This window comes from Triticum aestivum, chromosome 6B (genome assembly GCF_018294505.1).
Source record: "Triticum aestivum cultivar Chinese Spring chromosome 6B, IWGSC CS RefSeq v2.1, whole genome shotgun sequence".
In the NCBI taxonomy this organism is placed as follows: Eukaryota; Viridiplantae; Streptophyta; class Magnoliopsida; order Poales; family Poaceae; genus Triticum; species Triticum aestivum.
Window position 1 is genome coordinate 284,861,643 of NC_057810.1, and position 72,089 is coordinate 284,933,731.

The following is a 72,089-nucleotide window of genomic DNA, read 5'->3' on the forward strand; positions in this document are numbered from 1 at the left end:
TGTAATCGGTCTCACTGAGATTATGTTATGCCCTAACCCTAACCATATCGGTCCTACCGAGTTGCATGTCGGCCCCACCGAAAATCCTAACGGTCACTAGGTTTACTAAATCGGTCCGACCGAGTTTGTTGATTCAGTCCCACCGAGTTTGGTAGATTGTGAGTAACGGTTAGATTTTGTGTGGAGGCTATATATACCCCTCCACCTCCTCTTCATTCGTGGAGAGAGCCATCAGAACAAACCTACACTTCCAACTTACCATTTCTGAGAGAGAACCACCTACTCATGTGTTGAGGCCAAGACATTCCATTCCTACCATATGAATCTTGATCTCTAGCCTTCCCCAAGTTGCTTTCCACTCAAATCTTCTTTCCACCAGATCCAAATCCTATGAGAGATAGTTGAGTGTTGGGGAGACTATCATTTGAAGCACAAGAGCAAGGAGTTCATCATCAACACCCCATTTGTTATTTCTTGGAGAGTGGTGTCTCCTAGATTGGCTAGGTGTCACTTGGGAGCCTCCGACAAGATTGTGGAGTAGAACCAAGGAGTTTGTAAGGGCAAGGAGATCGCCTACTTCGTGAAGATCTACCGCTAGTGAGGCAAGTCCTTCATGGGCGACGGCCATGGTGGGATAGACAAGGTTGCTTCTTCGTGGACCCTTCGTGGGTAGAGCCCTCCGTGGACTCGCGCAACCGTTACCCTTTGTGGGTTGAAGTCTCCATCAACGTTGATGTACGATAGCACCACCTATCAGAACCACGACAAAAACATCCGTGTCTCCAATTGCGTTTGAATCCTCCAAACCCTTCCCTTTACATTCTTGCAAGTTGCATGCTTTAATTTCCGCTGCTCATATACTCTTTGCATGCTTGCTTGAATTGTGTGATGATTGCTTGACTTGTCCAAAGATAGCTAAAATCCGCCAAAGTCTAAAATTGGGAAAAGGTTAAGTTTTTAATTGGTCAAGTAGTCTAATCACCCCCCCTCTAGACATACTTCAAGGTCCTACAAGTGGTATCAGAGCCTTGGTCTCCATTTGCTTTGATTTCCATAGCTTTTGGTGGTCATAGCCTTGGTTTCACAACCTAGGAGAGTATGGCGTCTAGCGAGGGAAATTATCACCATAGAGATCCTTACTTTGATGGTACTAATTTTGCTAGTTGGAAGCATAAGATGAAAATGCATATTCTTGGACATAACCCCGCCGTTTGGGCTATTGTGTGTATTGGCTTGCAAGGTGAATTCTTTGATGGGAGAGAGCCGAACCGTGAAGCTAGCGCTGAAGAATTGAAGATGCTGCAATACAACGCTCAAGCTTGTGATATCCTCTTCAATGGCTTGTGCCCCAAAGAATTCAACAAAATCAGCCGTCTTGAGAATGCAAAGGAAATGTGGGATACTTTGATTGATATGCATGAAGGTACCGACTCTGTCAAGGAATCCAAGTTGGATGTGCTCCAAAGTCAGCTTGACAAGTTCAAAATGAAGGATGGTGAAGGTGTCGCTGAAATGTACTCTAGGCTTGCTCTTATCACAAATGAGATTGCCGGCTCAGGGAGTGAAGAGATGACCGACAGATTCATCATCAAGAAGATCCTAAGAGCATTGGATGGAAAGTATGATACCGTGTGCACATTGATCCAAATGATGCCAAACTACAAAGATCTCAAGCCAACGGAAGTCATTGGAAGAATTGTTGCTCATGAGATGTCACTCAAGGATAAGGAGGAACTTCACAACAAGTCAAGTGGTGCTTACAAAGCCTCATGTGAAGCCCCCACATCCTCAAGTGAGAAACAAACCTTCAATGAAGAATTGAGCTTAATGGTGAAGAACTTCAACAAATTCTACAAGAGTAGAAGCAAAGAAAGAAGCTCTAAGTCAAGGTCCTACAATGACAACAGATCTTCTAGTCTAGAGCGCAATTGCTACAATTGTGGGAGACCCGGACACTATTCCTATGAGTGTACGACACCCTACAAAAGAAGAGAAGATTTTCCAAAAAGAAGAAGCAAAAGAGAAGAATCACCACCAAGAGAGAGAAGGAGTAGAGATGATCGTTATGAACGAAGACCCTCACGGAGAAGCAAGGATTCGGAAAGGAAGGACAAGTCATCAAGGAGCTACACAAAACGAAGACATCAAGCTCATGTTGGTGAATGGGTATCCGGCTCTGATTCCGACAATCATTCCGAGAGAAGCTATCACTCCGACTCCGAATATACTCAAGATGAAGGTGTTGCCGGTCTAGCACTTGTGTCAACCAACTCCTACAACATATTTGACTCACCAAATGAAGGAATTGGAAGATGCTTCATGGCCAAAGGTCCTAAGGTAACACATCCTGAGTATGTTGATTTCAATAGTGATGAAGATGACTTGCTAGGTGATGATGATTTACTTGTTGACAACTCTAGTGACGAATACTATGATGAAACATCAATTAATCATGCTAAAACGAATGACAATGATAAGGAGAATATTGAGTTTCTAACTAAAGAACTAAACACTCTTAAGTTAGCTCATGAAACTATCTTTGAAGATCATCGAGAACTTTTAATGGCTCATGAGAAGTTACACTTTGAAAAGCTCAATCTTGAGCAAGAGCATGAGTTCTTAAAGGCAATCAATGATGATCTCCGTAAGAAAAGTTCTTCTTACATTGCCAAACGTTTACTCTTATCTACTTACATGCCTCAAGTCAAGTCTAGTAACAAGTACAAGAAAGATCCTTCCTCTAGTAGTAACAATAATAATGCCAAATCCAATATTGTTGCTTCTAGTAGTTCTATTGATTCCACTAATGATTCTCTTAGCCAAGTTACACTTGAGCAAGAAAATAGCTTATTGAAGGGAATTATAGAGAAAGGTGTATACAAAAGCCTTGCCGGGAGTAAGCAATTCGAGGAAATTGTACGCAAGCAAGGAAGGCACTGGAAGAATCAAGGTGTTGGTTTTGAACGAAAGTTTAATGCCAATGGAGTTGAGTGGGAAGAAGATCAATACTCCAAGACGAAGTTTGTTCCTCAACAAGAGAAGTATGATCCTACTTCCTTCAAGGGAACACAAGCACAAGATGATCTTCCACCACAAGACCACAAGAACAAAGGCAAGGACAAGCTTCAAGAGGAGATTGATGCATTTGAAGAAGCACCTAAGGCCTTGGTCAAGTGGGTTCCCAAGACTACGTCAAGTTCTACTTCATCAAGTACAACTACAACTCCAAGGATTCCCATCAAGATGATGTGGATCCCGAAGAAGAAGAACTAGAGAGTTCTTGAGGGTGACTCCGCCAACATTCTTCACTCATATCATTATGGCAAGGACGAGTGCAATCAACTTCCTCATCTTGCACTAGTTCAAGGAGTCACAAACCCTCTTGTTGGTAAGGCAAGGGACAAGGTAACCTAACGATTTCATGGACATCATATTGTGTGTGCATCACTCTATGTCTATGGATATTCTTGTTTGTTCCTTGTGGGACTAACCCATGTAGGTATTGAAAGTGCAACTCACTCCAAAGGATTGCTCCAAATGATCTACATCAACATTGAGCATCCACATCTTCAACACCTACATGAAGTCATCATCGACAAAACCCAAGGTTAGTTCATCCCTCTAAAGGGGGATCTCACATCTAGGGGGAGCTTAACTCTAAGAATTGAGTCAAAGCAACTCTAATGGTGTGAACACATCAATGCATTATGTAAAAGTGGTAACCCCACTTGAGCTTAAACGATGAGTATGACCTATGATCAAATGTTCTCATTTGACTCCTAAGTCAATATACTCATATATAGATGATCTAGTCATCACCAATTGTTTGATAGATGCTAGAATTGGTTGTGCATGCTTTGCCACATATTTCATTTGCCATTTATTGTGTGAGCATGTTGGATGCATATTTTACTCATTCGAGGACATCCACTTGTTTCTTTGATTGTTTGGGTTCTTTTTCTATGGCCAAGTGGATGGACAAGAATGCCTAAGAACCTTCTCTAGCTATCTATGCTTTTCTCATCTCAAACTCTATTCATGCTACATCACAAAATTTGATCAAGTCAGATTCGAACCACTCTGTGTGAGGAGCACTCGGAGTCCCCGATTCTTCATAGACTTAAACTTCCAAAACTTCTTTGTGATTCTCGGTCTGACCCATTCCTACATTTCGGTCCTACCGAGATCACTAAGTCGATCTAGGTTTTCAATCTCGGTGCAACCGATTTGAACTTTTCGATCACACCGAGTTGCTATAACTGTATACAGTTATGCATCTCGGTGCCACCGAGTTGTTCCACTCGGTCACACCGACAGGGTCGGGCTATATATACTCACGGGCAAAAATTTGGAAATTTTCTCCACTCCCCTTCGCCCGGGCATAGCTCGCTCTGCCTACTAGGTCTCCGGATCATCTCCTCGTCGCCAGCCGCCTCCTGTCGCTGGTCTCCGCCGCCGTCAACGGAATTCACCCCCGCTGTTGCTGCCGGAGCGAGTTCATCGCCAAGCTAGGGTATGGACTCGATCACAGTGCTATCCCCGTCTGATTCCTAGCACATTGTGTTCATTATGATTCTTGCCACGATTGAGACACTCCTATCCAGTCAATACAATCCTTAGAATAGATGCGATTTGAAAATTTAGGGTTAGGTTTCCGCCGAAACCATCTTGGACCCACCGGGTTGAAAAACTCGGTCCCACCGATTTGGCTAATGCCATTGCACTAGTAACTCTCGGTCTGACCGAGAATTGCTAATCGGTGTGACCGATTTTAGAACTTTGTGAAACCCTAGCAGTCTCAGTGCCACCGAACTGTGACTCGGTCCGACCGAGTTCACCAGTTTAGGTTCCAAACTACTTCGGTATCACTGAGTTTGAAAATCGGTTGATCCGAAATGCTTTCTGTGGAAAACTAAAACTAAGTTTTTGAATCATTCTTTTGCAAAAATCTCTGCATTTTGTGATGCTCATCCATTCTATCTCATCTATAACTATTCACAGGGTCAGCAGTCATAGTTTGCAGCATGTCAGACCAAAGTGATAGTCAGAACAAGTCAGAAGAGCACAATCACATGAGTGAGGGCACTAGTCCCTCTAGCACTTCAGATGATGGCAGCAGGAGCACCCCAAGCAATTTGCCTAAAGCTGCCACCAGGACAAGGAAGAAGAGAACCTCAGAATCTAAGGATGAAGATTATATGGCAGAAGAAGATGAGGCTACTTCCAAGAAGGTAGTGCTCAAAAAGGAGTATGCCTTAGCAAAGAACACAAAGCCTGGACTCAATAGGAAGGTCCCTGCCAAGAGGACACCTATGCTGAAGGTCAGAGGATCAACTCAAGTGCCTGAAAACATTGATCCCAAAGAGGCACCTGCAAGAAGAGTTATAACTTCCAAACCCAAGAAGGTTCCCACTGGAGAAACTATGAAGTTTACCATTGAGTCAGAAGATGAAGCTGCTGGTCAAGATAAGAAGAAGAAGAGAGCCAGAACCACTACTGCCAAGGTTCTTGGCAACCCCTCTATGAGGAGAGACTCTGAAGAAGAGGAAGAAGAGGTTGTTGCACTAGCACCAGAGGCACAAAAGCTGATGGGTGATGCTATAAAGTCAGGGGCTGCAACATCAAAGCCCAAGGAAGCACCCAAAGCTGCCCCAAGCCCAAGATTGCACCAAAGAGGAATACCAGGAGTATTACATCTGCTGAGAAGAACAAGGCCCCAGTGCCTGAGGTTGCTGATGAAGGACAAGTCCTGAGGAAGCTAAAGCCCAAGATTCTAGACCACAATGATGCTCATCCTGTGGCTGAGAACATGAAGTTAAGAAAGGATGCAGGACTCAGACTGTGGAGGCTGTCAGACCCATATGCTATCAGGAGAAGGACTGTTGTTGATTACAGGTTCCACACTAAGGAACAATAGGATTTCTATGAAACAGTGTTGTTGGACAAGAAACCTATAGTGTGTGATATGAGGTGGGTCGACTGGACCTACATGAAGGAAAATGAAGAACACTATCCTGGAGTGCAAGACAGTTTCATTGCTTGTGGAGTTGCAGACTTTGTTGGGCAGAAGCTCACAAAGTGGAATGATGAGCTCATTATGCAATTCTACTCCACAACACACTTCTATCCAGATGCAGGATAGTTTGGATGTCTGAAGGTATAAGGTACCAGTCAACAATTGAGGAATGGGCCAATTTGATCAATGCCCCAAAGGAGAGTGAAGATGACTTGGATGTCTATGCCAAGAAGAAGATGGATCACAATACCATGGCCCATATGTACAAGGAAATCCCGGATGCTGCAGTTGAGACACGTAAGTTTGGGTCAGTTCATTTTCTTCTGTCAGGGCTGCCAACAATCAACTGGATCCTAAGGCACACTCTATTGCCCAAGTCAGGTGACCACAACATGATTAGAGGGCATGCTATCAACTTGCTACACTTGTTTGATGTGCCACAAAAATTCAAGGTCATGAGCCTCATTGTTGAGACCCTCAAGAGGACAGCAGCAGATCAGAAGAGAAGTTGTGGGTATGCCCCACAGATTCAGGAGTTGATTAACTCAAAGATGGGCACAGGCACATACTTGCTGGACAAGGAACATTTTGCTATCTATCCAGACTTTGAGGACAATCAAGTTGTGATGAATGAGAATGAACCATCATCAGTACAAGCTCAAGAGAAGAAGGAGAAAGCAAAGAAAGAGAAGGCTGCCAAGATGCCAACTCAAGAGGAGGCATCTGAGTACTTTTTGAAGAACACACATGAGCAGCTTGGTTACTTGATAGCATCAACACTGAGGATTGAGAAGGGGTTGGCCACCCTAACTCAAAACCAGGAGAGCCTGGAAAGAATCATGGAACAAAAATTCTATGATCTAGATGTCAAAGTAACTGAGATTCAGTCAGTTGTGGAGCAGCTCCAGGATGACATGCAGGAGAGGAACGGTAAGACAACCACTGATGCATTTGCCAGAGTGCCTAGAGCTCAGAGATCAGCTGCAGTGCCTGTGACAGACACCAGAGCCACATCATCTACACCAGCTACAGCTCCTACAGCTCCAGTGCAACCAGCTCCAGCACCAACTCCTCCAGCTCCATCCACTTCAACTGAAGCCTTCGTCCAAGGAGCCATATCTACACCACCACCTAAAGATCAAGCCTGAGAGTCGATCTAGCACTATGCATTTTCTATGAACTTTTTGGTAACTTGTTGCCAAAGGGGGAGAAAAATGTATAGATCATAGGCGTCAAAAGAGAGAGTGTTGCTTTTTGTTCTCTCTTGCTTTGGTGGTTAAACTTTGTTTGCTTTTGATTACTTACCATGCTATTACCTGTGAGACATTGATGATCATGTGTTTGATCATAAGCTACACTTATGCTTGTTAGATGATATTATCTTACCTATCCTTATATGATCATTCACTTTGCTTGGTGATGAGTGCATGTATTCAATCTTTATTATTTTGAGCGCTCCACCAAGATGTATGTGACATGGAAGAGTAACCCATGAGCCTAATTCCTTGTGCATTTGCAGTCCAAAGCAAATCTTAACTATGCACAAATTTAGGGGGAGCTCTTGCTTATCACATACTTCTCAAAGCGACGATGTTTTTCAATCTTATTATCATTTGTCGAAGCTTTGATCTATATGTTGTCATCAATTACCAAAAAGGGGGAGATTGAAAGTGCAACTATCCCTAGGTGGTTTTGGTAATTCATAACAACATATAGCTCATTGAGCTAATGCTATTCCGAGACTATTATTTTAGGAAAGCTCAATGAATGGCATGGCATGGATGATGAAAGTGGATCCCTCAAAATATCAAGGACAAAGTATTGGCTCAAGCTCAAAAGCTCAAGACTCTTCATTTTACATTTCAGTGATCCAAGATCACATTGAGTCTATAGGAAAAGCCAATACTATCAAGGAGGGATGAGATGTTGCTTAATGAGCTTCTTGCTTCAAGTGCTTAGTGATATGCTCCAAAAACCCTCAACTACTTTCTCACATCCATATATGACCTAAACCCAAAGTCAAAATTGGTCCCACCGATTCTTTCTATCCGGCGCCACCGAGTTCAAATGTCATAGCCACTGCCACAAACCCTAGGCAAATCGGTCTTACCGATAGGGATCTCGGTCTCACCGAGATGGGATTGTAATCTCTCTGTTTCCCTTCATAACGTTTCGGTCTAACCAAAGTGAGCGATCGGTCCCACCGAGATTGCAATGTAAACTCCCTGTTTCCCTTTCGTAACATTTCGGTCTCACCGAAATGAGCGAATCGGTCCCACCGAGTTTACCTGACCAACTCTCTGGAAAGCTTATTACCAAAATCGGTCTCACTGAGTTTGTGTAATCGGTCTCACTGAGATTACGTTATGCCCTAACCCTAACCATATCGGTCCTACCGAGTTGCATGTCGGTCCCACCGAAAATCCTAACGGTCACTAGGTTTACTAAATCGGTCCGACCGAGTTTGTTGATTCGGTCCCACCGAGTTTGGTAGATTGTGTGTAACGGTTAGATTTTGTGTGGAGGCTATATATACCCCTCCACCTCCTCTTCATTCATGGAGAGAGCCATCAGAACAAACCTACACTTCCAACTTACCATTTCTGAGAGAGAACCACCTACTCATGTGTTGAGGCCAAGATATTCCATTCCTACCATATGAATCTTGATCTCTAGCCTTCCCCAAGTTGCTTTCCACTCAAATCTTCTTTCCACCAGATCCAAATCCTATGAGAGAGAGTTGAGTGTTGGGGAGACTATCATTTGAAGCACAAGAGCAAGGAGTTCATCATCAACGCACCATTTGTTACTTCTTGGAGAGTGGTGTCTCCTAGATTGGCTAGGTGTCACTTGGGAGCCTCCGACAAGATTGTGGAGTTGAACCAAGGAGTTTGTAAGGGCAAGGAGATCGCCTACTTCGTGAAGATCTACCGCTAGTGAGGCAAGTCCTTCATGGGCAACGGCCATGGTGGGATAGACAAGGGTGCTTCTTCGTGGACCCTTCGTGGGTGGAGCCCTCCATGGACTCGCGCAACCGTTACCCTTCGTGGGTTGAAGTCTCCATCAACATGGATGTACGATAGCACCACCTATCAAAACCACGACAAAAACATCCGTGTCTCCAATTGCGTTTGAATCCTCCAAACCCTTCCCTTTACATTCTTGCAAGTTGCATGCTTTAATTTCCGCTGCTCATATACTCTTTGCATGCTTGCTTGAATTGTGTGATGATTGCTTGACTTGTCCAAAGATAGCTAAAATCTGCCAAAGTCTAAAATTGGGAAAAGGTTAAGTTTTCAATTGGTCAAGTAGTCTAATCACCCCCCCTCTAGACACACTTCAAGGTCCTACAGATGTCAATCCAACGGCTGGTAGGCAGAATAGTTTGTTGACTGGCTAGTAAGTCGACACCACCTTGGATAGGCTATTTCCTCGCGGGTCCCAAATGTCAGAATCCAAATCTGTCACGGTCATGTGGTCCTATGAAAATTTACAGCTCATTTGATGTGCTAGTTTGAAATAAGTTTGTGGGTGCTGGTGGGGGCTAATCACTTGGCTTCTGTAAGGCACAATAAGCTCAAGCAGCCGGTGAGAGTGATGTTATTTCCCTTGGTTGGGATTTGTTACAATATTTCACTCTAAATTAAACGAATGGCAAGCCATTTGCCTTGTTTCAAAGAAAGTATGACAGTCACAGCCGAGTTGAAAAGGGCAGGAACATCTAACTCCAGCTTACAAACTATACAAAAGCACGAGGGTTAATTGTTCATCAGGTTTACAAAAAAACCAGGTTGAAAAGGTCAACAACATCTAAATCCAGCACTGTTTTCGGCAGTTACAATCAAATGGATCAGTCAGGTCCATAGAATGAACATCCCGAGTCGTAAAATTTACTGGATTATGACCACAATATGTTGTCAATAGAAGTCCGACACGTTCAGAAGCTCTTTTGCCCACCTGAAACACTTTTTTTGCTCTTTGACATACCCATCTATCAAAACCATGCTGCTGATAAACTTAAGCCTGATGGACAATAGTAACCTCACATTCAGCAGGAAGAATGTGACAAATCTAGTGTTTGCACGGTTGGCTACATATCATTCTAGCGTTATTGTCTTCAATCGAATCTCATGAGAAGTGAGAAAATCCCGATGCTTACGAATCCACCGATTGGTTATAACTTTCTTACCCCGTCCTGTTGCCTAAATAGACATGAAGATTGAAAACAGTTAAGGTCTAAAAAAAGAGTGTCGAAAGAGCAACAGCTGAACGTTAATTCTAGTACACTATATGCGGGCTTCCAATGTGCGTGAAATTATCACCTTTATATACAACTTCTCCAGACATGGAAAGCATTGCAGCAAGCCAATAATCTTGTTCAGATCAAAACTATTCATTTGGATATATAAGATCTTGACAGAATCCAGCACCTTTGATAGGCCATCCATGGAGAAACTCTTCATTGAGCATAGAACATAATATTAGTACAAAAGATGTACTCCAAGATGATATATAACTTATGCGCAAAAATTTAAAATGCAGCTTATGGTTACAAGTGTAGTTAATAATATAAAGTACCTGAAGAACTATGGAGCCAAACACCATATTGAAATGAGCACAGAGATCATGTATTACACCCAAGGTCTCCAGTTTAGGCGCAGAGGACAGTTATTTGCAACGGTGAATAACTAGAATCAAGGATCAACCTTTGAAGTGGAGGGGCATCTTGGATGATGAGCTGCCTTCAGTCAAAAGAAATTCCGATTCTTACAAGGTTAGGTGACTTTATTTGGAGACAACCGATTCTAACTATGAAAACAAGCACCAAGCACTCCAGGGCAGGGCAACTGCAGTGGATGATGCTGTGCATTGAGGCCTCCAATATACGAACCCGCACAAGTAAAAGTTTCTTGAGAAATGGGAGTTGAAGGTTTAGTACCAGATTGTCTGGTAGGTAGCACAGCGCAAAGGTGGTGGTGTGGAGAGAGGAGGAAAACCATGAGATGGACATCGGTGCTGAGGGCACAAGTACATGGCGTTCGGTATGTGGTATGTGATTTCCAGGGGAATAGTAGAACTCAAGCAGCTGTAGTTCTATGAATTTAGGGGCTTTCAGCCAGGCATCCACCGTGTAGGGCATGGTATGCTTGCTCAGGTAGCATGACGGGATGCCGAGGCTTTGAACAGAGCCCTGGTGGGAGGAGATGATGGCTCTGGGGATTTCAAAATCATTAAAGAGAGATAGCTGATGACAGTCGAGATTAAGGGGCACGGAGCGTCATAGAGGGCGCCACCAAATTGAGAGGACTTGGGTTCCGCAGCAATCCTTGGTGGGGAGAAGCCAGATGATCTCCCCAAGGACAGTGTCCGAGAGATCGCTGATGCGGTCCACCCGAGATTCTACGGGTTCCTGGGATCCGGTGGGGGCGGGGTCGCCGCTTCTGCCCGCGCTGCTGGGTGTAGGATCTACAACAGGCATCACTGCTGGTGGGAGCCTCATCTTCTTGGCGTTGGGGTCAGCCGACTCCATTTTCCTCGAGGGCATCGCATCGCGCTCAAGGATTTGAGCAGAGTAACGAATGACGAGCCTAGTTGTAGTGCGAGTGAAGAAGAAGGGGAGCTGGGGTTTTTTCTGTAGTAGTGAGGAAGAAGGGGAGTTGGGGTTTTCTATAGGAGTGAGGTGAGGAATTTGGGGGTACGAGTGGAGCGAGCTGACGTGAGATGGGTGGGAGCGAGGAGGAAGAAGAGCACCCAGGTTTTTTTGGGGGGGGGGGCGGTGTGCTGGGTGTGGGTAGAGCCTCATATTCAGTAAATATATGGGCTTTTGAATTGATTTTACTATTTACTAGTGTGGATGGGCTGTTTTATCTTGGGCCCAGAGAAACAATTACTACTAGTACAGTGGAGACACTCTACAGCTACCTAGAAAACAATTACTACTAGTACAGTGGATACAATACCGCTTCTGGCTCCTCCTAGGTCATTGAAACGTCTCCCTCTACTAAATGCTGTTATACTTTTGTTCACCGACATGCGGGCCATGTAGCACATGGGCCCAAATGCCATCCACCAAATTAGAAGGCAGTATGCAGGCAGAGAGTCACCCCGGTCGTAGCGCGGCAGTAACGAGTCGTCGTATCACAAAATCCCACCTCCCCGCAGTCTAAGTTTGACGGATGAGGCAAGCATCATTTCACTCTTTGCTGAATCCCTTCTCCCTCACCGTCTTCAAGAAAGGCAACACTCGCATCTGCCACTGTTCTTCTCTCCCAACGAAGGGAAGGTAAGCGGATCCGTGATGTTGGTATATTTTCATTGAGAGAAAAAAAGAACTTTTGCAAAGCAGTAACCGATCCTCACTCTCTTTTTTGTTTCATTGTCATTGCGATTGTGTTTTCCTTTTAGTGGTCTCCTAGTATTTGTCAGTTTCATGATGGACCAAGGAGAACCAGGCAAAGATCTGCCGATATTGGAGCAGACGCGGGAGGCCGATCCCCACGAGACAGAGAGCTCCAAGAAGATGGAGGCAGCCACCAAGCCGACCCCAGATACGCTCACGGCCACTACTGAGATGGTCAATGCCCCGTTTGAGGTTACACCCCCGTGGCACTACAGGAGCAGTTTTCCCACTTTCAGGATGTGTCCCCCCCCCCCCCCCGCTGAGCTGCCCAAGGTGATTTTCTTCTTTGACAATCTCGATTGTGGTTTTTCATCTAAGTATGTGGTGATAAATAATGCAAGATTTTATTAGCTTTGATGCCATGCTATACATAGTGGTTTAAATAACTTGTGTTTCTTATACTGAAAATTAATTCAGAATTTGTTTCTGTTTCAATTAGAGCCCTGATGCAGACAAGGATTGTGTGGTTGTACATGTCACCCACTATGAGGCAGATGACCTGAATATACGCACTGGGGAAACAAAGTTCTTAGGCTGTTGGATCCTGGAAGCCATTTGCGGTTATACCGATGAAGAGTTGTATTCCAGCCTCACCGTTGTCAGGCGTGTTGTCCAGGGTGTACTGAAGCACAAGAAGTTCAAAGATACTCCTTCGTTTGTGAGGCATACTATTCTTGTCAAGCTTACACAGGAAGATGACGTGGCATGCGTCCACAAACTAGTTTATCAGTGGCAAGGCCACAAGGTTGTCTTCATGAAGGTTCTACTTGGCACAGACACTAATTAAAAGACAAAACCACATCCAAACAGAGGCTAGATGGATTATTTATTCCTAAACAAAAGCAAAAACAAAAAACAAAAATAAAATTGGGTTGCCTCCCAATAAGCGCTATTGTTTAATGCCCCTAGCAAGGCATAAAAGCAAGGATAGATCTAGGTATTGTCATCTTTGGTAGGCAATTCTTCAATGAGGCATCTAACTCTTTTAGAATTTTCTTTCTTTCTAGTAATTATCAAATTTTCAGGCAAAAGATCGAAAAATTCATTGATAGCAAAAGGTTCCTTAATGATGGTAAAAATATTGGGATGAACACTTATAGATTTAAGATCCGCAGTTTCCTTACTAGACGATTCACCCTTATTCTTAGGAACATAAATAAGCTTAGTATTTTTAGTAGACGAACTTGGAGTGTTTTGCATGGAAGAAAAAGCGGTTCCCAAGTTGGTAATGATACCCTCAAGTTTATCGAAGTCGTTCCTATCTAGATTTATTTTCTCAGTAACTATGGGTTCTTTTTCTTTAATATTTTTCAAAGTCATTCCTACCTTAGATCCATATTGGGTAATTTGATTGTGGATCTTTTTATCAAGATTTTCAATTGATTCAAGGGTAGCAACTTTATTCTCAATAATTTCAAGTCTTTGCATAACATGCTCCAAAGTTAACGTAGTTCCATTAACCAAAAGAGGTGGTGAGCCAAATAAATCTATTAAAGCATTATAAGAATCAAAAGTATGGCTACCCAAGAAATTCCCTCCGGTAATGGTATCATGGATATATATCTATACCAAGGATTAGCACCTACGTAAAAATTACGAAGAAGAACTGAAGTAGATTGCTTCCTGGTAGATCTGTTTTGAGCATTGCAAATTCTATACCAAGCGTCTTTTAGATTTTCTCCCTCCCTTTGCTTAAAATTTATAACTTCATTCTCGGGAGATAACGAAGAAGATATGAGACTAGTCATGATGACAAGCAAGCAAACTAACACACGAGCAAACAAACGGACGGGAAAAGGCAAACGGGAAAGAGAGAAGGAGATTGGGAAAGAGAGGGCGAATAAAACAGCAAGGGTGAAGTGGGGGAGAGGAAAACGAGAGGCAAATGGCAAATAATGTAATGTGAGAGATAGGGATTGTGATGGGTACTTGGTATGGTTGACTTGCTTGCGTGAGCCTCCCCGACAACGGCGCCAGAAATTCTTCTTGCTACCTCTTGAGCACTGCGTTGGATTTCCCCGAAGAGGAGAGGATGATGCAGCAAAGTAGCGCAAGTATTTCCCTCAGTTTTTGAGAACCAAGGTATCAATCCAGTAGGAGACCACACATAAGTCCCTCGTACCTGCACAAAACGATAGCTCCTCGCAACCAATGCGATTAGGGGTTGCCAATCCCTTCACGATCACTTACGAGAGTGAGATCTGATAGATATGATAAATAATATTTTTGGTATTTTTGATATATAGATGCAAAGTGAAAAGTAAAAGGCAAAGTAAAAACAAAGCAAGTAATAAAGTAATGGAGATTGATATGATGAGAATAGACCCGGGGGCCATAGGTTTCACTAGTGGCTTCTCTCAAGAGCATAGATATTCTACGGTGGGTGAACAAATTACTGTTGAGCAATTGACATAATTGAGCATAGTTATGAGTATATCTAGGTATGATCATGTATATAGGCATCACGTCCGAGACAAGTAGATCGAAACGATTCTGCATCTACTACTATCACTCCACTCATCGACCACTATCCAGCATGCATCTAGAGTATTAAATTAAAAACAGAGTAACGCCTTAAGAGAGATGACATGATGTAGAGGGATAAATTCATGCAATATGATAAAACCCCCATCTTGTTATCCTCGATGGCAACAATACAATACATGCCTTGCTGCCCCTTCTGTCACTGGGAAAGGACACTGCAAGATTGAACCCAAAGCTAAGCACTTCTCCCATTGCAAGAACTACCAATCTAGTTGGCCAAACCAAAAAGGATAATTCGAAGAGACTTGCAAAGATAACTCAATCATACATAAAAGAATTCAGAGAAGATTCAAATATTGTTCATAGATAAGCTAGATCATAAACCCACAATTCATCGATCTCAAAAAACACACCGCAAAAAGAAGATTACATCGAATAGATCTCCACGAGAGAGGAGGAGAACATTGTATTGAGATCCAAAAAGAGAGAAGAAGCCATCTAGCTACTAGCTATGGACCTGAAGGTCTAAAGTAAACTACTCACACTTCATCGGAGGGGCTATGGTGTTGATGTAGAAGCCCTCCGTGGTGGATGCCCCTTCCGGCGGAGCTCCGGAACAGGCCCCAAGATGGGATCTCGTGGATACAGAAGGTTGCGGCGGTGGAATTAGGTTTTTGGCTCCTGTTCTAATCGTTTGGGGATACATGGGTATACATAGGAGGAAGGAGTACGTCGGTGGAGCAACAGGGGGCCCACGAGGCAGGGGGCGCACCCCCCACCCTTGTGACCGCCTCTTTTGTTCCTTGAAGCAGGGTCCAAGTCTCCTGGATCACGTTCGGTGAGAAAATCACGTTCCCGAAGGTTTTATTCCGTTTGGACTCCGTTTGATATTCCGTTTCTTCGAAACACTGAAATAGGCAAAAAAACAGCAATTCTGGGCTGGGCCTCCGGTTAATAGGTTAGTCCCAAAAATAATATAAAAGTGGAAAACAAAGCCCAATATAGTCCAAAACAGTATATAAAGTAGCATGGAGCAATAAAAAATTATAGATACGTTGGAGACGTATCAAGGCCCTCCCGAGCCGGCGCTCTCTCGGAGAGAACAACACGGCCGCCGATCGGGACGCGTGGGCAGCCGTTGGTCTCCTCCCTCGCCGCTGACGACAACGTGAACAATGCACCTACACCCGTGCCCCGACCGAGGTTGTCCGGTCGGATTTGTGACCAGCCGTGAGCTGAGAGAGAGTGTGGCCAACTATGTCTTGCTTAGATCTGGAGAGCATGAGAGAGTGAACGAGAGGAACCCTAGTAAAGCAAGCGATAAGGCTCCTCCTTATATATCTATAGTGGAGTGATTTTGTTGTACCAGCTTTAAAAAAATGTGCTCCTATGTGTACCAGCGAGTGGGTGTGAGAGAACTAGTGCGTGCGTGCACCGCTTCTCTTCGTGAGAGTACAATATACTATGCCCAAAGAACGTTTGCCGCAAGAGTAATAGTATAAGTGTGTGACGTGTGAGCTAAAATAAAATGTGCGCGACGTCTTCTATTTTTTAGAAGTTCTGAGGGTAGGTGTGAAGAGCACATATGTGCGTGACGTCTACCTGCAGATAGATGATGGGTGCGACGTGCGAGTCTGCAAGAGGACTCGGGAGAGTCGTGACTCCTGAGGGTGCGTGTGCGTGAGAGAGAGGGGGAATGTATCAATGCAATGCATGTGTCCATAAATCATTATCCGACAAACGTTCGCCACAAGCCTTTTCATAACGAATGCCGTAAGAACCGTTAGATCGGCATCCGATAGTGTCAGTTTTGTCATGTCATTTAACAGAACAGTCACTCCTCCTACACACAAATCTTCCACGTGAGTGTTTGCAACTGCCATATGCTCCCTCCGTACCAAAATGCAGTGCATATAGCTTTATTGAAAATTTGAACCTCGCAAACTTTTACCGAGTTTTCGCGTACCAAATTGCACATGTAGAATACCCTGTATATATCATTTCATTCATCTTCGAGAGGTAACTATAAAGATGAGGGAGGACTCTACAAAGAAAGACCATCGTATCACCCGCAGCAATTTCAACCATCCTTTGGTGTCGAGGAATATCATAGGAACTCTATATGATATGATTTTTATAGCATTTTTTCCTTTAGAGCCAATTGGTTCATAGGAATAGATTCATATACTCCACATTTCAAAGGAAATAAACATGATATCATTTCTATAGCTTTAGATCCACTTGGCTCATATGAATGGATTCCTATACTCCCTTAATTTCAAAGGAAAATAAACATTAGCATATATTCAATAGAAAAGTTCCTATGATATGAACCGAATTACATCTCTTTTCTAATCCCTCATAGGAATTGAGTTACATGTCATCTCTAGATTCAATAGAAAAGTTCCTATGATGTGAACCAAATGACATCTCTTTTCCAATCCCTACTCATAGGAATTGAGATACTCCATGTCATCTCTTTCCCTACAACTTCCATGTATACATCTTCTATTCATAAATAGCTAGTACAACCCACTAGTAGCTTTTTTTCCAAGACATGCAGCTATGGCACAAGAACTATATAGTGTGCCAATAACTTTGAAAGATGGTCGCTGGATGAAGCTAATCCGACAGTGCAGAGATGGCAAATCCGAGCACTACTGGCCGTTGGACATCATCAACATTCCACCAGATCTGCCACATGTACAATTTAGAAGACTCCATGGTTGAACTTAAGGATATTGTACAAACCTCAAAACACAAGCACTTCTCCTTTGTTCTAGAATCTTCTGTATCATAATTGAATTTTTTTTCTAAATGAATTGCCATTATTTGTTTTTTACTTTATGCTTTACAATGCACAACCCCATGAATCTTAACATTTTTATAAAACTAATTGATTTTGAATGAGATGAACTATAAGAACTAAACGAACATCTACATCATGCATATATGACTCAAAGCTTTACATGCTATAGTGTGTATTTATTCATAATTTGGTTTCGAAATCTCATGCGTTCAATGCATGTGTACCTTACTAGTTTTGATAGAGTAGCAAATTTCACGCGTCCTCGGGTATATCAAAATGCAGGGCCCATGCATCATTGCCTTTCAGTCGAACCTATGTCCACAATTTTTTGTACGTTATTATCTCCACTGGTCTCCGAACCCAAAATGCCGCCTCGTTCTCGTAAAACCAAGCGGCCCACACATATTTAAGGCGTCGACTCGAACCCGTTTACTATGATGTGTCCCCACACGCTGTAGTACTCCTACAAACCCTACTGCCGCACTCATCATCGGTTTTCTTCAAGAGGACGAGGGAGAAGCCGATTTGTAGTGGAGGCGCTTTAAAAAAAGGATCTGTAGTGGAGACCCCTACCCTAGGGTGCCCTAGGTAGCTGCCGCACGCATCATTGTTTTATCTTTTCTTTATGCTCTTGCACCCTAGAGTGAAATGATGGTTGCTTCGTCCATCCAGCTTAATGCGGGAAAGGTGGGGCTTTGTGATTTGACCCCTCATCGCTCATTTTCTACTACTGCGGCGCTACGACCGGGGTGCCTCCAATTCCAACCGCTGCTCCGAACTGTAATTTGGTGCATCGCACGTGGAACAAGACGGTGGATGAGCCACATGTCGGCCACAGGGGTCTTGTTAAGTGTAACACCCCAAATCTTTAACCTTATTTTATTAATTAAAATTTTGGCCAGGAACTTAAACTCTTGTTTTCTGGAATTTCTTTTGATTTCAGAACCATTCTTTCCTTTATTTTTATGGAGTTTTTACCTCAAGTGAAAAACTTCCCAATTTTATTGGACTCTCTTATCCTCTCAAATAAAACAATTCTTTTATCAGTAGGATTATTTATATAATTATTTCCCCCCTGAGTTTTATTACTCTAATTTGTTTTTTCATAAGTTTAGGGTCCCATTTGCACTGCAACCCTTTTATAAATTCATTCAAAAATCCCACCAAAATTTGGAGATGTCATGTGATGTTTTTAAAACATTTTTATGCAAAAATATATTTCAATCTCTGGATATTTTGAGTTCTACACATAATTTTCAAATCTGGTCCAGTGGGCAATTTTACACTACAACCTATTTAAATATTTCTTTAAAACTTCCACCAAAATTTTGGGATGTCAATATGAGTATGTTAATTAACTTTTTGCAAAAACCCAGTGTTGTCCTTTGAAAAAATTGAGTGAATCAACCTCTTTTTCATTCTGGTCCAACTTGATGATTTGTACAACAACTATATTTTAAATTGCTCCTTTATCCATGATTTCTTTTCCTACTTGTAGTCCTCCCTGCTAAACCCTTAAGTCCAAGAGGTTGGACTCATTGGAGCAATTCTAGTTCTTGCAATCATGCCCTGTTCTTTCTGTCCTAAATTGAAGTTCTGCAAATCTTGCACTAACAAGTTTGTGCTTTTCACAAACTAACCTCACCACCCTCTTGTGCATCCAAAGAGACACTAGCCTGGAGAATTTGGCCACTCCAAGAAATGCCTAGGTGCCCCTGGCATTATGACAAACACCTTATGGGCATGATCAGTTTTGACATGATTTTTGGTTTTGCACTGAGACCTTGCACCTCTGGACAATCTAGCATGTCCAATGAGCACCTAGACGATCCTAACCTAGGTCTGCTAAGTGCGAGCCTCACCCAAGCTCTGTGGCATGCACTGGCATTTCGCCGAGCACCTGGTGGGCGTGCTCTGGGCGCGCCCAGAGCGCGCGTTTTGCACATGTTGCACACGCATGCACCGAGCCGCCACGTCTCGCCCCGCACCCGTTCTGGCCCTTGGCCATCCGCAGCCAGCACACCACGTATCCTCCTGCACCGCAACGCCACCCCGACCACCCCTGGCACCCCACGGTGCCACCGTCAGGTCGGCCGTGGCGGCTAGCTGACGGCCGCATACAGGCCCCGGCCGTGTCGGTGCCGCCCGAGCCACCAGCTCTCGCCACCTGCCCCCTGGAGCTTCGCGAGCTCATCCACAAGTGTGTCGCCTAGCTCTCGTCGCGGCCACGCCAACCCTGACCGTACAGAGAGGCGGTTCGCCCGGCGACCTTATCCTCGGCCGCGAACCGCATGGATACACTATAAATAGGAGGCACGAGCTCATCTGGGCACTCAGGCGGCCTCAGTCCACTCCTCCAGTTTCCACCATGGCAGCCAATCGACCCGAGGAGGCCGTCTTCTTCCTCTCCGGCAACTCCTGCCGCCGCCACTGCCCTGGCTATTCCGGCGCCACCAGGGCCTTCCCCCTCTCCACTCTCTTCACTAGGAACTCCCTCTCCCTCTCATGAGTCCAAACCCCCACTCAATTTTTCTCGGGACTCGCCGCAGGCGAGAACTCACTTTGCCCGATGGCCACCGCCCGCTGAGAAGCTCGCCGCCGGCAGCTCCATCCATCCCAGGGGCCATGCCGACCACCGGAGGGACCGCCTCGACCCCCTGAGCCCGCGGGTGGCCTCCATTTCTTGAGAGGTGCCGCCAATCGCCGGCGACGACCGCCGGAGTCCCGCATCCCGCTTGGTCACAGGAAGAAGAGGGAAGGGGGCCAGTCAAACCTGACCAGTAGGCCCTCTGGACCCACTGTCAGCGACCCACCCCGCCGCCACGTGCTTTTAGTGAAAGCGTAAACCACCCCAGTACGTTTCCTCAGCTCCGAAAACGTATTCCTGTCTGAAGCGTTTTCTTTTATATCTTTTTTTAAAACATATGTTGACCAAATCTTTGACTGGCTATAACTTTTTAAATATAACTCCAAATGAATTGATTCTTTTTCCTACATCTCCCAAATATTGTCTAGTTTATTTTCATATTTATTTCAAAATTTTCCAAGCAACTTTTTTGTGCTGTTTTAAAACTATGTGTTAATTTAAATATTTCCAAAAATAGGATTTTGTTGGAGAGAGGAGAAAACTTTCAAAGTTTTGGAATGGACCCTGACTCTCCACCTTGAAGGCAAGCATCCTGAACCCTGGCATAATATTTTTGGTGTGTTAGTTGACGCGGTTATAACACCACCTTACTTTGGAAAAACTCGTTATTTTATGTGGTGATATGATCATTTGCATCAATGCATATTAGTGATTTCCTTGCTGTTGGAAATGAGTATACGTGTGATGGTAATCATCCTCATGTACCTTGCATGCATGCCGGAAAGGAATCCGGGAAAGCCTCTGTCTTGGGTAGGCGTGAGCTTGTCGCCGGTCTCCGTCGGGACGGTTATGTCCGATATGGCATAGTAAGGTATAATGAGTGTTGATTGTGTTGGTTGAAATATATTTGTTATACATGTCATGCAGGGAAATTATGAGTCGACCGTAGATCGAGTCTTGTTCCAGTAACCCCCACACTTGTTTCGTGCTACCACTTGTCCCTGCCACAGGTAGGGTACGGTTCAGTAATTTATCAACCCCTTTCTAGCACATACCGTACAGAGGGGCCGGGATGAGGGTACCATGGCCATGGATTAAAGCCAGTCATCCGGTCAGGGGGCATGGGTGTTTCGGTTGTAGCCGAGGGGGTAGCTTCCCCAGTTTTGCACGCGATATAAATTTTGTGATCCCATGCTAATCGAGGTTGTAGCCCCCCCACTTAGAGTTTTGTTTAACGAGTGTCGTGGGTGATTCCAGACACCGGTAAGTTAAGCTGGTGTGTGCAAGTCAGGTGTGTTTTCATTTAAAAGACCGTAGACGGAATTAGTCTTGATGGACTAAAGGAATCCGTTACTCGTGGGTAAAGAGTACACCCTGTGAAGAGATTAAACCTATTCGAGTAGCCGTGTCCATGGTTAAGGACTACAGTCTGGGTTGGGTCAAGTGTCGGTCTTAGTGTCGGTCTTCGGAGGAGAAACCGTTAAAACAAAACTTGGATCATGACTTGTGCTGATTATGATAATTTTGATTATCATTATGGACTAACCCATTATATTATTTGAATTACTGAGTATCCCTGGGACGGTTCTACCCCCTGGATATTCATTGTGATTATTTGTTTTATAAGCCCTTTATGCGGTGTCGCTGAGACGCCCGACTGTGGCATTGCTTGTTATTTATTTACTTTATGAGCCCTTTATGTGGTGTCGCTGAGACGCCCAACTGTGGCATTACTCGTCATTTATATACTTATAAGCCCTTTATGTGGTGTCACTGAGACGCCCGACTGTGGCATTGCTTGTCATTTATATATTTATAAGCCCTTTATGTGGTGTCGCTGAGATGCCCGACTGTGGCATTGCTTGTTATTTATTTACTTTATAAGCCCTTTATGTGGTGTCGCTGAGATGCCCGACTATGGCATTGCTTGTTATTTATATATTTATAAGCCCTTTATGTGGTGTCGCACAGACGCCCGACTGTGGCATTTTATTTCCACTCCATTATTGCATATTCATGTTGCACATAAATAACCTGCTTGCATGCATAAAAGATTTTTATTTATGATTGACGATGGGATCATAGAATATTTCAGTGCATGATTATCAATTATATTATCCCAGTGTTCATAATGTTTGCGAGTACATTCAAAGTACTCACTGGCTTGTCCCTGGCTATTGTCTTGGCCAGATTTCTTGCTTGGAGAGGAGCACGCGATGACAGCCACGGAACCTAAGCAACGGTGATAGCAGTCTCGTGAAGATAGGAGTTAACCTGGTCAGCTGTTCCTGTTGGGAAATGGAGTCCCATAGACACCAATGATCCACAAACCACTTACGCCCTCAACTACTAGAAACCATTGGTTGTACTCACAGGCCAGAATGGTCTTGTACTACATATTTTGTATTTTGCTTGGAATTTTCTGTATCAAGTTGGTGCCTCATCAGCTAACAGTAATCCTGGGGCTGGTGAGCACAACGGCCATTTTCTGGAAATTAATACCCGAAAACCGGTCGTGACAGACTTGGTATCAGAGCCAGGCTGACCATTGGCTAATCCTATCTTAGCCAGGTCAATAAACTTAGGCAAACCAACCCACCAGACCTTAACCAAACCCCAGCCAAGCTTCTCGTGCAAGATAGCCACACAGTGACCCCGACACTTTTGACAGTCGGTGCCCAACCTATCAACCTAGCCTGTCGATCACGCACTAGTGACCAGCACCCAAGATGTCTCATTCGCAAGCGTGCGAAGGAAGACTCCGTCCCCTTTTCCTATAAAAAGGGCACGCTAGCCCCAACCCAGCACAGCACATCCTCTACCCAAACTGAGCCATAATGCCTGGCCCCGTTGTGCACAATGAGACCACAACAACCAACCTTGGAGGCTTTGTGACCATACTCGCAAACCTCACCCGACGTGCCTATGCGTTGGAAGAGCCCCCAGAATATGTTGTGTACCAAGGATCCATGAGCGGCGAGAGCCGTCAATTCTGGGCCACTGTGCACATCTATGGTAGGGGTCTGTCGCCAGAACGCCCCTACAAGTTCACCGGAAGAACAACTTCCTTTGAGCCACAAGCCATCCAACTAGCTGCTCGAGAGGCTATAGTTCATCTCCGGCACTTGTCGCCCAGAGTTAACTGTCGCTCGTTCTACTACTACCCCAGACGTGAAGGGTATGGTAGACCACCCCAAGTTGCCAACGAAGATCACGAGACGGATCCTGCATTGTTGCACCTAGTGCGCTATGTAGGTGCACTAGAGGAACTGTTCGATCAAATCACCATTGATCTGATCGCAGCTCGTGGAGAGCTGGTTCACCGAGCCCCGGCGAGAGAAGAGAACGAACCCGACGCCGACAACCCAGTCGTGCTGTTCGGACACCCGATCGAGTCCCTGAGGTCTGCCCCAGCCGTCGGCCAAGGTGCTTTGATGACCCCAGAAGTGATTCGTCGCCTCTTGGGAGCACACTCCAACGGGGTTGTGGCCAACAATCCCCGAGATGGTCATCATCGCTACCCCGAGCCTGCAGCCCCTCAACCCCCTCCAGCTACTCCCGACAGTGAGACCCGAGGAGAAGCCTCGACATCCACAAGGCACGCCCGCTTGGATATAAACAAGGTAGACTAAGTCACTCGAGTAGTGTCGAGTCCCAGTGTATCCTCGCTTTGTAATCGTGTGACCTTGTAAATAAACGCAGCCTGTCGTCATGCCTCTATTTTAAATAGTAGCCTTGCATGGATAGGTCAGCATGCGGTATAAATTTCTACCCCAGGCACAGATACCAAAAACCACCTCGACGACCCCCACAGTGATACGTCACTTTAGTGAGATGTGTGTATTTGTGGCTTTGACCCCGACCCTTGGAGCTGAACTGACAAAATTCTTTACCTTTCACCACGGTAAAATGAACCAGCTCCAGTGCTATAATAAGGCCACCGCGTGACCTTGCCAAGCACCCCTCACCTTGTGCACCATTTCCTGCCATGTTGAGCCCTAGTATTTATCTGAGAAACCCAGATGCAACCCCGGGTAGTTTTGTCAAAATATTGTGGGATTTTACCTACAGTACCATGGGCGCTACCCAGCCACCCCAGTACGAGCTGTTCAAATCGAGAATCACCCCTTCCACCTCGAAATATTGGGCAGCAGTACACATCCTCCCGTAGACTCAAACCAAGACCCAACGGAGGTTTCCTTCATAGGGAAATCCATGCTGACCCCGCATATGGCCATAGAAGCTGCTGCATACGAAGCACTTGCTCGCCTTTGATTCGCGGTACCCTATGCCAGCGAACGGGGGTATTATTACTTTACGAGCCGTGCAGCACCCGGAGAAGTAACATCTTTTCCCGGTGGACGAATTGAGAGATACCTAGTACTGGCCAACCTTGTCCATTACGTCATCGCTCAAGAGCGGTTAACCCAACATGTGATGGGTTATCTCCAGAGCCTCGCAAATTTAAATCCTCAGATCGCCATCGGCAGACCACTGAGGCCCGACCAGGAGAGACACATTCATCGACTGGTCAATCCACTTTCCCCGATAGAAGAGGAGTGTGTCCCAGTACCAAAGACGTTTTCGCGGGACCCCGTCCAGTTACCGTTTGCATTATAGACATCGCTGCTGTGTTTATTATTGCAACTTTTATTTATAAGCTATAACTTATGAGTGGTACCCCGAGTTTGCGCAGCGAGTAAATCATTTAGTTTCTATTAATGTGAGTAGTTCTGTTGCGGTTTGACTCTAATATATTACTGTTTTCTCTCGCGAAAATCCTGGAGTGAGATTTCTTTTCCCTGAGCTGCTGCATCATACACCTTCTCACGACATGGATTATTTTATTTCACACAGCACCACGGCAGCAGACTCACCACCGCTCGAACGCATACCCTGCTTGCAAAAAAACAAGTAATCATGGAGTATTTGTTTTTCAAAACAACTCCTAACAAATCTCGAGGACGAGATTTTTTCTTAAGGGGGGTAGTGTTGTAACACCCCAAATCTTTAACCTTATTTTATTAATTAAAATTTTGGCCAGGAACTTAAACTCTTGTTTTCTGGAATTTCTTTTGATTTCAGAACCATTCTTTCCTTTATTTTTATGGAGTTTTTACCTCAAGTGAAAAACTTCCCAATTTTATTGGACTCTCTTATCCTCTCAAATAAAACAATTCTTTTATCAGTATGATTATTTATATAATTATTTCCCCCCTGAGTTTTATTACTCTAATTTGGTTTTTCATAAGTTTAGGGTCCCATTTGCACTGCAACCCTTTTATAAATTCATTCAAAAATCCCACCAAAATTTGGAGATGTCATGTGATATTTTTAAAACATTTTTATGCAAAAATATATTTCAATCTCTGGATATTTTGAGTTCTACACATAATTTTCAAATCTGGTCCAGTGGGCAATTTTACACTACAACCTATTTAAATATTTCTTTAAAACTTCCACCAAAATTTTGGGATGTCAATATGAGTATGTTAATTAACCTTTTGCAAAAACCCACTGTTGTCCTTCGAAAAAATTGAGTGAATCAACCACTTTTCCATTTTGGTCCAACTTGATGATTTGTACAGCAACTATATTTTAAATTACTCCTTTATCCATGATTTCTTTTCCTACTTGTAGTCCTCCCTGCTAAACCCTTAAGTCCAAGAGGTTGGACTCATTGGAGCAATTCTAGTTCTTGCAATCATGCCCTGTTCTTTCTGTCCTAAATTGAAGTTCTGCAAATCTTGCACTAACAAGTTTGTGCTTTTCACAAACTAACCTCACCACCCTCTTGTGCATCCAAAGAGACACTAGCCTGGAGAATTTGGCCACTCCAAGAAATGCCTAGGTGCCCCTGGCATTATGACAAACACCTTATGGGCATGATCAATTTTGACATGATTTTTGGTTTTGCATTGAGACCTTGCACCTCTGGACAATCTAGCATGTCCAATGAGCACCTAGACGATCCTAACCTAGGTCTGCTAAGTGCGAGCCTCACCCAAGCTCTGTGGCATGCACTGGCATTTCGCCGAGCACCTGGTGGGCGTGCTCTGGGCGCGCCTAGAGCGCGCGTTTTGCACGTGTTGCACACGCGTGCACCGAGCCGCCATGTCTCGCCCCGCACCTGTTCTGGCCCTTGGCCATCCGCAGCCAGCACACCACGTATCCTCCTGCACCGCAATGCCACCCCGACCACCCCTGGTACCCCACGGCGCCACCGTCAGGTCGGCCGTGGCGGCTAGCTGACGGCCGCATACAGGCCCCAGCCGTGTCGGCGCCGCCCGAGCCACCAGCTCTCGCCACCTGCCCCCTGGAGCTTCGCGAGCTCATCCACAAGTGTGTCGCCTAGCTCTCGTCGCTACCACGCCACCCTGACCGCTACAGAGAGGCGGTTCGCCGGCAACCTTATCCTCGGCCGCGGAACCGCCATGGATACACTATAAATAGGAGGCACGAGCTCATCTGGGCACTCAGGCGGCCTCAGTCCACTCCTCCAGTTTCCCCCATGGCAGCCAATCGACCCGAGGAGGCCGTCTTCTTCCTCTCCGGCAACTCTTGCCGTCGCCACTACCCCGGCTATTCCGGTGCCACCAGGGCCTTCCCCCTCTCCACTCTCTTCACCAGGAAATCCCTCTCCCTCTCATGAGTCCAAACCCCCACTCAATTTTGCTCGGGACTCGCCGCAGGCGAGAACTCACTTTGCCCGATGGCCACCGCCCGCTGAGAAGCTCGCCGCCGGCAGCTCCATCCATCCCAGGGGCCATGCCGACCACCGTAGGGACCGCCTCGACCCCCTGAGCCCATGGGTGGCCTCCGTTTCTCGAGAGGTGCCGCCAATCGCCGGCGACGACCGCCGGAGTCCCGCATCCCGCTCGGGCACAGGAAGAAGAGGGAAGGGGGCCAGTCAAACCTGACCAGTGGGCCCTCTGGACCCACTGTCAACGACCCACCCTGCCGCCACGTGCTTTTAGTGAAAGCGTAAACCACCCCAGTACGTTTCCTCCACTCCGAAAACGTATTCCTGTTTGAAGCGTTTTCTTTTATATCTTTTTTTTAAAACAGATGTTGACCAAATCTTTGACTGGCTATAACTTTTTAAATATAACTCCAAATGAATTGATTCTTTTTCCTACATCTCCCAAATATTGTCTAGTTTATTTTCATATTTATTTCAAAATTTTCCAAGCAGCTTTTTTGTGCTGTTTTCAAACTATGTGTTAATTTAAATATTTCCAAAAATAGGATTTTGTTGGAGAGAGGAGAAAACTTTCAAAGTTTTGGAATGCACCCTGACCCTCCACCTTGAAGGCAAGCATCCTGAACCCTGGCATAATATTTTTGGTGTGTTAGTTGACGCGGTTATAACACCACCTTACTTCGGAAAAACTCGTTATTTTATGTGGTGATATGATCATTTGCATCAATGCATATTAGTGATTTCCTTGCTGTTGGAAATGAGTATACTTGTGATGGTAATCATCCTCATGTACCTTGCATGCATGCCGGAAAGGAATCCGGGAAGCCTTTGCCTTGGGTAGGCGTGAGCTTGTCGCCGGTCCCGTCGGGACGGTTATGTCCGGTATGGCATAGTAAGGTATAATGAGTGTTGATTGTGTTGGTTGAAATATATTTGTTATACATGTCATGCAGGGAAATTATAAACCTCCTGAGTCGACCGTAGACCGAGTCTTGTTCCAGTAACCCCCACACTTGATTCGTGCTACCACTTGTCCCTGCCACAGGTAGGGTACGGTTCAGTAATTTATCAACCCCTTTCTAGCACATACCATACAGAGGGGCCGGGATGAGGGTACCATGGCCATGGATTAAAGCCAGTCATCCGGTCAGGGGGCATGGGTGTTTCGGTTGTAGCCGAGGGGGTAGCTTCCCCAGTTTTGCGCGGGGTATAAATTTTGTGATCCCATGCTAATCGAGGTTGTAGCCTCCCCACTTAGAGTTTTGCTTAACGAGTGTCGTGGGTGATTCCAGACACCGATAAGTTAAGCTGGTGTGTGCAAGTCAGGTGTGTTTTCATTTAAAAGACCGTAGACGGGATTAGTCTTGATGGACTAAAGGAATCCGTTACTCGTGGGTAAAGAGTACACCCTCTGCAGAGATTAAACCTATTCGAGTAGCCGTGTCCATGGTTAAGGACTACAGTCTGGGTTGGGTCAAGTGTCAGTCTTAGTGTCGGTCTTCGGAGGAGAAACCGTTAAAACAAAACTTGGATCATGACTTGTGCTGATTATGATAATTTTGATTATCATTATGGACTAACCCATTATATTATTTGAATTACTGAGTATCCCTGGGATGGTTCTACCCCCTGGATATTCATTGTGATTATTTGTTTTATAAGCCCTTTATGTGGTGTCGCTGAGACGCCCGACTGTGGCATTGCTTGTTATTTATTTACTTTATGAGCCCTTTATGTGGTGTCGCTGAGATGCCCGACTGTGGCATTGCTCGTCATTTATATACTTATAAGCCCTTTATGTGGTGTCGCTGAGATGCCCGACTATGGCATTGCTTGTCATTTATATATTTATAAGCCCTTTATGTGGTGTCGCTGAGACGCCCGACTGTGGCATTGCTTGTTATTTATTTACTTTATAAGCCCTTTATGTGGTGTCGCTGAGACGCCCGACTGTGGCATTGCTTGTTATTTATATATTTATAAGCCCTTTATGTGGTGTCGCACAGATGCCCGACTGTGGCATTTTATTTCCACTCCATTATTGCATATTCATGTTGCACATAAATAACCTACTTGCATGCATAAAAGATTTTTATTTATGATTGACGATGGGATCATAGAATATTTCAGTGCATGATTATCAATTATATTATCCAGTGTTCATAATGTTTGCGAGTACATTCAAAGTACTCACTGGCTTGTCCCTGGCTATTGTCTTGGCCAGATTTCTTGCTTGGAGAGGAGCGACGCGATGACAGCCACGGAACCTAAGCAACGGTGATAGCAGTCTCGTGAAGATAGGAGTTAACCTGGTCAGCTGTTCCTGTTGGGAAATGGAGTCCCATAGACACCGATGATCCACTAACCGCTTTCGCCCTCAACCACTAGAAACCATTGGTTGTACTCACAGGCCAGAATGGTCTTATACTACTTATTTTGTATTTTGCTTGGAATTTTCTGTATCAAGTTGGTGCCTCATCAGCTAATAGTAATCCTGGGGCTGGTGAGCACAACGGCCATTTTCTGGAAATTAATACCCGAAAACTGGTCGTGACATTAAGTGTGTCGCCATTTCGTGTGCGGACTGACCCTGCTTGAGTTGCTACGCCAACACGACAGGAGCAACCTACCACTTGGTTTTGCTCCTTGGTGAATCCCGACTATATTGATCTAAAAAGATACGTGCTGAACTACCCTCTCCGTCTCAGTTTTTTATTTTTAGGCGTCTCGGTTTATAGGGCGTGCACGTAGTTCATGGTCGTCCATTTGACTAACTAAATATGAGTTACTATGTCACAGAAAATATATCATTGGATTCTTAAGCGGATGTAGTTGTATTTAGAAGTCGAGGGCGGGGCTTTTCCTGCGCGGTAGGCGAGGCAGTTCCGCCTAGTCGGTTCGACAGAGACGCGAGAAGATGAGGGAGTAGGCTGCTGCAATCGTAGGGCTGTGTGATTTGACATCGAGTTACTGCTGGACAGGTGGAGCCTCGCCATTTGACTTGCCATTATCATTTTAACTGCGGTGCTACGACCGGCGTGAGTCTCCTGATTCCTGACCACCTCCATAAAGGTGCCTCTCCCAATGCTCCACCATGTAGTAGATGTTGGCTCTTGCATGAGAGCCTACTTCTCCACTTTTTCCTTGCCTCTCTTTCCTCCACATATAGCCCACTATTGTACTACTTACTTGCTCCTACAGGTGCTAAGCTTGCCACATAGGCATAAAATCTGATGTGGCAAGTTAATTAAGAAGAGAGAGACTAGTTTGGTGACCCAAGGAAGAAATGGTGCTAAGCGCGTATACCTAGGTGAAAAGACAATTTTGAGTCTATAGCTAATTAAATGAAGCAATCTTAGCAACAAAAAACTACTAATAAGCACCTATGCATTAGGGACTTGATTGCTAAGCCATTTAATGCCCTTAGCACCTCATCTAAGCACCATTTCATTGGAAGAGGTCACTTCTTGGCAAATGCAATAAATACTACTCCCTCTGTCCCATAATATAAGAACGTTTTTGGCACTACACTAGTGTCAAAAACGTTCTTATATTATGGGACGGAGGGAGTACGAAGAAAGAGATAGAGAGAAGTAAAAAAATACACTTATAGCCAACCTTATAGCTAACCTTGTTGTAGTATGAGTGACTAAGTGATGACATGCCAACATCAGATAGCCTATCGCACCGTGTTAAATCTCCAAGGACGCGATCGCGCGAGCGACGCGACGATCGTGGTAGGCCCGACCATGATACGGGCTGCTGGCAGTCCTTGGATTTGAGATCGAACGGTCGCATGCTAAGTTGCTAAAAATTTGCAGAATAACCCTCCAAGATAGGATATTCACCCATAGGTCTAGAATCACGCCATGCAACCGTTTGATCTCAGATCCAAGGGCTCTTGGAAGCCCGTATCATGGGAGAATGGAAAGCCACTACCCCGCCGTTCGCACGCTGGCAGTTCGCTCCTACCCGTCCCCGCACGTCCTTTAATATTATGGCGGTTCGCTCCTAGTCGTCCCGTCCTTTCACATTACGGCAGTTCCACTAATCCTAACCCTCCTCCCAAATCCATGGCATCCAAAATCTCCATGATCGGCGGTGAGTACAAGGTTAGAACCATCACCGGTGATGAGTTCGACGTCATCTACACCCGTTCTTCCGCGATGGTGAAAGGATGCCTTTCTCGCTTTAGACGCATGTTTGAAAACTCAAATGATGAGTGGTTCGCTAGGCTAGATGTTGAGTACACCATAGTCCTGGGACGAGAGAAGGATCCAAAGGAGGAAGAGAGGAAGAAGCCCGCCGTGATCCAGGTTTGCGTGCATGACTTATGCTTGGTCTACCACATATGCCATGCCGACGTTGAATGCCTGGATTTTAAGAACTTCCTCGAGAGCAACCTAGTCAAATTTGTTACTATAGACTTTACGAACGACAAAAGAGTCCTGGGTCAGATAGGCCTCGTTGTAGGCAACCCCTTCGACCTCCAGAAGAATCAGCTGCTGCCCTCCAGTGTCCAGCCTTCAATGCTGACCCTGGCAGGAGCCATGGTTCATCCTTCGTACGGTAAACTGGAGAAACCTCATCACACGTTTCATCGTCATGCATGGCAGCAGAATGTACTAGACATAGACCACATCCACTATGCTGCAATGGATGGCTACCTTTGTTTCAATATGTACAAGGGTTGGATGAAGAGCAAGAGCCAAGTGTGCGGTTCAAGCAAATAAGTATCGGCCAAGAGGAAGAGGGACAAGGACGAAGTCGAGGACGTGGACGAGGACTCCAAGTAAGGTGGAAGTGTCGTTGCTCATGGTGGTTCTAATGCAGTGTCTACCGGATTAGTTGCATAGTTTAATTTCAGGTGTGCTTAGTTTAATTTGAGGGGTGTGTTGTGCTGAGCCCCTAGCAGAACTATGTTATGTTTCTTCTTGTTACTTTAACTCTTCAGTACGTACATACTAGTATTTCTTACATTTCATTTAGCACCCCATTTAAGCACGTACTAGCTTTTTTAATAGTACTATATGCATAATTTGGCGACGAGCGCTCTCTATATGTACCACCTTTTTTTAATTTCAATTTTTGCTCCATGGCACAATCCATCGATATTACTACTGTATAAAAGTATACATTTTTTAAAGGGCTAGAGTACTGTTCATCACATATATAGCCAGTTAAATTCTCAACCTAGAATGACGTGCATGCCATGTAAATCGATATGGAGGAATTATAGTAAAAATGAGGTGATTTTACCGAGGGATTGGCGGGGGAGCATGGCCTGTCATGCAGTCCCACGTGTCATGATGTACCAAGGCTATGCGCATGTCCCTCTTGAGGCAGAAGCAATACTACATGGTTTGAGATGATGGCGAACCGAAGTGTGAAATAATGGTTGCTTCGTCCGTCTGGGAAGGTGCGGCATTGTGATTTGATGTCTCATTGCTCATTACTACTACTGGGCCGGTACGAGTGGGGTGCGTCCCCCCTGCTGTTCTGCACTATTTTTTGGTGCTTGACACGTCGACCTGGTTGCTATATGTCCCACATGTTGGCGATAGGAAATACAGAATTCATGAAAGGGAGCGTCGACGGAGGAGTATACTACAAGACATGGCTTGGGTTTTTGCTGCTTCACGCGATCCATCGATACAAACCTGGACTAAAAAAGGCAAGGGCGGGTCTTTTCCCGTGCGGTAGGCAGGGGAGTTTGGCATAGTCTGTTCGAGGCAAGGAGGCAGGAAGGAAAACAAGCAAATAAAGGTTGAGCAACTTAGTTTTGGAAAAATCTGATCGGAGTACGTACCCACCAGGGTTTATAGGGCTCATCTAAAAAACATTCGTTTTTCTGTTTGATAAGTCTCAATTCTACTACTAGTAGTAGTACCATCACATGTTGGATTTCGAGGTGCGTTAGATCACCCGATGCAAGCAGTGTCAAGAGGAAGCTCACCAATGCATGTAGAAGTTCATGGAAATTTAATGGTCATTCATGCATTCGTTCTAATTAATGCCTTGGTAAACATAACTTCTTGAGAAAAACGAGCGTACTAATTACTTGTGCAAACTATGAAATTAATTTGACCACTCACCATCTACCTTGGTTGGAGAGATTTTGAAATTGAGCCATAAACTGGAAAGGAGGGAGTAGTAACTTTTGTCTCGATTACTATTTGTGGCCTTGTATAGATGCAAAATGTATTTTTTATAGTGGCCTTGTATAAGTAAATGGAGGGAGTACTAAAGGAAATATATATTCCAAACAATATGATAATCTCTCTAACCAAGGTTGTAGGGATGAGGAGTAAAAGGAGGGCGTAGTAAAATTTTCTCCTCGTCCTGCGAGCCATCGTGCGCGTGGGCGAGGGAGTGGACATAAGGCATACAATATTAGTAGTACTACTACTCGTAAGCAAGCTTCACCTCATCCTGCTAGCCACCACGCCCGTGGGTGGGAGAGACAGCGTACAAGCTTCTCCTCGTTCTACGAGTTGACGGGACACATCAAAAGTACTCCAGTGTATAGAGCCTTGCCTCTAAGGTAGGCCCCACATGGTTTGCCTCTTTTTAACATAACACGTCAAGTCACAATTTGTTTGTTCACCCGTGGTAGACGATCCTCCCTCCACCAAGTGGAAAACCAGTACACGTGTCAAATTACCATGTGGGCTGCCTTTTCGTATAGAAATGAGCTCCACCGTGTACCTGCGCGGGTGTGGTTGGGAAAGAGATGGGAGTACGTGCGTCGTGCATGCACCTCTTCTCTTCGTGCACGTCCCCCACCTACGTGGGTGTGTGTGAGAGAGATACAAACCTAGACATAATGCACCGTCCATCCCCATGCCTCCGCCTAGTCCGACCACCAGTCACCACCAGGCCCCACTCCTCCTCACCTTATCTCTCATCTTTCTCCCTCCATTTTTATATACAAGGGGCCACTATCAAAATTACAATTTGCACATATACAAGGCCACTAACACTAATCGATGCAATATTAATGGTGTTTGCCTCGTAGTACTAGCAAAGGAGGACATTAATTAGCCCTTGCATGCATGCGGGAGTGTGAGCATTGGCTTGATGTGCATGAAAGAAAAGAATACACGGCAAACAAGGAAACAAGGTGGCTTGCAACATTGACATAGAAGACATTAATTTTTGCCTTGGTACCTGCAATATGGGTTTGTGGCCTTGTATACAAAAACGGAGTCCGATAAAATTCTCGAGATACCATTTATCCGATAAAATTCTCGAGATATCATTAGTTTTTACAAAATGGGATTACTCCTCCATGGGTCAATTATAACAGGTGTTTTGTAAAAAGATGCATCTTGATGTTCCGTGCAATGCATGGGCATCTTGCTAGTCCATGAAAACAACACATGGCAAAATTCCACAGCGAATGAGGGATTTGAATCTGTTGGAAGGGGTTGTTTGGATCTTGCCCGGGGTAGCCAAAATATTGGCGACCCTTTTGTCCACCGGTGCCTTTGCCACCGATGAACGAGGAATGGCTCGGGTGCTCATGCATCCTCCAGCGCACACATTTGAGACGAGCTCGCACGAGCTGTGTTTTTTTGTCCCACCACACTGCCCGAGCCGCCCGCAAACCGACCGGTGACCCACAAATTACGCCATCCAACCGGAGCCGCACACATTATGACAGCAACTCAACCAATCGGATGAAATTCACGCAAACACGTAGACAAACTGATATTTCATATAAACAACGATGGAAATCATATAAAATACCAGATTTTCATACAAACATGATGGATTTCATTACATTCAAATGAACTACACGGTGCTAGTTCTGGACAGCACAGGTATATAATACCTGGCCTAAATGGTCGCCCGTTGATTGATTTGTGTTCCTCATGTCCGGCAGCACGATCACCAGACTGCCGAGAGCCCCGGAGGTATATGCTTCAGCGCAAAGGACAGCTTGCTTCCCCACTGCCCAATTGATATCATTGCCTGATGCCAAATATGATGGTGTCCGACACCGGTTCGAGTTCATCACCGGCCACTGCTTCGCCATGGCCGGCACCGGCTCGAGTTCATCCTAACATTCCCCTCTTCCATGGAGCCCATGCGGGGTCGACGAAGGTCCTCGCAACAAAAGGATCCGGCAAGACACTTGCTGTGTACACCGGCGTCGCCTCCGCGGTGGCCTTCATGGGACCCAAGCGGCGGCGGTCTCACATGTTCTACTTCTCCTCGATGATGGCGGCGGATGCGGAGGCGCTGGCCATCGACTCATCGCTTTCCGTGCACCCGACTTCTGTCACTGCTTGCATGGCGCGGCCGCCAGCATGGGAGTCTCGGCCACAGAAACGGGAGACGCGGTATGAGGCAGCGGCGTGGACGGCAGCAACGACGCCCGTGAGCTTCTCCTCGCCGAGCTGGCCTGGAGCGGCGAGTTGCTGAACTGCACGCCGGCTTGGGGCGGCAACTGTATCCGTCGGGCAAGGGGAGGGAGGTGGATCAGTGAGCTGCATAGCTCGTATCCTACGGGCTACCCAACCAGCTTGAATGTGGAATAACTACTCTTCGTAAGCCATTGTAAGAGTAGACAAAATGGTGAAGGAGGAGATAGGGGAGCGGCGGAGGTGTGCGGTTCTTGGCCGGCGTTTGGCCTCATTTAAATAGGAGATTAAATAGACGACGGACGGGAGGAGCTCGGCCGGGGTTGCGTTTAATGCCGGCCCGGTCATGAACGGACGTGTGTCCAGAATGGGTTTCCCGGCTTCCACACGGGCGGGTTTCATGGAGGCGTTTGAATGCGGCAAGGAGGCGTGTTCAACCGGGCGTGCAGCGAGTGGCGCCCTCGACTCTGACGTAGGACATCACGCCGTTCTTCCACTGACGTGTGTGCTCTTTGGGTACATGGCCTGCATGTGAGTGACCCAGCGCAGGCAGCGCACAACAGAGGAACCTTTGGTGGGCCAGGGCAGTCAGAAGCAGGCATTTCATAAACCAATGATTGTTCATTGAGTGTGACGTCATATTTTTCATGTAGATAAGCCTACTATGTTGATAGCCCATTCGATACATTGTGATTCATAAAGACCGCTGCAAACATCAATGTTCTACTTATCACAGATAAGATTGATTAATACCCGTAACAATCCATGTCCTTAACAAATGGTGCATGCACGTATAGGTTGAGCGTGTGTCTTGCGTCGTGTGCTATGTGCATGCAGGCGTGCGTGCAAGGGTACGTTTCAGTGTTGCATGCATGACTGCGTACATGCGTGTGGTCGTGAGTGCATGTGTACATGTCAGTGTTGCACGCCTGCATGTGTGTGTACGTACGTTATGTGTACGTGTCAGTGTTGCACGCCTGCATGCATGCGTGTCTTGCGTGCATGCATGTGTACGTGCGGGGTGAGGCTACACCTCAGTCGACTGACTTTTTCATCTCTGGTCATTAGATTTTCCAGACGTTGGATACGGAATCAAGGGCCTCCAGTTTATCATCAAACTCCACCCCCCTGAGCCGCCAGCCACCACCGGCAGAACCGCCGGCCCGCGCCACCCATGGCCGGCCCGCGCCACCACGCCGCCTTGCCCGCCCCGAAACCACTCCCCACCGCTGGTCCGCCGTCGCATCGGCCATCCCTCTAGCCCCCCCCCCACCGAGCTTTTTCTCCGGCGATCCCCACCCCACCGCCCAATCAACACCCCCCACCACCGGCGACTGCCAACCAGAGGTCTCACGACTTTGAATACACACCGACCACTAATTTATTACCATTTTTGTCCTTCATATACACGCTGACGGGTGGGCCCTATGGTAATGTGCGCTGCTGAATGTGGACCGTTTGACTGGTCAATTGATCGTGTTATCAACAAATTACAGAGCTGTATTGTGAGCCAGTGGCCGTATGATCAGCCTAAAATGTACTCCTATTTTATTAACACAGTACAAACTCAAACTACCATTTCTTTCTTTCATATACAGGCTGCCATGTGGCCCCCATGGTTACGCACCCCGATGGTGCAACACTAGTTGTGCCGCATGGAACGTTTGACTGGTCAATTGATTGTGTCATCAACAAAATACGGAGTTGTACGGGTGAGCCAGTTACTGTATAATCATGACATGTATTTGTTTAACATGGTACAGACGCAAGGGCTCATATATACGCGCAAGCACTCACTGCTATAAGCGCACACACGCAGACCCTACCCCTATGAGCACCTTCGAGAGAGTGGGCCAGCATATGATCTTGAGATTTTACGAAGTCACCATAGGTGCCTCGTAGTCGAGTGGAACGTCTCCTCCCACTGAACGCACATCGCTGGAAAATACTGAAATTAACACAAGATAAATGCGAGCACCGGGACTTTAACCTTGGTGGGCTCGAGAAATCACTGTCCTCCTAACCATCCAACCACATGTTGGTTAGCACGACAAAATGTATGTGGTGACCGTGATGAGCTTATTCTGAAGTCTAGTGAACATATTGTGCTTTCGTTTCAAATACAATGACCTTAAGTGTCGTCACCAAAATACGGAGCACGCATCAAATGCAAAGTCCGTCAGTGTCATCAACAAAATATGGAGACGTATCGTCAGCTAGATACCGTATGATCACCACGAGAATGTATACGATGACCGTAATGAGCATATTCTGAATTCCAGTGACCATATAGTGATTTAGCTTGAATACATTGACCGTCACGTGTGAATGTCTCGTGGGCATGCATACTTTTGGAGGATCAAGAGATAGTTTGTGTGTGTACATGAAAATGGTGTAGAAAGAGGGGGTGTCCGGTGGATACAAGGAGAGATATGCCCTTCGCTTCTCTTTCCCGTGACTAATATTTTAGGAGAATATATAAACATTCACAATGCAGAACAAATATTTTTGGATGCACCATGCAATTAACTTTCATGTATAACATTGTACTATTGTATATGCTTATTTTCTTAGTGGCCGATTGCGTGTGTGGTGTGGTGGGCACATCATTTCTAGTTGTGGTGGGTCAACATGAAGACTCATGGGTCAGTTCCATCCTGCGCCACATATAGGTTGGACCGAGACGCGTTATACGAAGACCCATGTGGAGGACTCGGCGTACAACACGAAGCTACCAGAGTCACGGAGGACTCTATCCCCACTGGTGATAAGCCGATATATGATTTGTAACCCTAGGCCCCCAGTATGTTATAGAAGCTTGGGGGCTAGTTCGTCGATAGTATACACACACGCACAATGCCTGGTATTCACGTGTACTTTGTACACACCCCTATCACTAATATACAGTACCAGGAGTAGGCTCTTTCTTCAACTGCAAGGGTCCGAACTAGGGTAAAACTTTGCCTCGTATTACCATCCAGCCTAACAGTCAGGGATATCCTACCGAATGATATGATGAAATCATATCTGCCAACTACTAAGAGAGAGGTGTGTCTGGGGGGGGGGGGCAATGTGTGCGAGAGAGGCCTAAGGATAATGTGCATGCGGGAGACACGTAGGCACATATATGTGCGTATAGAGGGCTAGTAGAGATCATGCGTGTGTATATATGCATGTGAGAGAAATAGTGTTTTCCAACTGAGATTAGTGAAAAGAGTGGTGCATAGTAGTCAAAAATAGAGAGAGAGAGAGAGAAACAGAGAGAGCATGTGCCTGAGACACCCCGACACCCTGAGAGAGATTGTGAGAATGTGTGAAAGAGAAATGCCGATGCATATAAAGTGTGTGCACTTATGCGTTAGATAGAGAGATATATAACGCGTTTGTGAGAACAGGCCGAGGCATAGTGCATCTACGTGTAAAAGGCAGTTCTACGCATTAAATTAAAATATAAATGGCATTATTATTTTTGGATGAGATCATGAATTTTGCAAATTGCGTATGGACGAAAATCGGTCTATCAGACACCCATACTCTATTGAATTCTAGCATGTGCATGTGTTTATTTCATATTATCGATCCATAGAGTGAGAGCGGTTTGAAATACAGGCAATGGATGCTTTTGCAATTCATATATAAACATTAATTAGGGCACTCCATGTTGTTAGTGTGAAGCACTTTATACATTTGTCACTTGCATGGATACATTCCAAATTGCTAGCTACGAAATAGAATACATGTCGAATTCAACATAAAGGGGGTTTCGAAGATTCGAATTCATAGGAAGTGCATTCATCTATTTGAACCCGAGATAATGGCATTTGTAAATAAGATGCAAAAGGGGGCATCCATCTTTGTTGTGAAATCTGATGACCCGCAAGTATACGGGATAGTTGTAGCCTCTTTCGATAAGTAAGAGTGTCGAACCCAACGGGGAGCTAAAGGTAGAACAAATACTCTCTCAAGTCCTATCGACCACTGATACGACTCTACGCACGCTTGACGTTCGCTTTACCTAGAACAAGTATGAAACTAGAAGTACTTTGTAGGTGTGATAGGATAGGTTTGCAAGATAATAAAGAACATGTAAATATAAACTAGGGGCTGTTTAGATAAAGATGCAATAAAGTAAATATTAGTAGAGGGCTTTTTGTTACGAGAAAGTTATTTGTCCAAGGCAATCGATAACTAGACCGGTAGTCATTGTTGCAATTCTATTTGAAGGAGATGCATAAGCTAACATACTTTCTCTACTTGGATCATATGCACTTATGATTGGAACTCTAGCAAGCATTCACAACTACTAAAGATTCATTAAGGTAAAACCCAACCATAGCATTAAAGTATCAAGTCCCCTTTTATCCCATACGCAAACAACCTACTTACTCGAGTCTGTGCTTCTGTTCACTCACACCACCCACCATAAGCAAATCATAAGCATATTGCAAACCCTACAACGGGGATCCCTCACACTTGCGTGACACGGAGAGCACCATAGGATAGCACCAGTAATAAAACATGCAACTCAAACCAATCACGATCATCAATTAACCCATAGGACAAAACGGATCTACTCAAACATCATAAGATAGCCATACATCATTGGGAAATAATATATAGCGTTGAGCACTATGTTAAGTAGAGATTACAGCGGGTAAGAGAGAGGTTACACCGCTGCGTAGAGGGAGGAAGAGTTGGTGATGAAGGTGGTGAAGTTGTTGGTGAAGATCGCGGTGATGATGATGGCCCCCGGCAGCGCTCTGGCGCCACCGGAAGCAAGGGAGAGAGGGCCCCCCTTCTTCTTCTTCTTCCTTGACCTCCTCCCTAGATGGGAGAAGGGTTTCCCCTCGGGTCCTTGGCTCCCATGGCGTGGGAGGGGCGAGAGCCCCTCCGAGATTGGATCTATCTCTCTGTTTCTGCGTTCCCAGATTATACCCCTTCACCGTTTCTTAAATATCCGGAGATCCGTAACTCCGATTGGGGTGAATATTTCGCCCAGATCTTTCTCATAAAATTAGCTTTCTTGCGCCAAAAGAAGAGCGTCAACCGCCTTACGGGTGGCCCACGAGAGCCCAGGCCGCGCCCTGGGGGGAGGGCGCGCCCCCTGTCTCGTGGCCACCCCGGACACCGTTTCGCGTTGATTTTACTTCCCAAAAATCATAAATATTCCAAAAAAAAATCTCCGTCCATTTTTATCCCATTTGGACTCCGTTTGATATTGGGTTTCTGCGAAACAAAAAACATGCAACAGACAGGAACTGGCACTGGGCACTGGATCAATATGTTAGTCCCAAAAAATAGTATAAAAAGTTGCCAAAAGTATATAAAAGTTGAATAATATTGGCATGGAACAATCAAAAATTATAGATACAACGGAGACGTATCAGCATCCCCAAGCTTAATTCCTACTCGTCCTCGAGTAGGTAAATGATAAAAAATATAATTTTTGATGTGGAATGCTACCTAGCATAATCTTGATCATATGTCTAATCATGGCATGAATATTAAGACACGAGTGATTCAAAGCAATAGTCTATCATTTGACATAAAAACAATAATACTTCGAGCGTACCAATAAAGCAATCATGTCTTTTCAAAACAACAAGGCCAAAGAAAGTTATCCCTACAAAATCATATAGTCTGGCTGTTGCTCTATCTTCATCACACAAAGTATTTAATCATGCACAACCCCGATGACAAGCCAAGCAATTGTTTCATACTTTAATAATCTCAAACTTTTTCAACTTTCATGCAATACATGAGCGTGAGCCATGGACATAGCACTACAGGTGTAATAGAATATGATGGTGGGGGTTATGTGGAGAAGACAAAAAAAGGAGAAAGTCTCACATCGACTAGGCGTGTCAACGGGCTATGGAGATGCCCATCAATAGATATCAATGTGAGTGAGTAGGGATTGCCATGCAACGGATGCACTAGAGCTATAAGTGTATGAAAGCTCAAACTAAAACTAAGTGGGTGTGCATCCAACTTGCTTGCTCATGAAGACCTCAGGCATTTGAGGAAGCCCATCATCGGAATATACAAGCCAAGTTCTATAATGAAAATTCCCACTAGTATATGAAAGTGAAAGCATAGGAGACTCTCTCTATGAAGAACATGGTGCTACTCTGAAGCACAAGTGTGGTAAAAGGATAGTAACATTACCCCTTCTCTCTTTTTCTCTCATTTTTTTATTTTCTAATTTTTTATTTTTTATTATTTTTTCTTTCTTTTTGGTGGGCTTCTTTGGCCTCTTTTTTTATTTGGGCTTCTTTGGCCTCTTTTATTCTTCATGAAGTCCGGAGTCTCATCCCGACTTGTGGGGGAATCATACTCTCCATCATCCTTTCCTCACTGGGACAATGCTCTAATAATGATGATCATCACACTTTTATTTACTTACAACTCAATATCTAGAACAAAGATATGACTCTATATGAATGCCTCTGGCGGTGTACCGGGATGTGCAATGATCTAGCGTAGCAATGGCATCAAAAAACGGACGAGCCATGAAAACATCATGCTAGCTATCTTACGATCATGCAAGGCAATATGACAATGAAAAGCTCAAGTCATGTATATGATGATGATGGAAGTTGCATGGCAATATATCTTGGAATGGCTATGGAAATGCCATGATAGGTAGGTATGGTGGCTATTTTGAGGAAGATATAAGGAGGCTTATGTGTGACAGAGCATATCATATCATGGGGTTTGTATGCACCGGCGAAGTTTGCACCAACTCTCGAGGTGAGAAAGGGCAATGCACGATACCGAAGATGCTAGCAATGATGGAAGGGTGAGAGTGCGTATAATCCATGGACTCAACATTAGTCATAAAGAACTCATATACTTATTGCAAAAATCTACAAGCCATTGAAAACAAAGTACTACGCGCATGCTCCTAGGGGTATAGATTGGTAGGAAAAGACCATCGTTCGTCCCCGACCGCCACTCATAAGGAAGACAATCAATAAATAAAATTGTGCTCCAACTTCATCACAAAGCAGTTCACCATATGTGCATGCTACAGGAATCACAAACCTCAACACAAGTGTCTCTACAATCCACAACCACCCACTAGCATGACTCTAATATCACCATCTTTATATCGCAAAACTATTGCAAGGAATCAAACATATCATATTCAGTGATCCACAAGTTTATGTAGGATTTTATGACTAACCATGTGAATGACCAATTCCTGTCATCTCTCTAAATAAATATAAGTGAAGCAAGAGAGTTTAATTCTTTCTACAAAAGATATGCCCACGCTCTAACAAATATAAGTGAAGCAAAAGAGCATTCTACAAATGGCGGTTGTCTATATGAAGAGAAATAGGCAATCCAAACTTCAAATGATATAAGTGAAGCACATGAAGCATTCTATAAAGCCATACTCAAAAGATATAGGGACAATTACCTTTTTACCCCTAGTTGGTTCCTACCCACGGGTTTTGCCCTTACTTTTCGAGCTTGCTCAGTTTTGCCCTTACTTTTTCTGTCGAGGTCCCTCGAATGCCCTTTGACAGTTTGACCAAAACTTTGAAAATTCATAACTAATTCATATGAACTCAGAAAAATGCAAATAAGATACCGAAATGTTCAGATAAAGATTACCTTCATGTGCATATCATTTGCATTCAGGACAAAAGCACCATTTAAACTACCTGAGGTAATCAATGTTATTAACATTATTAAAAATAAAAAGTTATAAACAATTATTTGTCCTGAATAAAAATTACATGCAACTATAGGTGATGTTTTCTGAACATCCTGATATCTTATCTGCATTTTTCTGAATATAGGTGATGTTTTCTGTACTTCATGTGGGAGGCTCCCTAGCATGCTCGCGATCGTTTGATCTCCACGGATGTTGATACGTCTCCAACGCATCTATAATTATTTACTGTTTCATGCTATTATATTATCGATATTGTATGCTTTATATGTCATTTTATATTATTTTTTGGGAACTAACCTATGAACTAAGTGCCTAGTGCTAGCTCCTATTTTTTTTCCTATTTCTTTGTTTCGCAGAAAAACCATACCAAACAAAGTCCAAACACAATAAAACTTTCGGTGTTTTTTGGACCAGAAGAGACCCTAGAAGCTTTGAGGGAGGGCCAGAAGATGTGTAGGTGGGCCACAAGCTCACATTCCGTGCCCTGGGGGGAATGCCACTTGATTTTGTGGGCCCCATGGAGGTCCATCTGACCTAATTCCAGCACTATAAATTCCCTAAATCCTAAAAAAACTAGAGCGAGACTCGAAGCAAATTTATCGCCACTACAAGCCTTTGTTCTTCTGCGATCCCATCTAGAGGCCTCCATCGGTACTCTGCCAGAGGGAGAATCAATCACGGAGGCAATCTTCATCAACCTTGCTGCCTCCATGATGATGTGTGAGTAGTTTCGAGAGGACCTACAGGTCCATAGAAGTAGCTAGATGGCTTTCTCTCTCTCTCTCTCTCTCTCTCTCTCTCTCTCTGATCTTCAATACAGTGATATCTTCAGAGATCTACTTGATGTAATCTTTTCGGCATGTTTGTTGGGATCCGATGAATTGTGGGTTTATCCTTGCTACTTATGAGCCACGTTGGGATTTCCTCGAAGAGGAGAGGATGATGTGGTATAGTAGTGATAAGTATTTCCCTCAGTTACGAAACCAAGGTCATCAATCCAGTAGGAAAACCAAGCAACACTATGTAAACAACACATGCACACAAACAACAAATACTTGCAACCCAACGTGTAGAGGGGTTGTCAATCCCTCAACGGTTACGAGCAAGATCAAATGATATAGTCACTAGTACAGTGAGGTGCTATAAAAACGGTTTTTAACCCCTTCCCACGACGACATTTGGAACCATCACCAAGTGAGTGTGGGCGATAGGGGGTCCTTCCCACATGACCCAGAAACCGTCGGGGGATAGGGAGCCTTGATGCATACAATTGCCCCTATATAACCATTTCCGATGTCTCAAATATCCCAAACGCTTCATCCTTGCTACTCGTTTGTGCTTGCATTGCCATCGCAGCCGGAGTTTTGTGGTTTTACCTAAAACCAGGCAGATTCCAGGCACGGGAGTTTTCTAGGCTCGTACCAAACTGGCTCTACGTTTACTATGCCTGGCACATCACAAACAGTTCATGATTATAAACCGTGTACGATAGGTAGACATTCACACACATTTAGTTTTCCCGCACCGTATGTGATAGTGTCTAACATCACACACGCTTTGCAACAGCAACTGTGTACATTGTTACACATGTTTCCTCTCCGTGAACCGTGTCGTATTATGATGTATATCGCACACGCTGTGATTTTATGATTTCTACTTATGAGCCACATTGGGATTTCCTCGAAGAGGAGAGGATGATGTGGTACAATAGTATAAGTATTTCCCTTAGTTACGAAACCAAGGTTATCAATCCAGTAGGAGAACCAAGCAACACTATGTAAACAACACTTGCACACATATAACAAATACTTGCAACCCAATGCATAGAGGGGTTGTCAATCCCTCAACGATTACGCGCAAGATTAAATGATATAGTCACTGGTATAGCGAGGCGCTATACAAATGGTTTTTAACCCCTTTCCGCGACGGCATTTGGAACCGTGGCCAAGTGAGTGTGGGCGATAGGGGGGTCCTTCCCACATGACCCAAAAACTTACGGGGATAGGGAGCCTTGATGCATATAGTTGCCCCTATATAACCATTTCTGATGTCTCGAATATCCCAAACGCTTCGTCCTTGCTACTCATTTGTGCTTGCATTTCCATCGCAGTCGGAGTTTTGTGGTTTTACCTAAAACCAGGCAGATTCCAGGCACGGGAGTTTTCTAGTCACGTACCAAACTGGCTCTACGTTTGCGGTGCCTGGCACATCACAAACAGTTCATGATTATAAACTGTGTACGATAGGTAGACATTCACACACATTTAGTTTTCCCGCATCGTATGTGATAGTGTTTGACATCACACTCGCTTTGTAAACATCAACTATGTGCATTGTTACACACATTTCCTCTTCGTGAACCGTGTCGGATTATGATGTATATCGCACACGCTGTGCTTTATTAACCGTGTGCGCCGTAATGACCTGCAAACCGTAATTTCGCCCTAATTTAATTGCTGTTATTTAAAATTGTACCTAATTTAAACTTGAAAGTAGGCTATAGCTTTATTCATATCCATCAGGTTCAAACAACCAATGCATTATTCGATTCATAGGTACATATGTTTAAGAATTACATAAGCACCAAATAAAGAATGATGAACCAGGGTTCTATACTTGTACTATTACAGATGGTAAAGAAAGAGGCGACAGACACTCTAGTTGCTGAACAAGGTGAAGCGGAATGGCCCTATTGTGCTCTCCTGTATGCAGAAGGCACACACCACTCTAGTCCAACCCTTGTGATGGCCTGCGGCCAATCATGTAGTTTGAGAGGTAATCTTCAGTAAAATGCTTCAGGATCCACTACAAAGGAAAAACATTTAGAAATTGTCAACTAAAACAACTCATTACGGGCAGTAAAAAGAAGGCTACATGGTTCTTACTTACCATCCTGCAGTTCACTGTTGTCTTGTATAAAGTGTAAACAAATGGTTCGATTGACATCTTTTGACCCATTTTAATAACAATCTTTATCAGTTTCCTCACTTGATGCTGGTTCATGAATATCTCATTACCCCATACACAGAAAGGGTCGAAGTGTGGATCTTTGGCAATGACATATGTACCTAAAAGCACCAAGTTAATATTAGAAGCTAAACAATTGCAAAATGATGTAGTACAACACTCCCTCCATCCCATTATATAAGATTTTATTACATGTATATCTAGACATCATTGGAACATTAAGGTAACACTCTTCCTTGTTGCTATGTAGCCTGGGATTGCATATTTAGTCATTCAGTACAATGCATGTTGCTATGTAGCCTCATATCTCCCTCCGTCCAAAAATAAGTGTCTTGAGCTTAATACAAATTAGTACTAGAGCTAGTACAAATTTGAGACACTTACTTTAGGACGGAGGGAGTATTAAATATGGCCCTAGTTAACATACTGATAAATGGGTTACAGATATATTCAGTGAAATGTCCTATTCAACGATTAATCTGTTATCAGCCCCCAGGCTATATGGTACCAGCTACCGATATCCTGAACAGTGAGTACATATAAGCAATGCGATGAAACTAACCTCCATGGAAAACAACACTGTTCTCAATATTGTCATGTATGAGTACATATAAAGGCATGTTAAGCACAACAGGCTAAACATCAACCAAATATATCCATGGTAGACAACATAATCGACAAATCGTAGCTTCAGTGTGCAGGCTTAAGCACGCTAGTTAAACAAGAAGTGGAAAGGTGTGTTAACTGCATTAGGCATAACATTTAAAAACAAGCAAATAATCATTCAAACCGGTATTGTGCAGGTCTAAAGTACACTAGTTATTGTTAAAAAATGAAAAGGCATGTTACCTGCAATATCCTCAACATCAACCAAGTATTGTTGAAACTGTTATTGATGAAATTGAACTGCACGGCAAATAGTTGCACATATATAGCATCACATTGTGAAGAACTGAGATAAACAAGGCATAAGGCCATCTCTAGCCGATCCTTTAAAAGTTAAAGGACTAAAACCCTTAGTGGATATATATATACACACTCCAACAATTTTTGGCCGTTTCTAGTCGATCCCCTAAACTTAACGTTGTAAACTTCAATTTGATCAAGTTCAAAGCAGGTTCAACCAAAAGTAGCATGCATTCAAACATAAACATAGATAGTTTTGCATAACCAAACATGAAACATAAATTTGAACTAAGCTAAACTACTTTTTGTCGAAGTGAAGGTCGAGCCAATCCTTCCTTGTCAGGTACGGTGTGCCGCGAGCTGGGTCCGGGCCGGTGTCGTTGTCATGGTCGTTGGGGAAGACACTCCTCCACTCGTCGACCTTGATCTCCTCGTCCTCGCCACCCACCTCGATGCCCTCCGTGCCGCCGTCCTTGCTGCCTTCAATCTCGTCATCGAGGAGAGCGCGATAACCTCACCGCCTTCTGCGCCACCGTCCTCGCCGCCTTCGACCTCGTCATCGAAGGAGAGCACGATAACCTCGCCGCCCTCCGCACCGGCAAAGATCGCCCACTCCGCCTCCACAAGCTCCGGGTGCTGCCGGCGAAGCTCTTGCATGTAGGCCTCTTCGGCAGCCTCGGCCTCGAGGCGCTCCCACGCCTCGTGGTCCTCCCGCACCATAGCCGAGCTCACCACCCCTGGCTCCGGCGGAACAAGATGGACCAGACGTGTGCCAAAGGGGAAATTGAGCCTAGCCACCGCTCCATGGTAGCAGACCTGCCAGCAATTGTACTCCATGGTCGAGAGCTCGGCCGTGTGGAAGCTACCGAGCCACCGGTGGGTGTGGGTCTCCTGATCTGCAATCTCCATGTCCCCCACCGCTACTGCCGGACCCCGAGGTAGGACCTCATCGGCTGCCGGGTCCGAGGGAGGACGGGGAAGTCCTCGAACCGGTGTAGGGGCCTGGCGGCGGGAGGATCGGGGGACCGGTGATGGCAGATTGATAAAGAGCCCGCGGAGGACGACAGGGACACCTCGGCGGCCACCTCGCCGGCGTCGGGCGAAGTGGCCGCGATAAACCTCTCTTGGGCCATTGGCGCCTCGAGCTCCCCGACACACATGCAGAGGTTGAGGATGGAGGCGGCGGCGATGGCGGCGACCTACCAATGGTTTCGGGGGTGGTGTGTGTCTATGAGAGGAGGTTTTGGGGAGTGTGTGGTGCGTGTGGAGGGGGGTGGTTAAGGTGGTGTTTGAGGAAATACCGCGACAATTGAAAGTTTTACAAGGTGGGAGTTACAAGGCAGGGCTACTAAAAATTTGGATCAAGGGCGAGCATATATTTTTGAGATTGCGAGGGATGCAAAGACGAGAGTATTTGGGGAGCGAGCTAGTGTGCTTGACACGCCGGCTGTCGGGGATATACCCCGCGGTGTAAACCGGCCGGAAGTTAACCCGGCCGGACTTGGCGGTTTATTTGAGGTCCCGCTGGCACTTGGCGATATTCATCTGGTGACCCGCCCAGACCTGGCGATTTACCAGCAACCCGCCAGGACGTTGTAAATCACTGGTGACCCGGCGGACGGGTACGAGGAGCGACAAGACCCGGTGGCCCGTCTGGCGGTTCATGAAGGCCGGTTCAACTATTGTGGGCCGGTTTAAGAGGAAAGGCATGAGGAATATTTACCTGACAAGGAGTTAAGACCAGGACTTGTATCCGGTTTGCATTAGAGATAGACTAGTCCTAATCCTAATAGGACTCCACATGTAACCCGCCCCTTCAACATATATAAGGAGGGGTAGGGCTCCCCAAAGAGGGAGAAGCTACAAGCAAGAAGAAACAATCTTAGGGCTAGACACAAAGAGGAGAGCCGGTTTACGGCGACTCCCTCGTGATGATAATGAGACCTAGCCTCAAACAGCATGTAGGGTTTTTACTGGATGATGTTTCCCGGGGCCCGAAGCTGTCTAAATCCCTGTCTTGTGTTGCGTCTCTCGATTCCGCTCAACCCCTCTCAAGCTACCACATAGATGCGTTGGCCTCGCGACTAAGTCCTCACACTAAGGACATCTGACGTGTTAATTCCACGACAGTTGGCGCCCACCGTGGGGCTTGCGCACGATGGTGTTGAGTTCTTGGAGGGATCTTTCTAAGGATGGAGAAGTTCATAATTTTCAGATGAGAAGAGCCGGATCGCGTCTATGTGCACCGTCAAACGCGGCCAGGCGATCCATCGTGGCCATATCACTTTCCGTTGCATCACCGCAAAAAGCCAAGGGCAAAGGAGGTTTCATCAATACGGATCAAGATCATCAAAATACTGTTATTTCCTTCTGATTTGCCGAGTTGCCGCTGTCGCAAGCGGGAGTTGCCGAGATGATTGCCTGAAGCCGGATCGGAAGAAGGTGCTACGCAGGGTTAGCACGTGAAGATCAGGGAAAAAGTGACTCTCTGCATCCGGGCAGGTCATGGTAGGGACTCTCGGTCAAACCGCTACAGTACTTCTAGAACTTTGTCACGTGAAAGCCAACATCAATTATTTCCTTTTTGGGAAGAGGGCTAATACTACTTGAGTACTAGTACTAGATCAAGACGTGTTCTGTCTTTAATGACTACATCCATCCGAATCGGAAGGAGGCAAGTGCTACTACAGGATCATCCTCATGGTAAGGTAAGGTAAAAATAAAATCAAAACAACCACGATCCGGAGTGGATGGGGCCGTGGGCGTGGATTCGTTTCACTGCCGCTGCGGCCATTGCAGCGCCTCGACCCGCCCAGTTGTCCTTGGCCGTCCACCCGCTGCTTCACCTCTTCGCGGGGCCGCCACGCCGTTCCAAGCCGTCGCTGCGTTTTTTATCGTTGTTGTAACCACGGCCCGCGGACCTGCCTCCACAAGCCGCCGCAGCAACATTGTTCCGAGTCGCTGCACGTCCGTTGTGGGCTGCCTCTACTTCATCATCCACGGTTTCACCTCGGGCCGTTTTCACTGCTGTGGTGCACCGTTTCCGTCGTTGCCTTGGGCGAGCGATTAACTTGGTGTTTGTAAGACTCCATCTGTCGTCCAGACGAACCAGGTGATATCCATCTATTTTTCTTAACATATTGTTTTTATCAAAGAACAATTACTCTGTCCTATATCTTTTTATACAGGACAAGTGCTCACTATAAAAGTGATGCCCTACTGTGGACGGCGCGCGCTAGCTATTCTACACCAGCATCTGCGGATATTACACTGATAAATCGGAACACAAACCGCCGCCCCGTAGTCCGGTTTACAACACCGCGACCGGACCATCCGTCTGCTCGTCTGGCCGACTCGGCCGTGATTAATTTTAGCATCACTGTGGTGATCATCAACTCCATGGCGGATAATTTCTGGCCTAACACATCAGGTGATATCCATCTAAAATATATTTTATTAGTGCATATTAGTTTTGTCAAAGAGCAGTTTATCTTTGCCTTGGTCTGCAATATTGTATGCAGGACAATTATTCATTATAAACGTGGTTTATACCATGGGTATGAAGCACGCGCTGGCAACGTCCTGCCCGGTGTTCGTCCGTGCCACATTACACGGTGAATGGACGCGTGCAAGACGCCGCCCTTACGGCCCGGTTTACATCAGCTTGCCGGGACCGTGCCTGCGTTTGACTCGCCCGTCCGAACCGGTTTACAACACCATGGCCGGTTCATCTGCCCAAGCCACCTCTAATACTGTGGACGTTTCTACCGTCCATTTATTGCGGCCTGGTCTACATCAGCATACCAGGCCGCACCTGTCTGCATGAGCAAGTCACAGCTTGGGTAGCCCGGTTTTCTTTCAAAATGGAGGCAAATTATCATATACTATCAACCGCCGTCTACAGTGGATGGCTCAATGGGCAGGCGCACAAGTCGCCGCCACTACAGTTTGGTTAACTTCAAATCGCCAGTTGGAAGGAATCATTGGCCGAGTTGCTGACACGGTTCATACGGGATCATTTATAACCCGCCGCAGTCATCACAACCTTCTGTGGATTCACATCTTGTTATCAACACCAATGATATACAAGTTATGCCGGTTTATATCACAGCCAAATATGGAGAGTTTCTAGCCAACTCCTCGAGTCACCTTGAGACTCGGGGGCTACGATGACATGACTAAGCAAATCTTGCCAGCAAGTTTAAGAACCCCAGGACGATGGAGGGAAAGATAACCCGGTCCAGGAGGCTACTGTTATTTGAAGGCCGTCAGAAAATTTCCAGCTTAGTAAGTATATGACAGTTACAAAATCCCGGCTCAATGAAGAAGTTCCGGATCATCAGAAAGGATTCCGGTTTAAAATCCGGCTCAAGGGAAGTCAGTCTCACTAAAGCTCTCAAGTATCCGGTTTACAACCCGGTTCAAGGGAAATATATTCTCTCACAAAGCTCTCAAGCGCTCAAATCCGGTTTAAAAATGTCCGGTTCAAAAATTAACTTCTCGCAAGTTTGAGTTGAAAGGCCATCAGAAAATTTCCGGCTGAAAATGAAGGTTTCGGTTTACAATCCGGTTCAAGGGAAAGATGTCTCCCACAAAGCTTTGAAGCTCTCAATATCCGGTTCAAAATCCCGGTTCAAAAAGGATTTATCTCTTGCAAAAAGTTAAAGGGTGCCAAAGAGGACTTGCTGCCATGATGCGCGGTCCAAACATGGGTATCATGCCTTGTTGGCTTATCATATTATTGGTCACTTGGGGGCTTGGTCGTATCCGAACCATAGCCACGCCTCTTGATCGGCCTAGTGCGACAATATCACTTGGGGGCTTGGTCGTGTCCGAACCAATGCAACACCTTTTGATAGGCGAAAGCCACCAGATCACTTGGGGACATGGTCAAGTCTGAACCAGTCACGCCTCTTGATCGGCCTAAGGCCACAGAGTCACTTGGGGGCTTGGTCGAACCCGAACCATTGCCACGCCACTTGATCGACATAATGCCACGGTTTCAGTTGGGGACCTGGCTGACTTGAACCATAGCTACACCTTATTGGGAGCTTGGTCGTGTCCGACCATGGTAACACCATCTGATCGGCTCAGTAAAGCCTCTTTTTGCAAACGGTCTTATCATTGCCTTTGCTTCCATATTTTTTTCATAACTGTTATTTGATTTTTGTTGCGTTTTTAAACCGACATTGTTAATCCGTTTCAAACTGTCAATTACAAATTGGCGGAACATGGTCAAATCCTAATCCGGAGACTATCTGCCCGGTTTGATTTTATGTTACCATCTTATTATGGAGTAAACCGGTGTTCATTAACCCGGCTTGACTTTCAATTACAAGTTGTCAGTACATGATCAAATCTTAATCCGGAGACTATCCGCCCGGTCTGGTTTGACTATGAGTCGCCGGTATTATATATGGTTAAACCGGTGTTTGTCACAACCCGGTACGGTTTTATCATAAACCGGCACAGTATGAAAGGAGTTATCATTACTCAAGATTGGGGTTATCACTCTTACTACAAAAAGTTGGTAAACCAATGATGTGATTCAATGTCACAGGTATGATATATTTCATATTTAATTATTCTTAAGTGCAGCCTTGGTTATAAACCCGGGTTATATGTTGGGCATTATGACCCGTCCGGCGGTAAACCGCCAGGACACTTTAAACTTGTTGTATGCAGAAACAGGTTGAATAAAGCATGATTATAAATTATCCGATGTTTATTAAACCGGCCTGGCTTTAAGACGATAAGTCGCCAGTATATGATGGGAAATTATCCGGTGTTTATTAAACCGGCCTGGCTTTGGACTATACGTCGCCAGTATATATTTGGATTGCGCCATTGGAGTCATGCATTTATAAATCATTGGGTTATATTATTCAAATAGCCAAAATTGGCTGAATTTTCATTATGATATTGAATGAATAAGGTTTTTCATACCGGATTATATTATCTTGAATAGCCAACATGGCTGGATTTTTATTATGGTTTTTAACAACCGGTATTATTGAGGTTTTCAAAGTCGCTTTAGCACAATGACTATTATTTTATCAAAGGATATGATTTATTTTGCAATGGAAGGAATAGTCCCGAGTCGCTGCAGGCTTACGACCCGACACTTTGGGGCTACATTATTCAAGTTGAGATTATATCAAATATGCAAGTCTCATGTCGCTGCAAGCATGCACCATGATACTTGGGGGCTAATGCAAAGTCATTTCTGTTGGCCTTATTGAAGACCCGACTCATCATATCATAATGAGCCGGCCCTTGGGGGCTACCAATTGCTCCTGTCAACAATTCAAGTTTTATGGGCATCAGTCAATTACAAGTCCCAGGTTGCTGCAAGCATGACAACCCAGCACTTGGGGGCTACATAGTATGGAGTATTCGGTTTTTACTAGTCACTGGGATGAACAACATGGATTTCTTTGAAAATGGCAGTATTTATATTGAAGCAAAGTCTTAAGCCACCACTTTGTTCTGCTCAAAGACTTGGTGGTACAGGTATTATATTATTATCGAAGAAATATTGTCGAATTCTCTGATTGAGCAAACTAGGTTGACCCGGCGTCACCAATCATTATGACCCTGTGGCTGCAACCCGGCGTCATTAATAATCATGAACCGGCGTTGGCAACAATCATGAACCGGTGTCTGCAACAATCATGACTCGAAATTATCAAGTTTTTATAACCCGACAGTCTTTGGCAATGATAAAACCGACAAGTTCTGCATCTTCAAACCGGTTGAATATCAGATGAGTATTTCAAGACGAATATTTCTTAAACCGGTGCTTTGGAAGCCGACTCAAGTGGATTATTCTTCACAATATTTTTTCTATAAGAAGCCAACATCAGCAATTTGAGTATGAAGCTGGTTATTGACCCGGATTTTCTAGAAAGAGGAAATGACAAAGGACTTAAGGATGATCAGGTGCCGGTCTACAAGAATTCTTAACCCGGGCACAACCTGCCAAATTTGTTCTGGTGTTTATTTTGCAGCATAAGTTTACCAGGGATAAATCCAAGCTAAACTTGGGGGCTAATGTCGGGGATATACCCTGTGGTGTAAACCGGCCGGAAGTTAACCCGACCGGACTTGGCAGTTTATTTGAGGTCCCGCTGGCACTTGGCGATATTCATCTGGTGACCCGCCCAGACCTGGCGATTTACCAGCAACCCGCCAGGACGTTGTAACTCACTGGTGACCCGGCGGACGAGTACGAGGAGCGACAAGACCCGGTGGCCCGTCTGGCGGTTCATGAAGGCCGGTTCAACTATTGTGGGCCGGTTTAAGAGGAAAGGCATGAGGAATATTTACCTGACAAGGAGTTAAGACCAGGAGTTGTATCCGGTTTGCATGGAGGGGCAGGGCTCCCCAAAGAGGGAGAAGCTACAAGCAAGAAGAAACAATCTTAGGGCTAGACACAAAGAGGAGAGCCGGTTTACGGCGACTCCCTCGTGATGATAATGAGACCTAGCCTCAAACAACATGTAGGGTTTTTACCGGATGATGTTTCTCGGGGCCCGAAGCTGTCTAAATCCCTGTCTTGTGTTGCGTCTCCCGATTCCGCTCAACCCCTCTCAAGCTACCACATAGATGCGTTGGCCTCGCGACTAAGTCCTCACACTAAGGACATCTGACGTGTTAATTCCACGACACCGGCTGTGGACTGTAGCCGACGCACCATCTCGCGTAAGCCATAGGTGTACTATACACCGACGGTGCTCCACGATATTATGTACTGCATCTCACGCGGTTGGTGATAATAAACTGTGTGCGATCTACTTGATTTTTCATCTTGATTTTAATTACATAATGGGGTCACAGCTGGAATGGACGGTGTTTGAATTGCTAGAACTTTTATCTGCAGTGAACATGCAACAATAGGTGTGTCGTCAAAAAATTTGGAATTATTCAGGGGTCGTTTGGACATTTGTATACATTAACTTGGTTTTCTAGGCATTTCAGTTGCACAATTCAAAATTAAACTACATGCACATGCCCGGGCGCACCAACATGGGTTGTAAAATCATATATGTGTCCATGGGTTTATGCTTATGTCCCATGCAAGAAATGGGGATGAATTTTGAACACCACGACACCGTGGGTCTCCGGCAAATGTTGAGGTGCTTGCTTTTGTAGTTCTAGTAAATACAAAACCCACCTGAAATTCATGAACCTTGCCATGCTATCATGGAATGGCATCAACATGCTGGGGTAAAAAATATTGTCCCATTTGGGGCAGGTTATGGTATAAGCTTCTCGCAAACCAGAGCTTCTCGAAAACCAGAGCTTCTCTCAGAACAAGCCTGATGGTTTTGGTAGGGAACGTGCCACCTTGGGGGCCGAAACGATATCTGTTGCCTCTTCTTACTTTCAAATTTTTTCTCGTGTCAACATAGAACAACAGGAGTGTTGTGCAATATTTGGATTTTTTTTTCGGGCTGAGTTTTCTAGGCATTTATGTGCATGATTCAAAATTGAACTACACTCACATGCTCCAGTCCATAAAAACGGGTTAAAAAAATAAAATGTTTGTCCTTGGTTGCAAGCTTAGGTCACATGCAAGAAATGAGAATGAATGTCAAACACCTTGACACCGTCGCTCGGCCGCTAACATTGAGATAGATGGTTTTAAAATTATAGTAAATTGAAAACTCGGCTGAAATTCATGAAACTTGACATGATATCATGGACCAGCATCGACATGCCGTGGTAAAAATATTTTCCCATTTGAGGCAGGTTTGGGTATAAGCTTCTCGCAAACCGGAGCTTCTCTCATAACAAGCCTAATGGTTTCTGTAGGGAACGTGACACCTTGGGGGACAAATGATATTTGTTGCCTATTCTTACTTTCTAAATTTTTCTCGTGTCAACATAGAACAACACGAGAGCTGTGTCATTTTTTGGGATTTTTTGGGGTTCGCTTGGACATTTTTATACATTAACTGAGTTTTCTATGCGTTCATGTGCATAATTCAAATTTGAACTACATGCACATGCTCCAGTGTATATAAAGTGGTTCAAAATTGGAATGTGTGTCCTTGGTTACATGCTTAAGTCCCATGCAAGAAATGAGAATGAATGTCAAACACCTTGCCACCGTCGCTCGGCCGCTAACATTGAGATACATGGTTTTAAATTCTAGTAAATCGAAACGCGTCTGAAATTTACGAAACTTGACACACTAGCATGGAACGGCATCAACATGCAGTGGTAAAAATATTGTCCCATTTGGGGCAGGTTGGGGTATATAAGCTTCTCACAAACCAGAGATTCTCGCAACAAGCCTCATGGTTACGGTAGGGAATGTTTCACCTTTCTGGACGAAACGATATCTATTGCCTCATCTTGATTTCATTTTTTCTAGTGACAACATAGAACAACATGAGTGCCGTGTTAGTTTTAGGATTTTTTGGGGTTTGTTTGGACATTTTTATACATTAATTGAGTTTTTAATGCATTTATGTGCATAATTCAAATTTGAACTACATGCATATGCTCTAATGCATATAAATTGGTTGAAAGTTCAAATCCGTGTCCTTGGTTGCATGCTTAGGTCCCATGCAAGAAATGTGAATGAATGTCAAACACCCTGCCACCGTCACTCGGCCGCAAACATTGAGATACCTGCTTTTTAAATTCTATTAAATCCAAAACTCTTCTGAAATTCATGAAACTTCGCATGCTATCATGGAGCATCATCAACATGCCCTGGTAAATTCTTTGTCCCATTTGGGGCATGTTTGGGTATAAGCTTCTCACAAACCAGAGCTTCTCACAAACCAGAGCTTCTCACAACAAGCCTGATGGTTTCGGTAGGGAACGTGCCACCTTTGGGGACGAAACGATATCCGTTGCCTATTATTGCTTTCAATTTTTTCTCTGGTGTCAACATAGAACAACAGGAGTGTTGTGCTAAAATTTGGAATTTTTCGGGGTTCGTTTGGACATTTTTATACATTAATTGAGTTTTCAATGCATTTATATGCATAATTAAAATTTGAACTATAGGCACATTCCCTAATGTATATAAATTGGTTGAAAATTCAAATCCGTGTCCTTGGTTGCATGCTTAGGTCCCATGCAAGAAATGGGAATAAATGTCAAACACCCTGCCACCGTCAATCCGCCGCAAACATTGAGATACCTGCTTTTTAAATTCTAGTAAATCCAAAACTCTTCTGAAATTCATGAAACTTGGCATGCTATCATGGGAAGCGTGCGAGCCGTTCAACGTAGGATTTGTGCATCTCTTTAACGCAAATGGTTCAGATTGAATATCGTATGCAAAGCCAGAGTTCGGTGCTAAGCCAATAGGAAATGTGCCGAGCAAGATTTGTACATCCCTTCAGCGCAAACTGTTGTTTTGGATGACCCATGTGCAACCATGTACAAACAATTTGGTAAGATTAGCATCTGTCATATTGGGTATGTTTCCATTTGTCAATTTGGAAAGATTAACATTTGCTGATTTAGTAACATTGCCATTTGTCAACCTTGTAACACTGCAATTTGTCAAAATATGCAGCTAAAAATTGCTAGCACTATTTAATTCATAGATTAAGCAGTCATTCTCACCGGGAAGCAAGACAGCCTTTGACCGTCACCCGCCTCGCTCCCATTGGTCTGTATTAATGGCGCGCCTGAGTGGCCGCACCCCCCGCCCCCCATCCTCGCCACACACACAATCCTCTCTCTGCTCGCACCGGAGCACGGCGTGAATATGGGGACAAAGGTTTCCATCGCTGCCGACGAGGTGGAGAATGAGGCTGCCAACAAGCGGAGGCGGGTCGAGAAAGAACCGCAAGTGACTCCAGCAGGCCTAGACTTCATCAGCAACCTCCCCGATGATATGTTGAGAGTCATCATATCCTTGCTCCCAATCAAATATGGGGCAAGGACAACCACCCTTTCCCAGCGGTGGCGCCCCCTATGGCTCATAACCCCTGTCGACCTCCTCGATGCCCACGAGCTCTGCCATGGCTATAGCAAAAGCTTGGATACGTTCTCCCAGATCCTCGGCAGTCACCACGTCCCAATCAGAGGCCTTATCACGGGCAAGTTCCGTTCCAATGGCAAGGACCGAGCCAAGCTTGATGAGTGGTTCCAATACCCCTCCATAGATCAGCTCGAGGAGCTCAGTTTTAATAATGGGCATATGCGCTCGTTGCCAACGTCCGCGCTCCGCTTCGCACCCACACTATGCCTCGCCAAGTTCATGAATTGCCATCCCTCCTTGATGTGCCCGCTCTTTTTCTACCACGGTTGGAGCACCTCGGGCTCGTCCCCATTAGCATCCCAAAGGATGACATGGAGTGCCCGCTTCACGGCTGTACTGCACTCGAGTTCCTTCGTCTTCAAGTGATGCATTGGTCGAGTACCTTCCACATCACCTCTAGGACTCTTTGGACTATTATGTGTGTTGCTGGTGCCGCAACGAGAGATCACAAAAGGTGGACCACAATATGGTCATTGAGGACACACCTTCACTTGAGAGATTACTTGTAGTTGATCAACAAGGTCCAACAAGAATCAATGTCATTTCTGCGCCAAAATTGACAGTGGTGGGCTACTTGTCTATGAAATACTACTACTTTTAGGTACAACAGTTGCCTTATACCTCTTTCTTGATACCAACATTATTTCTAGTTTTGAAGATGTATGTTCGTCTGTCATCCAACAATGCTTCACCCAAATTCTAGGCACAGTGAAGGTCTTGGCACTAGAATCTGTTGGCCCCAACCTGGACCAAGTTGTCAGTTGCATGAGATGCTTTCCGTGCCTGAAGAAGCTGTATATCGAGGTGATGTTCCTTTCCTGTTAAATGTTAACCATAAGGGAGTTCAATTTTTTGCACATTTTCCCAAGTTTACAATGACAATTTACTACGAGTTCTGAAGGAATTTTGGAGGATTTTAGGACATACACCCCCACCCCATATTGGTTGCTTGATTCATATGGTTACAATCCATAAGCATTTCTCCTTTGGATTCATCTGTACTAGTTTTCTTAGGGATTTTTTCATCCAATCCAACCTCTTATGAAGAAGGCTACATTTTTCAATATTGTAATCAAATGCCCATGTTAGGCCGGGGGATAACCTCCTTTTCGAAAAATGCCCATGTTTATCATGTCAGATCGAAGAGGTGGCACGTTGGTGCATTTGGCAAATCCTACAAACCAAATAGGCGTGTAGTAGTGTTCAAAACTGCATGTAGGCACTAACATATTCTCTTCTTTTGCAGATAATAATAGGCCTGGCGGTGGATAATGTTTATAACGACAATCACATCGAATGTCTGGATCTGCATCTCTCAAATATTACTTTGAACTCCTATCGAGGGACCTTACCGGAGATTACACTCACCAGGTTCTTTCTTGCCAGAGCAAGGGTGCTGAGGGTACTGAGGTTGAACACACATTTAATTAGGAAAGATGAATGGTATGTTGATCAAAGCCGACAAGTACTGCAGAATGGAAGAGGCTCCAAAATATCTGCAGAATGGAAGAGGCTCCAAAATAGCTAAACTTCTTATTGGAAGAGCATATCACAAAGTAATTGGAAGTCATTGTGTCAACCCCATACATGAATTGTCAGCGGCTGATCCCTTTGCAGAAATGACGAGGTTTGCAATGTTTGAATTTGGGCATTGTAATCTTTGAATTTTAACCTTGCAATATTTATGGTATTTGTTATATAACGTAATTGGATGTTTAATTTGGTATTGAAATCATGTCACGTTACAAGTATATATATGTTGATCTTTTGTACATGGAGCATAGATGTTCTACAGATAGAGGATATCACATCGCACATGGACCGCACTAGGTAACCCGTCCGTGATGAATTCATCACTCGCAAACGGTTGTATACTAGCAAGCGTTTGCCCACAACACACACGGCTTATTCCACCACAAACAGCTAGGATGGATCAACTGTATGCCACATATCGCACGCGTAACTCTAATCTGATTCGTGCTTGATGTCTCCGGCATCGCTTGCACAGTTCGTCGTATTTGCCACGTATCACTATGTCGGCCTCAGCTCGCGTCCCTCGGCAAGCTCTGCTCGCCGTTAGGCGCCGCAGCGTGCTATGCTCGCCATTAGGCGCCGCGGCGCGCTCGGGTTGTGGACAACTTTTGCTTGCGTGTGTCAACTGCTATATGCATATATATATATATGGTTGCTCGCCGTTGAGGCGCCCGAGGAGCGCTCGGCGTCCCTCTGCGCGCTCTGCCAGCGGTTGGGCCTGCGCACGATCATGTCAGGGGCCCCATATGCATGCGGTTGTGCCGCACGCATTGCCACGCGATGCAGTTACATGCGGCACGATGCAGTTACGCGTTGCGAATTAGAACTGCCATCAGGGCGTGCCGATCGATATTCCAGGCCGTCCGGCTTCCCCTTTAATTCCCATGGCCATTATAACCTTAGTCTCTTCAACCTTTTGATCACGCCCCACAACACAACAAGCACACCCACGACGACACATAGAGAGGGGATGTCTAGCGGCGCTCCAATGGAGTTTGGCAAGCATAAAGTGGAGACCCACCCAAGGGAGACGGATCTCTTGGTGGTGTACACCATTGACCCGGCCGTGGTGGACGACTACGTCAACACCGTCGAGCAGTTTCTTGCTGGAGACAAGTACAAGGTGGTCAGCATCGACCTCTAGTACACCGCCAGTCTTCCCAGCAAAGATCAGAAGGTTGCCGTCGCCCAGTTGTGCATGCGCCATCATGTCCTCATCTACTATTACTGCATGGCCACAAAGCCTTGTGTCCATTTTGCCAGGTTTTTCAACAGCACCAACTACAAGTTCGCTACGGTGGAAACCATCGATGATGTAAAAACGCTCAGTGTTACGGGCTTGGCCTGCAAGAACCTTGTCGAAATCCATGAGCACCACAGGGTTTGGAGCAGCACAAAGAAGGACTCCCTAGTTGAACTCGCCTCGGCCATCATCGACCCCTACTACGAAAAGATGAAGCAGGATGCCCAGAGAACAAGTCTCGTATCCTAGCATAGGGCCTGGATGCGGCAATTGGATGAACCTCATCTCAGGTTCGCGGCCAAGAGCGTGTACAAATGCTACGAGATGCACAGGCGGATCGTTGACATGAGGAAGTGCCTCGTTACCTAAATCGACGAGTCCAGATCGAGCCACAAACAGAGCAAGCGTCACAAGCAATAGATGATGATCAGATGATCGTTTATGCTAGTTAATCATGCATGTAATATATAGTTTACTTCGGTGTGTGGAAATGTCATGTGTGTAGTAGCCACCTATGTAATTATGCATGTAATAGTTTACTTTGGTGTGTGCAAATGCCATGGTTGTAGTAGCCACCTATGTAAGTGGATGTTTAATTTGGTTATGCAACCATGTCCTTATAAGTGTGTATATATATGTTGTTGTTTTGTATGCAATCCCATCTCCCAACACACACGTCTTAGTAGCAATCGTTTGTGTTATTATCGGTCTTCACACACATTTCTGATTACAGACCTGTTTGCCGCATATCACACACACCTTGCTATATTGAACCATTTATGTTCTGTTGTCTCAACACAAATAGTTCATCCGAGTGAACCGCATGCCGTATATCGCACACACCTTGATTTGGCTGACCGTTTCTTTTGTGTTGCCTAATCACAAACAATTCATCCTAGTGAACCGTATGCTGTTTATCGCACACACCTTCATCTGGCTGCCCGTTTCTTTTGTTGCTCCTCATTGCAAACAGTTAATTGAACTGAACCGTATGCCCTGCATCACACATGGAACTAAAATCTGAACCATGTTTGATGCAGCCGTCACCATAAACTTTTTGCACCTTTTTGACGGGTTTTTTACACCATCGTTTGCGATTAATGCATCACATATAGTTTCGTCAAAGGGTCTCTGATCGTAGTGTCGCCTTAGCAGCATCCTGCAGTAGTGAGTTTTTGATACATAGATCAAACAAAATAAAATAAATAAAATTAAATTGCAGCGAGATATTTTTAGTTTTAATATGTGATAGAAAATAGATCCGATAGTTTTTGCTAGAGGCTTCTCTCATAAAATTAGCATACAGTGGGTAGACAAATTACTGTTGGGCAATTGACAGAAGAGCAAATAATTATGATGATATCCAAGTCAATGATCATGTATATAGGCATCACATCCGAGACAAGTAGAATGCAACGTTGTTCATCTACTACTATTACTCCACACATTGACCGCTATCCAGCATGCATCTAGTGTATTAAGTTCATGGAAGAACGGAGTAACGCCTTAAGCAAGATGACATGATGTGGACAAGATAAACTCACGCATGAAATAAATCCCATCTTGTTACCCTTAATAGCAATGATACATGTGTGTCATGTCCCTTCTGTCACTGGGATTGAGAACCGCAAGATCGAACCCATCACAAAGCACCTCTTCCCATGGCAAGATAAATCAATCTAGTTGGCCAAACCAAACCAACAAACCGGAGAAGAAATACGAGGCTATAACCATCATGCATAAAAGAGTACAGAGAAAACTCAAATAATATTCATGGATAGATCTTATCATAAACTCACAATTCATCGGATCCCAATAAACACATCACAAAAAGTTAGTACATCAAATAGATCTCCAAGAACACCGAGGAGAACATTGTATTGAAGATCAAAAAGAGAGAATAAGCCATCTAGCTGCTAACTATGGATCCATAGGTCCATGGTAAACTACTCACACATCATCGAAGGGCAGCAAGGATGATGAAGAGCCCCCTCCATGATCGAATCGCCCTCCAACAGTGTTGGAAAAGGCCTCTAGATGGGATCTCGTGGTTTTGGAACTTACGATGGCAGGAAAAGTATATCGTGGACTTCCCTACTGGTTCCATGATTTTAGAGAATTTATAGAGGCGGAGCTAGGTCAAATGGAGCCTCATGGGCCCCACCACCCATCAGGGCGGGCCTACCCCCTGGACGTGCCCTGGTGGGTGATGGGCCCATGCTCCCACGTGTGATCTTCTCTCGGAGCTTCTAGTGTCTCTTTTGTCTAGAAAAAATCTCCAAAAAGTTTTGTGGCATTTGGACTTCGTTTGGTACTGATATTCTGCGAAACCAAAAACAAGCAAAAAATAACAACTGACACTAATATTCTGCGAAACCAAAAACAAGAAAAAAAATCTCCAAAAAGTTTCGTGGCATTTGAACTTCGTTTGGACTAAGTTAATAGGTTAGTCCCAAAAAATGATATATAATTGCTTGTAAGTGTATATAAAACATCCAAGATAGATAATATAATAGCATGGAACAATCAAAAATTATAGATACGTTTGAGACATATCAATGATCAGATTATTCATTGGAAGTAATTGAGTCTATTCTGAACTCTATTAAGTGTGATTTTATAGCCTTGTATTTCTCTCTGATCTATCCATCTTGTTTGGCCAATTAGATTGATCTATCTTTAGTGGGAGAGGTGCTTGGTGGTAGGTTCAATCTTGTGGTGTCCTTACTCCGTGACAAGAGGACTTGCAAGGCACACATTTGTATTATTGCTACTAAGGGTAAAACGATGGGGTTCAATCATATTAATTGATTTTACTTTGTCTACATTATTTGATCATGCTCCAAGCATTACTCTATTTGTTATGAACTTAATACCTCAAGATGCATGTTGGATAGCGGTCGAGGGTGAAAGATCGAGAAGATAGGTGTAGAGGGGGGTGAGTAGCCACTTAACAAGGCAAAGGTGCAATTTTCTATTTTCTTGGAATTTGGGCAAATTCTAGCACAGGTTAAATGGCAACCAATACTTTCTACGAGGGGGGTGAGATTGAGCAGTGATCTCCTGGCGCTTACAAACTCTTGGTTCAACTCCACATGATTTGGAGGCTCCCAAGTGACACCTAACCAATCTGGGAGACACCACTCTCCAAAAGGTAATAAATGTTGTTGATGATGAACTCCTTACGCTTGTTGTTGAGGATATAACTCCGAGGTATGACCCGGCCAGGAGGGATCGGGTCACACCATCGGCGGCGTAAGGTGAGAAGGACTAGGAGTCGGAGGTGACTCAAGGCCCGAAGGTGTGAACCACCATATGATGACTTGTTCTGTAAGGTAGGTTTAGTTAGAAACCGAGCCGGTCACGTTTGTGTGAGCCGTCCAGGACTCTGTAAGCTGCCAGGAATAAACCTGTATATAAAGGGGTGACCCGGCGGCGGGTTAACTCAAGAGACAAGCAATCAAGTACTAGGTCAAGCGTATTCGCTCCCTTGTAATCGAAACTCAAGCAATACAACTAGAAGCAGGATGTAGGCTTTTACCTCGCTAAGAGGGGCCGAACCTGGGTAAACTCCTTGCGTCCTTTGTCCCGCTCAACCCCTTTAAGCTAACTAGTGCGATGACTCCGCACCTAAGTCCTTTCACTAGGGCATCTGCCATGTTATACCCACGACAGTTGGCGCCCACCGTGGGGCCAGAGCACAGTGGTTTCGAGTTCTTAAAGGGCAGCTTCTCAGAGATCAAGGGATATGATGTGGGTCGGATGACCAAGAGTCACTGCGGCTAGCTCTACATCGATGATGCTGGCTGGGGCCCCGAGGCCGACTCAATCGAGTATGGGTATCGGGTCCTCTTCGGCGGGATTCATCTCTTCATCGGCAAGACCAGAGAGTCAGAGCCTGAGCCAGACATCTGCACCAACATGATCGAGACGGCTTAGCACGCACAACCCACCAAGATCCAACCAGCCAGGAAGCCTGTTTTCGTTGGCTTTGTTCATGGGGAGGATCTCGAAGAAGGTTCTATGTCAGGTGGAGAGACAACCATCTACTCAGGTGATGAGTCCTCAACCGGAAAAACTGAATGGATCTATCAATTGCAAGACGACGGGCTTGGGGGCTGTTCCGATGGCGACAATATTCCAGACTCCTATGAGCCATCGAGCAGGGCTTCTATTTTCATGTCTGGTACACAACAGATGGTGAATTCATCGACCGCTACGACTATGACCTCCGGTTCAAGGCTGCTACGATGGCTGGGGTGAGCGACCCTGTGCACCCGCTGGCTCAAGTTTTGTCTCAACTCCTGGATGCCCCAGTGACTCTCTTAGCTACGGAGGTAACCTCGGCGAATCAAGCACAACATAAGGTGGAGGTTGCAAATTTACGAGATGAGGTAGCTTAGGCTAAGGAGGCACTTAACGGTAAGAATGCTAGGATGGTAACAGAGCGAGCTGCGTTGGAAGCTGAGTCACAACGGATCCAAGCAGAATCTTTCTGGCTTAATCTAGATCAAAACGCTTCAAACACCATCATGCGAAGAAGGCACCAGACAGGTCTGCCCTTAGAGTTTGAAGCAAGGAATCTTTTCAGCACGCCTGGAGTGGGAACGAGTAATCCGCCCGGGCGTAACCCGGGTCACCGAGGCGCCTGTGGCTAGGGCGACGGCTCAACCGCGTGTAACAGACCCACCTTGTTTGCATTTAACGCCGCCTCAACTGGTGTTAACACCGCCGGATCATTTTTCCAACCCTCTAGATAATATGATTGCCGCGGCTTCACGATTGGTCGCTCTTCGTGTTGAAGGCGAGTCTCCTGCTGCGGTTGAGGCACGGAAGGTAGTGGAACTTCTTCGGACAATGGTAGCTCAGCAGGCGGCTTACTCATGCAGTCGTGATCGAATTCATTCAACTCCTCATCAAAGTCGAAGTTATAGCAGGCGCATTGAGTTGCCAGTAGTTTCCAGCAGCAAGCGGCATCAGAACCAGCCGCGTGGGCATGACCCGCCGTGTGATGATAATAATGTCCAGGCCTTATTAGATCAGGCCAGGGCACGTCAAGAGGTAGAGCTGATAGCTCAGTTAGCGGCTCATCAGCAACTCCAGCATAACCCGTCGGCGTCTATAGAAGCTGGGACGACTTCCAGGACAGTGGGTGTGCCATGCTTAGCGCCGAATCTACGCAATGAGCGCTTACCCAAGGATTTCAAGGGCCCTTGAAAGGTGCCCAATTACACTATTAATCAACCCCCAGAGGCTTGGATTGAGAGCTATGATTTGGCTATGGACATGCTGGATGTGAATGATGCCGTGTGCGCCAAGTACTTCACCATGATGTTGGATGGGCCAGCTCGAACCTGGTTGAAGGGGTTGCCACCAATTCTATCAACTCATGGGTGGAGTTGAAGTCATGTTTTAGTCAGAATTTCAAAGACACGACTAAACAACCTCTGTCAATCATTGACCTTAATGCTTGTGTCTCGCCCGAGGATGAGTCGGCCCACCATTGGGTCTGACGGGTTTCTGCTATTATCCGCTCATCGAATAGCATCAATGTTGGCTCTATTGTTTTAATTCTGGAGAAGAACTGTCATTTCACCCCTCTCAAGCAAAAGTTAGGACGGCTTAAACATCACTGCAATGACATGGGAGAGCTCATGGCGGCTCTTATCAAATATGCCGATTCTGATAATACTAAAGACCCTAGGTCTGATGAGGAGAAGTCCAACAAGGGGAAGAAAAACGGCAACGGGAAAGGGCAGCAGTCAAACATGCCGGGTCAAAACCAAGGTAATAACAGTAAGCACAAGTAGACCAATGGCGGGTCAGGTTTTGTGGCTAATACTAATGCACAAAACAACAATCATCATCGTAAGGGAAGACCACAACCCCAGTTTGGAGGGCCGAAGTTTAACTTTGAGGCGATATTGAACCAAGCATGCCCAAAGCATAGCCGTCACGACAAGCCGTCGACTCACTTTTGGAAAGATTGTTATATCATGAGGGAGTATAAGAATTCAGGCTTTCATCAGGACCACAATGACAATAACGGCCTGCATGGCGGGTCAGGATCCTGCTCTCACGGGCCCGGCTTTGGAAGTGGCGGCTCAAACTCTGGATTTCAAGGCCAGGTCAATCAAGGCGGTTTTAATCAGCAGCACAGTCATGGCAATCAGCAACAGCAGTCTGGATACCAGAGTAATCCAAAGCAGTTAAATAGTGGCCAATATCATGTTTTCACCACAAGCCTGTGCAAACGAGATCAGAAGGTTCATAAATGAACGGTGAGCATGGTGGAGCCGATGATCCCTCGATACTTACGATGGTCAGAGCAACCGATTGTATGGAGCTGGGAGGATCACCCGCCTTGGGTTGACAACCCGGGTTAGCTGGCTTTGGTTGTAGCTCCTCAAGTTGGAGGTTACAAGTTCACTAAGGTGCTTATGGACGGAGGCAACATCATTAATATCCTTTATTATGATACTTTTGGTCGGATGAATTTAACTACAAGGATCTTAAGCAGTCTTCTACAGTCTTTCATGGGGTGCTGCCTAGTAAGTCGGCTTATCCAGTGGGTAAGATAGCCTTGGAAGTGGCTTTTGGCAATGAACATGATTACAGGGCTGAGACATTGAATTTTGAAGTGGTTAAAATCAAGAGCCCCTATCATGCTCTGTTTGGACAGCCGACTTATGCCAAGTTTATGGCGCGGCCTTGTTATGTGTATCTGCAGCTTAAGATGACAGGTCGCAAAGGAACCATCACGGTGCATGGAGACAGGAAGATAGCCTTGGAATGTGAGGAAGGTGATGCTGCTTATGCTGAGTCTGCTTGTGCCACAGAAGAGCTTAAGTTTTACAAAGACAACGTTGACCCGGCTGATATGACTCCATTGAAAAAGCCAACTACAGAGCATAACCCTTTGTTGAGATTTAAATCGGCGGATGATACCAAGCAGGTGGATTTTGTCCCTAGCGACTCTCCCAGCAGTTCATTATCAGTGCCAACATGGATCCGAAATATGAAAGCATGCTCATCGAGTTCATCTGTGAGAACCGGGACATCTTTGCCTTCAAGCCTTTAGACATGTCGGGTGTACCGAGGGAACTCGCTGAGCACACTCTTAATATTGATCCAAAGTTTAAAACGGTCAAGCAATTCCTTCATTGTTTCAATGAAGAGAGGCGCAAGGCCATTGGAGAAGAGGTGGCCCAGCTCTTAGCAGCCAGGTTTATTGTTAAAGTTTTTCATCCGGAGTGGTTGGCTAATCCGGTGCTGGTACCTAAGAAAAACGATACTTGGCATATGTGTGTGGATTACACAGACCTTAACAAGGCTTGTCCGGCTGATCCTTTTGCTCTTCCCTGTATTGATCAGATCATTGATGCTATGGTGGGTTGGGAGCGTTTGAGATTCTTAGATGCTTATTCTGGTTATCATCAAATCAAAATGGCAGTTAAGGACCAGGAGAAAACATCTTTCATCTCTCCCTTTGGATCTTTCTGCTATGTGTTTATGCCTTTTGGGCTTAAGAGTGCCAGGCGACTTATCAGCGTTGTGTTCAGAATTTCCTTCACAGCCAGATAGGACGCAATGTTCATGCTTGCGTGGATGATATCATTGTGAAGTCCAGGAAGAAGGAGACCTTTCTAGATGATTTAAAAGAAACCTTGACAACCTCCGGGTTTACAAGATGATGATTAACCTAGCCAAATGTGTTTTTGGTGTGCCTACGAGCAAGCTTTTGGGTTTTTTGGTCTCTGAGAGAGGTATTGAAGCTAACCCGGAGAAAATCAAGGCTATCACTTCAATGGCTAAGCCGGCATGCATTAATGACGTCCATCATTTGGCGGGTCATATTGCGGCATTAAGCAGGTTTATAAGCCTCCTCGGAGAGAAGGCTATTCCTCTGTACCAGATGATGAAGAAAACATACCACTTTGTCTGGAGTGATGCTGCTAATGAGGCATTTGAAGCGCTTAAGAAACAGTTGGCTAAGCCGCCGGTCCTTGCAGCTCCCATTGAGAAGGAGCCCCTGCTCTTATATGTGGCCGCTAACAGCAGAGCCGTCATCGTGGCGGTTGTTGTGGAAAGGAAGGAAACAGGCTAGGAATATCCGGTTCAAAGGCCAGCTTATTATGTCAGTAAGGTGTTAATCGAGTCTAAATAGAGGTACCCACATTGGCAGAAGTTAGACTATGGGGTGTTCATGGCCAGTCGCAAGTTGAAGCATTATTTCCTTGGTCATCCCATTACTGTGGCCAGTTTAGCTCCCTTGGGGGATTTTATTCAAAACAGAGAAGCCATAGGTCGAGTAGCCAAGTGGGCCATTGAGCTTGGGCCTCATGGTTTGAAGTATATGCCTAGGACATCTATCAAGTCTCCGGCTCTTGTGGATTTCATCAATGACTGGACATAACTGTAGATGCCTGAAGAGAAACCTGATAACACATACTGGACTATTAATTTTGATGTGTCCAGGTAGTTGGAAGACTCGGGGGCTGGCGTTATTTTGACTTCCCCACGAGGTGACAAATTTTGTTATGTCTTAAGGCTGATGTTTCCTTGTACTAACAATGCAGCTGAGTATGAGGCCCTGCTCCATGGTCTTCGGATGGCTAAAGAGATGAATTTAAGCCGGGTGATGTGCTTCGGTGACTCATATTTGGTGCCCAGCAAGTCTCAGGAACTTGGGATTCTAAAGACCCGCTCATGGCGGCTTATCGCCAGGCGGTCGACAGTATTGCTGGCCATTTCGAAGGTTATCAAGTGGAACACATTGATCGCAGAAAGGCTGATGCTTTAAGTCGGCTGGGGTCTCAGCGTAAGCCGGTGCCACCCAATGTTCTTCTTGATATATTGCATAACCCTTCCGTTAAGCTACCAACAGAAGAGGATCTTGCAATCCCTGACTTGAAGGCACAGTTGGTGGCGGCTCTTCATGCTATTCCTGATTGGATGGTTCCTTATTTGGCTTACACGACCCGGGAGAGTTGCCTGAGAATGAAACTTTAGCCAAGCAAATAACCCGGAGGTCTAAGTCGATGACTATTGTCAATGGCGAGTTGCGCCAATGCAGTGTCACAGGTGTGTTTCAGCGCTGTGTTTCCCCTGAAAAAGGTTGTGAGATCCTAAGAGAGATTCATGAAGGAGACTATGGCCATCATGCTGACTCTAAGTCTCTTGTGGCTAAGGCTTTTCGTCATGGGTTTTATTGGCTGACGACTCATGCTGATGCAGAAGATCTGGTTAGCAAGCGCGACGGCTGTCAGAAATTTTCCAGACAAGGTCACGTGCCGGCTCAAGAATTGAGGATTATTCCAATTACTTGGCCATTTACTGTCTAGGGGCTGGATATGGTTGGACCTTTCAAGATATCCAAGGACAAAAAGACCCACCTTTTGGTGGTGGTTGATAAATTTACAAAGTGGGTTGACGCAGAGTCGGTCAACAAGTGTGATGCGGCAACGGTGGTTCAATTCATTAAGAAGGTGATCTTCCGCTTTGGTTACCCACATAATATCATAACTAACAATGGCACTTATCTATCTAAAGGTGCTATGAAAGAATTCTGTCAACGAGACCATATTCATCTTGATGTTTCATCAGTGGCTCACCCCTAGTAGAATGGTCAAGCTGAAAGGGCCAATCAAGAAATTTTGAGAGGCATAAAACCCTGGCTTCTGGTCCCTTTGTAGAGGATGCCGGGTTGTTGGGTTGAGGAATTACCCTCCGTGCTCTAGAGTATAAATACCACCCCCGACAGATCAACAGGTTACATGCCTTTCTTCATGGTTTATGGGGCAGAGGCGGTTCTTCCGAGTGATATCCGTCATGACTCGCCCCGGGTGGCGGCTTATGTTGATACTGACAATGAAACCATGTGTCAGGATGCTCTTGATGTGTTGGATGAGGAGCGTGACCTTGCGGCGGCTCATTCGGCGATATACCAACAAGCTATGCGTCGTTATCATAGCCGTTGGGTTAAAACCCGGACCTTTCAAGAAGGCAACTTAGTGCTCTGGCTCATTCAAGACCAGACAGATATGCATAAGTTATCCCCGCCTTGGGAAGGACCTTTTGTGGTCAGCAAGAATCTGAACAACGGGTCATATTACCTCATTGATATTCGAGACCACAAAGACTCACGCACATCAGAGGAAGAGACCGGCCGGCCTTGGAACATTGCTCATATTCGGCCCTATTATACTTGAGGCACCGGCTCTTGTGCTGTACATACCTTCATCAATGTATATATTATGAACAATATAATAAAGCCGACATCCCTGATACTTCGGGGCCTCTGTCATTTCATTTCAAAGTTGTGAGTCTTTATTGTCTGTTCATAAGGTCACTTGGGGGCTTCCTGCTCAATGAGCATAGCTATATATACCCTCTTGATCCGGTTTACAAGCCGCCTTATTGGTCACTTGGGGGCTTCCTTCTCAATGAGCATAGCTATTTGTACCCTCTTGATCCGGTTTACAAGCCGCCTTATTGGTCACTTGGGGGCTTCCTGCTCAATGATCATAGCTATTCATACCCACTTGATCTAGCTTCCAATGCCACAGGTCGCTTGTGGGCTTCCTACTCACTGAGTATAGCTTTAATACCCACTTGGCTAGCTTCCACGCCAAATCTGAGTTAAACCTGCCTATTTGCAACTTGCTACTCCGCTAGGTGACCCGCAAAACTCTTGACAGTTACTCTTTTCAATGAGACCCTGAACTTGTCAAGGTTAAAACGGCGGCCTTTGTCACGTGAAAGCCGACTTACAGAGAGCTAGGATAAACTCACCTGTTTTCCTAGTCTCTCCGCTATGCATCCCGTTCGTACTCTTAACACTTAATCTTTTCAATAAGACCCTGAACTAGTTAAGGTTAAAACGACATGTTTATGTCACGTGAGAGCCGGCTTATGGGATAAACAGCTTTCAGGCCAAGCTTCTTTGAAAAAAACTGCAATTTTCAAAAAACAAAGTAGAGCTAGTCTCTTCTGGTCCTGTTCAGTTTCTGGCTTACAAATTTTTAAGTTGCCAGGGTAACTTGCCTTGAAAGAATTCAAGTCATGATCTTCATATTTATGGGTTAATGCCCATGATGGATTAAAATCATTATAACATCATTGTGATATCGGTCTACAAGTATGACTTTTCATATTTGCATAAATATTTTGGGCTTTTCGAACCCGCCTGGTTATAGACTTTAAGTTACCAGAATATATTTTATTAGAAATTATGACCCGCCCTCGCGTAAACCGCCAGGGTGTATGTTGTTCACCATGCGTACAGGAACATTGTAAAACAATATGATGTTTCCTGCAAGATCATCAATGGCACATAAGGTATTTCAACAACAATTTTATGACTCAACAT